Genomic DNA, 72,089 nt, shown 5'->3' on the forward strand with positions numbered 1-72,089 from the left:
ATCTATATAATAGTTATTCTCTCGATTTTTTTTTTCATATTAGATGTGAATATTTTATTTATATATTAAGGTATTCAGTTCCATATTTTTTTCTAAAATTAAATATATAATTATTAATAAAAAAATTTTAAGAATATTTGCTAAAGGTGTATAGAATCCTTACAGTCTAGGAAAAAATTTGTTAGAATTTGTATAGAAATAGACCTTATGAGGAAATCGGTCTTTACTTTTAAAACAGTAGGTCAGGAATTTAAGGTGAAATATAAGGAATTACATTTAATATGTTTTTATTGTGGTAAATATGCACATCATTAGGAATAATATGTTGAGAATATTAAACCTTGTTAGGGGGTTAGAGAAACTGAGGTTAATATACCTAACAGTCCAATAGGTAATGAAGATTTAATAGGGAATGTCTCTAATATAAGTAAGGATATGATTATAAACTGTACTAATAATGAAGTTGGTTCAAAGGAAGACTAATTTAGGAAGCAGAATTTAACAACTATAGTACCTTAGGTCCCTCCAAGAATAAGAGTTCTAGCCCTAAGGTTGCTGTATCTAATAAGTAGTTTAGTAAGCCTTAGCTTAATACTAAATCTTCTTATCTTTCTAGAAAAGGATCTAAGTTCATATCTATTCTTAAAGTGATGAATTTGGGTAAAGGTAAAGGTTTGGCCTTTCAGCCTGATAAGTCTAGCAGTATTAATAATGAGCAGGTAGACCAGAAGAGGGACCTTAGTCAAGAGAATAAAGAAAGCATTTTGTTGATAAAATCTTATAAGCAAATCTTACAGGAAAAAATGAACTTGGGATATTCTATTTAGGATCTCATAAGTCTTAGTTCTGGACTTTCTTCGAAGGAGCAAGATACCCCTTTCCTGGATGCTACTGACAGACCTCTAGATGTGGCATTTCAAATGGATCTTGATAGAGTTAATAATAAGGAAAATTTTAGTATTATAAATAATGATGTTGTAGAGAATGATACAAAACCTTCTTAGCATTGTGAGGATGCTTTCAAATTCATTCCTTGATTTTATAAATTGTCTGTTTTGGAATTGTAAAGGTGTTGCTATGGGTAAAACCTTTTCTAAGCTCATAACTTATTTGATTAAAATTCATAACCTAGACTTTATTGCCCTTTTTGAATCTAGAATTAACCTAAATAGAGCTAATTTGGTCATTAAAAAAAATTCAATCTAGATGGTTCTATTAAGGTTGATGCTATAGGTTTTGTTGAGAGTATTTGGTGCTTCTGTAATACTAAGAAAATTAAGGTTACTGCTTTAGATAAAAATAAATATTTTACTCACTTAAGAATTAGTAATGGTAAAAAAGTTGGGTGATTTTCTCTGTTTATGTTAGCCCTTAGGTAAGTCTTAGAGCTCAATGCTGAGAGTCTTTCAAATTTTAGTAACAGAATTAACTACTCCTAGTGTTTAGTTGGGGACTTTAATTCTATTCTTTTTAAAAAGAGAAATATTGTGGGAGACTTGTCAACCTTGGTCTTTTAAACGAATTTGTTGTTTGTCTTAATTCATGTGGGCTTTAGGATTTGGGTTTTAAGGGGAATCTCTTTACCTAGCATAGAGGAAATATTAGGGAGAAGATTGATAGAGTTGTAGTCAATGACCCTTGGAGGATGTTAAGTCAAAATAGCCCAGTTATCTATCTTCCTGTTTTAAAATTTGATCATGTTGCTCTTTGGTTAAAAATTAGGAGCAAAGATAGTACTTGGCAATGTCATAAATCTTTTAAGTTCTTGATTCCTTGGCTGGCTCATGATAATTTTAAAAATTAGGTTAGAAACTCTTGGATCATTTCTAAATGTTGGTCTGAAAATAATAATAATTTTAGAAATAATATTTTTAATTGAAACTTTAATATTTTTGGTAATATTTTTAAAAATAACAAAGATTATTAAATAGGCTCAAAGGTATTTCTAATAAATTAGCTGTTCAAAATAATCCTTATCTTGTTAACCTTATGAAATCCTTGTAGCTTGAATATTAGAGTATTTTGGACTCTGAAGAAATTTTTTGATTTCATCATTGTAAATCTAGTTGAATTAAGTTAGGGAATAGGATTAATAAGTTTTTCATAAGGCTGTAGTGATTCGTAGATAGAGTAATTAGATTGAAACTCTTAGAGATAATAAAGGTGATTTTGAATTTGACTCTTTCAAACTCCAAGATATAGTTGTTATATATTTTAAGGGTTTACATTTCAATCCTTGCCCTAATAGTAGTCCTCTCTTGATTGTTTCTAAGTTTCCTCTCCTTAGAGAAGCTGATTTTGTTTTAATTAATTATGATCATAATATTGAAAAGATTAAAGCTACTTTATTCAACATAAGAAATTTTAAATCCCTTGACCTAAATGGACTTCATCCTATTTTCTTTAAAGACCAATGTGAATATCTAGCTTCTTCCATTTTCACATTTGTCCTTGAGATTTTTAATAATCCTTCTAAGATCAGTATGTTAATGACACTACTATTTCCTTAATTCCTAAAGTAGATACTCTCGAGTATATCAAGCGATTTAGGTTCATTTTTCTATGCAATGTTAGCTATAAAATTATTACCAAATTGCTTGCTAACAAAATTATGGGGACCCTTCCTTATATTATCTCTGCCAACCAAATTAGTTTCATATCAGGTTGGTAGGGTATTGATATTATCCTGATTCTGCAAGAGCTTGTTCATTCATTTAATAAACTTAATCATAGGAGTAATTTCATGATTATTAAAATTGATCTTAAAAAGGCTTATGATAGGCTTAGATGGAGTTTCATTGATGATACTTTACAGATTATTAGTTTTAGCCCTAATAAGACATTATATTTCTTGTTCCTTATATATAAATTGGAATAACAATAAAACTGAGACCTTTAAACCAACAAGAGAATTAGGCAAGGGGATCATATTTTTTCTTATATTTTTGTTATGTGTATTGAGAGACTAGCTTACTTGATACAGGATAAGGTAAATAATGACAGATGAGTCCCTTTCTTTTTTAGTAATAAAAGGCCTAAAATATCTCATCTCCTTTTTATTGATGATATTATTTTGTTTACTAAGGATGATAAACAGAATGTTAAACTGTTTATGAGGTTTTAAATGAATTATGTTTTGTCTCAAGTCTTTCTGTTAATATGAATAAATCCTTTGTGTACTTTTCTAAAATTTGTGACTCTTTTCTAATTTAGGAAGTAAGTAGGGGTTATGAATTAGGAATTCTCCTAAGTTTGGGAAGTACCTTGGTATCCCTATTAGTCACCTAAATCCTACTAGGCAAGACTTTAGTTTCATAATAGACTAAGTCAGGAAGAAATTCTCTAGTTAGAAAATGAAATCCTTATCAGTGGCAGGTAGAATCGTCCTTGTCCAATCTTATATTTTGAGTATTTTCAATTATTTTATACAGGTTGGCTTTATTCCTAAATTTATGTGTAAGGAAATTGATAAAATTTGTAAAATCTTTATTTGGGGTTCTCTGAATGAGAAATAATGTCACTTAATCAGTTGGAGAATTATTTGTAAACCTAAGTGTGAGGGGGTTTAGACATTCATATAGTTAAAAGAGCCTTCATAATAAAACTCTATTAGAGTCTCATTACCTCTCCCAAGGATTTATGGTCTCAGGTTATTTGTAACAAGTATAATTATTATCCTTTATGAAAGGGTATGATTGTTGTTTGGGATTATTTTTATCTAGGGCTAGGCTGGATTATTGGGAATGGCATAACTGTAGGTTCTGACAGTATAGTTAGCTCTATCAGTATCAAACTCTATCTAGTTTTGCAATTCATCCCATTAGTATCAATGACTTAGAGGATCATGTGGTCCTCTTTTCTCATCAGGGCAGATGGGATTGGCTGGAGATTAGGCAGGTTCTCTCCAATTCTATTTGTGAGTTAATTGCTCAATCTACTTCGCCTGTTCTCTCCAATAATCAAGATCAAGTTTTTTGGAAATCTACTAGTAATGGTATTTTCTCAATTAGCTTTGCTTATAATCTAATTTATGAGTGCAATTAGAGTAGTAATACTTATAATTAGACCTTTGAATTAATTTGAAATTGGAAAGGTCCCCATAGAGTTTCTATGTTTATCTAGAAAGTTGCTTATAGTGGGCTATTAACTAATGAGAAAAGGTTTAATCGTAGGATGACTAACTCTCCTATTTGTTATAGATGTAATTTATGTATCTGAGTCTGTTATACATACTCTAAGGGATTGTTGGTATGCTAACCAAATTTGGAATAGGCTTCTTCCTCTCGATAAATGGACTGCTTTATTTAGTCATGACTTGGCTAATTGGTTGTTGTTTAATTTATCTAATTAGAATTTTCCCATGTATCATTTTTTGCCCTCTCTGTTTGGCTTTATAGTCTATAATTTGTGGAATAATCAAAATTGTGCTATATTTCAAAATTCTTATTTGAGTATTGATGCTTTGCTGAAGAGGATAGTTTATGAGTTTGATTATTTTTATTCTAGTATCACAAGTAAGGTGAATATGATTGTTAATCGTTTGGAGCCTCATGGTCTTGTTAGATGGCATCCGCCTTTGGAAAAACAATTCAAGCTCAATACTGACGGTTGCATGCTTTAGGGCTGCGAACTATAGGGGACTTATTCGTGATTACACAAGGGCTTTTATAGTTGGTTTCAACAATTCCATCCAGTTTTGTTCTTCGATTATTATTGAGCTGTGGACCATTGTTTGGGCACCTTAAACTAGTTATATCTAGAAATATCCTTGTTATTTGGATTGAGTGTGATTGTAAGGAAGTTATTTCTTTAGTTATAAACATTCAGAGTAGCAATCACCCACTAACTTATGTTATTAAGGAAATTAGGCTTCTTAAAAATATTAAATTTGTTAGGTTAAGTCACATCTTACAAAAGTCAACCAATGTGCGAATTGGATGGTTAGATTAGAGGTTGAAGATGGGTTGTATCATTGTTGGTTTGACAAAGCTCCATTTTCTTTAGAGTCTCTCTTAAGGCTTGACTCTCTTAGATTTACTTGGCCTAGATACTGTAGTTAGTTTCTTATTTGTTTTTGGACTTTGTTAAGCCTCATTGAATAGCAAAAAAAAGAAAAACTCAAATAAATTAAAAAGAATGAACTAAATTTAAAAATTATAATTTTTTAAAGATAAAAATATTATTTAAACTTATAATAAACACAAAAATTAAAGGCAATAAAAAAAACTCAACCTTTTTGTTTATTAAACTATGAATCACTTGTAATTTAAATTCAATCTATAAATTATATATAGATAAAAAAAAAATTATAAAAGGTAAAGACATTGTTCCAATCATTATCAAATTTTATGTATTTTAATTGAATTAAAAAACAGATTTGTGAGTAACATTGATCACCTAATCAAAATTAACTTGCGAGATACATCTTATAAATTTAACAATTCATGATATATTATTTATATTTAGATAATATTTAGATTGAGGTTTGAAATTTTGATTAGACACTTAAAATTTATTTTTTTCAAGTATAATCGAGTTTAAGCTTAAGAATAATTCAATCAAACTATTTTACAATAACAAACTTCTTTATTATTCTTTTTGAAAGAGAGATCAAAGACAAAAGACAATGAGAATCAAGGAAGGCACATTGAAGACAAAGACTTGAAGGCATTGGAAGGGCTTCAAGGACCAATGACAAGGACAAGGGCAAGGGCAAGGGAAAAAAGAATAAATGTAGACTTAGAAAATATTATTGTTGTCTTATTTGAAAGGGAGCTCAATTTAGAGTTAGAAAAGTCCAAGATGATCAATTACATATGCTTAGAGGATTTGAACTCTAACGAGTTTTATTAGGATTTAATTATTATATTTAGTTTATTTATTTTAATATTAGTCATTACTTATTTTGAGTTTTTATTTGAGATAAAATCTTATTATTTTATTTAGTTATTTGAATTTAGGCTTGTTGGTACAAGAAGCCCATTAGAGTTTGCGTTACTATTAGTTTACAAGCATTAGACATATATAAGCTCTTGTAGACACACTTTTAATAAGTTTTGAATACAATTTGAGATTGAACACTCTTGTGAGAGTGTGTAACTCTAGGTTCTTGAGTGAGCCAATTTTCTTTGATCTTATTAAGAGGCCAAAACTCTTGTGGCGATCGTTCCTTAGCTTATTAATCTTGCAATTGTGGCGCCATTTTCTATCTCTATTCTATTTTCACTTTTTATTAATTTTCTTCTTATTTCAATTCCTATTTGTGCCCTAATAATTTTGTTTTTATTGTGTGAAATCCAATTCAAGATCGTTTAATTCAGCGACACGGTTTATGGTTGTAATCAAAAGGGGAGACCTGTACACAACACATTGATCCATCCTAATTAAGTGATAAGCACAAATATTTTCTTCTCAAAGGGTGTGTTTTAAAGGGATCCCTTAAATAATTTTCATTTCTAACTTGATTACTCTAATAATGACAAATAATGGTGAGTATCGTCCATCTAAAAATGAATAAAATTAAAAGTCAATTTTGAATCAACTTCAATAATGCACTCATTCCTTTTAATAATCTTGATCATTTGAATATTATATCAAATTATCCACAATCAACTAACATTCAAGATCAATATCCAAATTATACCAAATCATTATGATCTAGCCATTTGCACAACCCAAAAGATGATAAAATAACTCTAACTCTCTTAGTTAGTCAAATTGTCCCAAAAATTATTAACGATCTCACAATCTCTAATATCATACATAATAGTTTTAGGGACTTAATTACATCTTAGACAATTAATATCTTGACTAAACCTCCTTCTACCTCTCTCCACATTAGTCAATTATTGCTCATGATAAAATAATTACATAAGGAATTTCACTATAGGAGGACTTCACCAATTTTAGATTTTATTTAAAATAAGATCAATACAAAAATTATAATTATTATCTCTAAAAAGAAAGATTGACTGATTTCTATAAAGAAATCTTCATTTGTTTCAAGCCTCTCCAGTGAAAAATTATTTTGCAAAAGATCATAAGACAATCTACAAGATTGCAATATGTTAAGATAATAATCAAGCAAATACTATTTAATTAATCTCAAAATTAATTTATTATTTTGTATATATTAAGATTGTGAAAAATTGATTAGCCAGTCTAAAACCTACACAACAAGATAATTAATAAGTGGATAAAAATCTAAAATAAAAGTATTAAATCATAATCTAACATCATGACTATATTTTAAAATCTAGTAAGTACTTTTTAAAACAAAATACCAATTTTTACTAATAGCTTTATAAATAAGAGAATCATTAGCTCTAGTCTTAATATTTCTATGATTATCTATATTATGTTTATACTTTTGATTAATAACTAAACCTAAGTTTTTGTTGGTGTACTAACCATTTGTTATCCAAGTTTAATTATATAAGCATCATTTATATATCTAAGTCTCTTAAATCTTAAATCATTTAATTGCTTAGGTTTACACACTTTCTCCCAAGCTATTACATGAATTTTCCTATGATATTAATTTGAACTCGAAATAAAATTTTAGCAAAGTCTTTCAATTTTATCACAAATACCTCTAGGCAATAACATAGTTTGCATAAAATAAGTAAAAATACTATAAATAACAACTTAAGTTAAAGATATTCTACCAGCCAAAAAAAGTGTGTTTTATTTTCAATTAAACAACTTTTTTTTCACTTTATCTATAAGGAACCTAAAAATAAAATTAGTAACTTTAGAAATTATCACTAGAATCTCAAGATATTTTCCTAAATCATTTGCACATCTTATGATCAAATTATCACCTATTAGTTTTCTAGTCTCATTATCAACAAATTCAGAGAAAATAATAATAATAAACTTTGCATGATTAATTACTTGTTTAAATGTTTTGCAAAACATATTCAAAATATTACTAATCAAAATTTTTACATCTAATTTTATAAAATTCTAAATAAAATTTATTTTTTTAATCTTTATTATATTATTATTATTATTATCATTTCTAATATCATTACTTTAATGTATTATTCTTTTAATATTTATTGTTTTAATTATTATTACTTTTATTATCAATCTTTATTGTTATTATAGGTAATATTATTCCTACTTTTTATCATCATTGTCTCTACCATATTTACTATTATAATTGTCATCACCAATGTTACTACCTTTTAAAATTATTATTATTATTATTATGCCACTATCATCAACAACTGTTATTATTATTGTTATAATTAATAATATTTAATTATTGTCATTATGTCATTTTTATCTTACTCTTGTTGATACCACCATATTTTACTTTTTAAAATTTTTTACTACTATTACTATTTCAATCATCATTATCACTTTTAATCTTATAATTTATAATTAATGTTATCACCGTATTATTTAATTAATTTTCTTATATTTTTTAATTAATAATGTTAATATTGTTGCTTTCATTGACATCACTTTTATCACTTTAAGTAATTATTAATATCATTATTTTTATTATTGTCATTATTATTGCTATTTTTCTATCATTGTTAATTGTCATTATCATCACTGTTATTTTTTAAATAAGCATACACCAAATACTAACACAATATGATAACTGTAAAATAGAATCATAGAAATATAATATTTTTTGGAATATACGTGAATATGAGATTCTAAAAAATGTCATTGGCAATTTTTTCATGGAAAAGAAGAAAAGATGCAACTTGAGAGACTTCATTGGCGTGACCCTGAGCTTCCAGGACATTTGAAAACTTGCCACCAACAACTTTTAAACTTGCAATATTTTTCTAACCACCTGAATGACATTGATTGACTTTGGAGGTGTTGAAAAATTGCTATTGGCGATCTTTGACTTGTTTAGGAGTCTTTCATTTGTCAATGTAGCCGTTTACGCTTGTCAAGAATATTTGGACTCTGAAAAATTGCTAATGACAATTTTTGGGTCGAGAATTTCTGTAATTTCATTGTTCTCTGTAGACATAGGCATTGATGTACTTAAAAATTGTCAATGACGAGTTTTCAAGCTAAAAAATCCCCCTTAGGTGCATCGAGAACTCATGTGTGAGGAAAAGCGAGAGAGAGAAGTTGTGTAAAGAAGAAGAAGAAGAAGAAGAAGAAGAATGGAGAGAGTGAGTTGTGAGGTTGAAGAAAGGTGAACAAAAAATTAAATTTAAAATAAAATAGAAAAAATATTTCAGAATAGAGATTTTACCATGGAGATTTTACTATAGATTCAAGGATACATATTTTAGAAAATATTTGCAATTTAAATATAAGTATTATTATTTTTTTTTTATTTTAATTTGAATTGAACTTTGATTACAAATTTGTTAAATATATTCATAATTTTGAGTATTTGAGAATAAAATCTATATTTATCCATATTGTTAAGTTGAAATAATAATAATAATAATAATAATTCTAAATTTTGTTAATAAATTAAAATTGTGAAATAATTGTAAATAGTTATTTTTACATTTATTAACATAATTTTGAAATTTTATTATGTTTAGAAAAATAATGTAACAATTATTTGTTTTGCTATAAATAGTTAGTAAATATAAACTTCTAAGTCTGCATTTATGGTAATTTAATAAATTGTTATTATTGTAATTATTTTGATAAATTTGGAAAACATTATATTAAGTAGTAATTGAAAATATTTATTATAAAAATAGCAAAAAAGAGTTTTAAAAAGAATATTTAATAAAAGCATAATTTTTTAAAAACTTATTATTAAATTATATTATCTTATTTTTTGTAATTAGTGCTTTTGAAATTTATTAACATATTTTAAAAATATTATTAATTTTTTAAAAATCATATTTTAGAACATTTGGTATAATTAGTTAGTAAATAATTTATAACATACTTTTTAGTAATGAAATAATTTATGTTATATTTGTAATTATTTTTGGTCAATTATAAACAATTTTTATTTAATATTAATTGATAATGTTTAATATAAATAAAAAATAGGACAAAGTTAGGCATGTTAGATAAAATTTGATTTCTAGTATTATGTTTTAATTATTTGTTATATTTCTAATTATTTATAGTCCATTACAAAATTGTGTTGCATATTTATTTAGAAAGTTGAATATAATTAAGAATTCTTAAAAAATTTAACATGTAATTTCATATAAGTAGGAATAATAAATTATTATTATTATTATTATGTTTTTTTTGGGACATATATTCTATTATTGTTTAGGTATAATTAGTTAATAAATATAATAACTTATGCTTTTTTATATTTCTTGTTTATAAAATTGACTTAATATTTTTGTGTTGATTAATATTAATTTTTTATAATAGAAAATTAGACAATTACACTCTCGTCACTTATCTATAATGTCACCTAGAGAAGAAATAAATGACATATTACGTGATGTTGGGTTTTATTAGGTTTTTAAAATTTGTCATATGCAAATAAACGGTCTTCTAGTTAATGCACTTGTTGAATGATGAAGACTTGAAATACACATATTTCATTTAGCTAAGAATGCACAGTTATATTAGAAGATGTTTGTATGCTACTTAGACTCCATATTGATGGTCTATTAGGTTATGGGTCAACTAATCTTGCAATAGTTTAAAACATGTATAATGAGTTATTAGGTGGCCCACTGTCAACAAATGATATTGAATGATCATAAATTAGATTAAAGTGGTTTACATAACATCTTGGTTGACTTCTTATTAATTCCGACATTAAAAGAACACAACATGCATGTTGATATATACTTTATTTGCTGGGACATGTTTTAATGTCAAATAAAAGCAACCCAGTGGCACGTACAAAATTCTTGCAGTTACAGGCACAATTGAATGAAATTGGGAATTATAGTTGGGGTTTGACAACGCTTTTGTTTGTTTCTTTATAGAGGTTTAGATTATGGGTCAGGACATGATGCTAGAGAAATTTGAGAATGCATAATATTGTTACAAGTATGAGCTTGACACTGACTACCATGGTTCACACCAATCTTAGGGAGATAGAGAAAAATGCGATATCCAGCAAATTCACCATTTAAGAATGTTGGAAGTATTATATTGTCTTTAGATCAAATAAGTGTTCATGAGGTAAATTATTATAATATTATAGTAATTATTAATACTATTAATTTCTGTTTATAACTTATTATATCATAAATATTTGCTTATTTAATGCAGTTTCTATAGCGACCATATGAAGATGATGATATTGATGCTTTAATTCTAGATGGCGTGAGAAGAGAACATTTTGTATGGTCAACTGTGAGCCCTTTAATTTTTGTTTTGAAGTTATAGAGTACCACGTAGCTGAGTATGTCATGCAACAATTTAGATATACACAACTTATTCCTGGACCACCTAAAAGTCTAGAGAGGGTTCATAACAAAGACTTACAGGGATTAAAAGAACTAAAGAATTGGAGGCTCATTCATGATGATTGGGTGATAATGTTAGAGTATCGATATCAGCGTATCTTACAAGGATTGTTAGTTGATAACTATTATCCTTCTGATGAATAATCGGCATGATACATATTCTATGTAGCAAATTGGCTATGGTTATGTACACAGAAAGAGCAACCATCACCCCAATAGCAGTTGTTTCCTGACAAGTACTACTTTCCCATCTTAAGGACTTTCTCAATGGATACATCACTCATGCAACATCAAGGTATGCCATCATTTTTAGTTCAACCAAATCAGGAATATTATTGATCACCACAAATGAACTAGTGGTAGCCATTTCAATGGGATGAAGAACCCTTACCTCAAGAACAACGACGAAAGACGTAGATACAAGGAATATTCGTGATGGATCAAGAAGAGGGGAAGCACGAGGTAGGAGGTCTGTTGATTGTAATAGTGCTACTATGATATCTGGTCAATTTTTGTGCACATATGACTTTGGGCTTGATGAAATAGTACTATTGTGATATCTTGTCAATTTCTGTGCACATAAGACTTTGGGTTAGATGAAGGTCAAAGTTTCCAACCCAATCATCATTGTAACTTTGACTTAAACGATAATACAATAGTAGAAGAAGCACTAGTACATGAGGAGGATGTGTATCAACTACAATTAGTAACACCAGAGTATAGGGTTGTATCTTAAAGAATATTCTCACCAGGTGATCAATGGTTTATACCAATGATTTCGTGGGATCTCACGTGGGTATGGGTGATGATGCAAAAAAAAGAGGAAGACACTGGGGATTTTTTTTCATGTCTGTTACCTACTTTTACTCAAGCTTATGTTATATATAGTTTTTCACTAATCAATAACAAAAAGGAATGGAGGATAGTCATGTTATTAATGCAAGCTCTAGTTTGTTTGCTTACTTCATTATGAAATGTAATCACATCTTATTCGTTATTTTAATTTGTTTGATTACTTTACTTCGTTATGTAATGGATTGTTTTATTTTGTTTAGTTATATTTATTATAATTATTATCAATGATTATTAAACTTATTTATGTTATGTTTTTTTTATTAATTTAATTTTTAATTAACTCATCAAAGTAATAAATAATAATGAAAAAACTTAATTAATTAAAACAACCACATTTATAATATCACAAACAAACCACATTAATAACTTAAAAAGACAACGTGAATATTTAGAACAACCATAAATGCTATAAAATTAACACAACAACATGAAATTAGGTGGTTCACGACACCACATCATCACAACTATAGATCATGAACTTGATCTTGGAGTATGAGGATATCTTGACTCGACAAAGACTACATCGTTTTGGTCTTTTCAGTTCATGCATTTTAAGCTAGGATTAGGACAAAGTTTTGGTCCTCTATAATGACGTCATGTGCTTTCACTCTCAATCACCACAAACTCCTTATAAACTTTGCATACTTCATTGATCATATAAACATCATCAACATAAGCATGTCAATCAATATTTTTGCTACAATATATAGCAATCACGTGACGATGCAAATATCTATTAGTATGCATATCACTAGTGTCACAGTATCTTCATCTCAGATAAACTATATATTCTTGCTTGTTAGATAAATCATAGACATGGAAACTCTCACTTCGTCTACCAAATTGAGTAACACACAAGTTTCTGGTACATAACTCGTTTGATTAAAGTTGTGTTGTCACAAATTCAAAGAAAATATGTTCATCCTTTCTCTGTGCATATGGTTCACTCTCTTTCTAAGCAAATAACTCAGCCAATCAGAAGTAAGTTGCTCTTAACAGTGCATTGTTTATAAGATTGCGAGCACCTTTTAACACCGAATTAATGCACTTAACAAGATTTGTGGTCATTACCTATGGCCTTTCAAATGCTAGAACCTATTTGTCTCGAGAAACTTCATTAAACCAGTTTGAATAAATTTCTCCACATTCTCGTAATTACTCTTAATGAATATTAAATTCACGTTCAATTCTTGAATAACTTGTAAAAATTATAAGGATTCACATTAGTAGTTTTAATAACATATATTAATTCATATAACAATTTTATTTAAAATACACCAAGGTCATGAAGCATACCCATGCGAACGACAAATTTATACAAGTATGAAGCCTTGAATTTTCGTAAAAAAATTATTGTAATATGCCTAATAGAATACATGTGAAAGGCTCTTGGTGATTCCCACTCTCCATTGTTTCTTGTTTTTGTTGCATTAATTGACTCGTGTCGATCAAATATTATGCCAACGCCATTTTGGATGACAACTTGTCTGCATAAATTATTAAGGAAAAAAAAAAACAAAGCATCTACAGTTTTACCCTCAACAATAACAAAAGTAATTGGTAAAATATTCTTATTACCATCTTGTGTAACGATCGCCAAAAGAACTTTATTGTATTTTCTATATAAATGTATCCCATCAACTTGCACAAGTGGTTTGCAGTATCTAAATGCTCTCATACAAGGACCAAAAGACCAGAACACTCAATGAAATATTTTAACATTAGGAACTAAATCATCAGCACAGTAGGCTTCTGCAGCATCCAATTGAACAATGTAACCTCAAATATAGTCACATATTGCTACACACTATTGTGGCAAAACTTCAAATGAGGCTTCCTATTGACCAAATTTTTTTCAATTGCCTTATGTTTTCTAATATGTTGTCGTGTAGCCATATTGAGACTGAATTTTACAAATAATAAATTGTATCTTAAAGAAAGGGTTAGACTCAACCATTAACATACATTATGCAATTGTGTTGGAATCCAATTTGATATGATCTTGAGAAATCCTTCCTCTTGTACTTGTGTGCGAACCGTTGTATTTTTTGATATCCCAAATAAACTCGTTCTTTCTAAACGTAACACAAAGAAGCCATCATTATCTAAACTCCCAAATGGACCTCGTCATCACCTCATCATCGTCATCCATATCCTCATATTCACTAAACTCACCACTTCTATATTCTCTTTCAAACTTAGAGTCGCCACTTTCACTGTTAGCATTTATTCATTTTACTTCTCTATTTGGCACAGAGCTTGCATATGTTTCCTCAACAAATTCTTCATCAATTATAACTGTAATTTCTTTGAAAATAACATATAACTCAATAGTAGAAGTTGGCAGATGACGTTGTTGATGTATTTGAAATATTTGTAGAACATTGTTCTTTATTAGAATTACATGAAACTGCTAAATATTGATATTGGACACCTATAAATAATATTTTCCAACTACTTTTGAAAATTCAAATTCAATATTTTGAGTAAGTCAATACTTCAATTCGCCAAATAAATCATTATTTTTCATATACACATATGTTAACTTTTTGCACCTAAATAACACACGTTCATGAATATTTGTAATAATCTCACTATTAAAGTTTATTTATAGAAACACACTCATTTTTACCTCTACAATAAACTCACTCTCAATTTAAAAATCCTCCTTTCCACTCACTTGCAACTTACAAAGAATGAAGAATTTTATAGGTAGATATCTTAAAAATCACCAATGGTGACTTTTAAGATTTTCTGATTAATTTATATGATCTAAAAGTTGTAATAGTAATTTTTTATTCTATTGTTATTTTTTGAAACACCCAAAAGTTGTTAGTAACTATTATATATATATTTTTAATATTTTAAAGTCTAAAATTTGCCAATGATAATTTTATATATTTTTTTAAATTTTTTTAAACTCCAAAAATCGTCAGTAATTTTATACATGTACAATTTTTTTAAGTTGTAATTTGCAAATTTTGAAAATGATTTGATATTTCTAATAAAAAAAATATTATTAGCGACTTTTACTAAAATCTTATATCAACATATAATACAGCAAAAAAAATTATATATATATTTTTTAAAATTCATATAAAAAAGTATTATTATTATTATTATTATTATTATTATTATTATTATTATCGTTACTTCTTCACTGTTATTACTATTATTCCTGGTATTAGTATAACCATCATCACCGCTTGTTTCTGTCACTGCCTCCTCACCTATCAATGATATAATTATGTATAAATTAATTTTTTTATTCAGATTTAACATAATTTATCCACAATTATCTTTAATTAGTTTTATAAATGTCAGAGAAAATTAAAAATTAACTTAGAATTATTATTCCATACTTTAATTTTTTACGCAACTCAAATATATGAAGTATAATTTTGAATCAGTTCTAATTTTGTAAAATTGAAAATTTAATTATAAACTACAATTTAAGTTTCATATGCCGTACGAATCCTTAGAGAGCTCACCACAAAGTTTTTATTTTATTTTTTACTCAACCATATACAATGTATACATATATGTGTACGTCTGTACATAATTATATACATTTGTAAGAGTTTTATCAAACCATTTTACTCCTTTGCTTCTTATTGCTATATATGATGGTGGAAAATGATGAGAAATGAAGAGAGTCGTAAAAAAAAATTCAAACATTGAATGTAATTTTTACTGTTAAAATATAATTTAAAGCACTATAATAAAAATAAAAATAATATACACCCATGATTTTTCATACTAAAATAGTATTATTTTTTGTAACTAAAAAATAGTACACTTTAATTGTAATTATAATTCTCTGGACCCGTTGCATGTGCAAGTTTGTCAACAACGACTACACATATAAATAAATGCACGAAGCCTTTATGAAAATGAATCATAGATAATTTCACAAATTTTATAAAATAAAGAGTGAAAATAAAAATTATGTGATGATTATTCTTATTTATTAGATTTTAAATAAGAGAAATGATTTATAAAGTCTCTAAAAAAATTTTAATTCTATGTTTTTAAGTGTTTTAAAGTGATGAATTTTGTATTAAACTTTCTTCTTTTTCTCTTCTTTTATTATCCTTTGTTTTTTTTCTCTAAACTCTAATTGTATTTTAGTGAATTTTTTTAAAATTAATATTTATTTAGAATAATTGTTGTGGTAATAATATGACATTGAATAAAAATTTTAATTATTTCATCTATTTAAATTATCTCGTGAAGGTTTATAAATAATTTATACTATTTAAAAAAAACTGTATTATCTATTAAGTTGATCAATGCTAAGGTTATTGTCATTTTTATTTTGTGTTTCATAGAGCAATACTACTACCTACGTCTTTTTCATATGTCATTTTGAAGAAAAAAATCTATTTATTTGTTATTGAAAACTACAATATAATATTTATTACTGTGATTTCAATTATACACTTATAAGAAAATAGAAAAAAATCAATATATTATATGAAATATGAGAGAAATAAAGGACATATATTAAGAAAGTGTTAATGATTTTAATATAAATGAGCAAATGAATTGGTTTTCTTAATTCATTTGTTATAGCCATAAACTATAGACATAAAAAAGAAAAAGTTATTAGAGGGTATTTGGAATATTGGAATTCACCCTTTAGTTATTTATTGAATTTCACTAATGTGTAGAGTAGGCTATCTCAACATTTGCTAGGTTTGGTATTGTCTGCCTATGCTACCAAGGCACTTGGTAAGAAATCTAGATGACGTATAATATGTGTATGTTTAAACATTTGCTCGGGGAGGTATTTTCTAGTTTTGTTTTTCTTATCATCACATAGAAAAATGTTAACGGCATTCTTCAATCTTGTTTAGTAGACCTTCGAAATTCAGTTAATAATTATCTTTTTTTATCTATTTTATGTATCATAAGAAAGAGATCAAAATTATACTAGAATAAGTTAAATTCTCTTTTACATTAGTTTGATAGCTTTTCATTGGATATTTTATTTTTAAAACTGACTATTTAATTAAAAATTTTAATCACATAAATTATATCAATAAAATTTTATATAATTTTAAATTATTTAATATTTATATATATATAAATTAATGTAATATGTTTTTTAAAATATATAAAAATAAAAATATTTGATTACATTGTCATAATTGTTCAATTTTAACAAAATTTAATATATATAATTATAACTTTATAATTTGATAAAATTATTTTTTATATAGAATTATTAATAGTGTAAGAGTCTTTCCATATATATATATATATATATATATATATATATATAATATAAATAAAATAAAATATTTTTATTTAATATACTTAAATATAAAATTAATGTCATATATTTAATTATTAAAATAATTGTTCTTTTAATCTAAATATATAGTTACTTTGTTAATTATTAGTCTTATTTTGTATCGGATAATAAGTTTCAAAAGTCTTGATAAAGTAATATCAAATGTCAAATTTAAATGTTTAATAACTTTTCATGTAAGATTAACTTAATCAACGGTTAAAATATTTTTTCTTATTTTTATAATTATGTATATCAAATTTTACATAATTTATATAATTATATGTATATTATCTAAAATTTAATATTTATAAATTAATATATTTAATAAAAATATTAAAACTAACGATTAATTAATTAATTTTATATTTTATAAAGAGCCATTAAACAATATAAGTGTTAAAATATGATTGGAAAAGATTTGAATCCAAGTTTTAAACTTGTTTGATGCAATGTATTAAAGCATTGAATTTAAGCGAAGGCGGCGAAAGGCTCCAAATATAAGGAACAATTAAAACCAAAATATAATTTGGTAGGTTTGGTTGAATCAAATAGTCTTGTTGGAATCTTTAAAACATTAATTTCATGACTGAAGAAGTGTTCAAATATTGTTGTCGTGCTCATGGATTGCACATTTTAATCTTTTTCTTTTGTCAGCAACCACATTAGAGGTTAGCAAAGAGATTTAGTTGTTTCATTAATGGAGAATAGATAATCTACAAAATCGACCTTAAATACTCTTTTAAGAGACTCAATTTATCCTTATATATTCAAAATCCTCATTCTACTCCACACAATAATATTTTTAAGGGTTAAGTACAAAAAAACTCTCTGGAATTTGCGTAATGTTCAAACTACTTGCTCCATGTAATTTAGAAAGCTATATTTTACTACTTCTATGATTCTCACTTAATTGCAATTCAAATTTTTAAAAAAATAATCAAATTGATATTTTTAAGATGAAAAGAGAAAACTATCCTTACTATTATGTCTAAATTCCTTTATCTTTTATTTGAACAGTTGAAAAAAATAAAAAATAGAGTGATAAAAAAAATGCCTACATAAAACTCTAAATTTTAAAAGAAAATATTTTTTGTACTTGTTGGGTGGTACCGTAAACTTAAAAAAGTATTGTGTATTTTCTTTATATTAAAAGTTGTGATTTTTCTAATATTTTAAATATAATAAAGTATTGATTTTTTTAATTAAATTAATAATTTTATTATTTATTAATATAAAATTAATACTAAAAATTATTTTACGTGTAAAAGAAAATATCAAATTCTCTCAATTAGAAAGAATAAATAAATTTTACCAATATTTTTTTTATGAGTTATCATATTGAAAGTAAATATTACTTACTAGAAAAAAAAATTAAAGTCTTCAAAATAAGAATTTATTACCTTTTCATCTAGTTCTGATTAAGCGCCCTTACTAATATATAATTTAATAAATTATGCATCATACTGAATATGTTGATTTTTCTAATTATATATACATTTTTTTAACATAATCACATATTTCCTTGCCACATATACAATGTCTTAATTTAACGACAACGATAAGATTATAAACAACACAAGAATAATTTAGGTTTTTTATGTTTTTGGTTTTGCTTAGAAACGTTATTCAAATCACAGACAGAAGAACCTTTTCAGAACATAATAATACGGGTGATTTATATGTTTATTGAAAAACATTAATTTAAAAATATAAGTTTTTAAACTTCTCTGAGTTAATTTTTAAACGTTAAACAAATTGGAGTAAGGTTTTTGTATTTAGCTTTTTTGAGAAAACAAAGTCACTATCTCGCCCACGTAATTGCAGAATAAAAAGATTTCTTGCAGTGATTTCTTGTGATGTGCCGTGTGCTCGTGAACTGTCCCTTGAAGGTAGAGAACTTATATTTGGAATCAGCAATTGACATGCACCAGAGCTTGAATCTCACACTTAACAATGTTGTTTCGTTTGGGCAATGGAACATGCATGGGTCCATGATTCCATGTCCATCCCACCACCGTAAATGTTATCCCAAAATCCTAATACACATCACGGGGCCACAAATTTGTATGGACATGACAAGTTAAATTATTATAGTAACCATACCCTTGTTCGCATGATTCTGGTTATAGTTCATTTCATCTTAAAAATGATACAATTTGTGGCCCCACAACATAGCGTGACAGTGACTCGTGAGCTTCTGGCTCTTTACAGTTCTACAGTCATCTACCAGACCCACCCCATGAGTAATTGGACATAGCTACCCTTTAGTCTCTTCCTTCTTGCTTCACTGCCACGTTTATTCAGAGTGTGACGTTGTGGCATTTCTATCACCATTATTCCCTGCTGCGAGTGATTATGTTCAGACATGGAAAATGCTTCTCCAACAATTGTTTTCTTTTACTTTATATATGTTTTTTATTACATGGATACGTACGGAAAAATAAGAATAGTTAATTATTGAAATAAAAATTAATAACATTATTAACATGTAAATATAAAAAACTCAGCTTTAAATTTTTTGAGTTAGATAAAATTTACATAATTTATTCGTTGCTCAATAATATATTTAAGCTCCTTGTATGCATTTGACAATGATATATTTAAGCCCCTCGTATGGAGTTGACCGAAAATAAAAAAGAAAAGCCCCTCCTATATGCCTTAACATAAAAACGAAGGGATCCAACTATAATAAAATGCGGGTATAAAAGTTAAAACAATTTATTTTAATACATAGACTATTGATTCATAAACGAGAGTGAATAATTATAAAAATAAAAAGCATTTTAACCAAAAATAAAAAGTGTAAAGATAAATATATCAATCTTTTTTCCTTTTTAAAGATTCATACTTCCTAAGCAGAAAGACACTCGCCATTGAAAACAAAGCGAGACTCTAGACTGGGTTCAATGTGATTTTGAAGTTAACATCCTTGTCTTACACCGCATTGACAGAGAAGAAAAAGCAAAGACTTGAGATAAGAATGATGAAGAATCGCTTCTTTCTGGTCTTTTTAGTTCTCTATATGATAGTAGAATGGGGGATCTCACTCAAAATAGAAGCTGATGATGGGTTTGTTAAAGCAAGAGGGGTGCAGCTTATGCTGAATGGGAGCCCCTACTATGCCAATGGTTATAATGCCTATTGGTTAATGTATGTGGCCTCTGATCCATCTCAAAGAAACAAGGTGTCATCAACGTTTCAAGAGGCTTCAAACCATGGACTTAACATAGCCAGGATATGGGCTTTCAGTGATGGTGGATACAAACCCCTACAACACTCGCCTGAATCCTACAATGAGGACATGTTCCTGGTTAGTTTCATTCTGATCTCCATTTTTTAATTCTCAATGCATTATTTGATTGATCTCAGTTAGATTTAAGATCGTTTAATTTAGTTAAATTTATTTTTTATTATTAATTTTAATTGCATGGTTAAGATTAGTTCTTTAATATGTATAAATTATTGTCCAATTGCTGTATACTTTTAGTAGTCGTAATAATTATATTTTTGCTTTGTGTTACTGACTTTGCTTTGTTAAATTGATATAATAATAGGGGTTGGACTTCGTAATATCTGAAGCTAGAAAATATGGGACAAAGCTGGTGTTGAGTTTGGTGAATAACTATGATAACTTTGGTGGAAAGAAACAATATGTTGACTGGGCAAGAAGTCATGGCCAGGCGATAAAATCTGAAGATGATTTCTTCACAAACCCTGTAGTGAAGGGATACTACAAAAACCACATCAAGGTAAACGATTCATTTCTAGCTATTAATTAATGTTATATATCGTGCCACAATTTTTTTTATATTAAGCCCCTTTTGTCCCTATTGGAAGAATGAGTTGAAAAAAGGACAGGGAAGTATGGTTATGAACTTTCCGACAACCTAGTTTTTAAAGGGACTCAAGAATAATATATTCGCTCTTAAGATTGTTTAGACGATAATTAAAGACCTAGTTATATTTAATATAATCAGAAACTAGATATATTTTATTAAATTAATGTAAAAATGTCATCAAATATTCTGCTTCACTGTTTGGTCTAACTGGTCAAATGTGAGGGTATGATGATCCACTGAGCCTCACCAGCTTTTGTGATGGAAGTTGCTCTGAGCGCTTAAATGTTTCCCACCTAATAGCTGGAAGTAACCAACAATCAATGAACCATATTACAGAGCCTTACATGTAAAAGAAAGTTGCTACTCATACACATAATTAATTTTTATATCAATTTTGATTTTTATACGCTTATAAAATATATTTACCTCTATGTTATTTTTCTGTCTGTTATGTCATATCACTTATCTCTTGTACACTATGTACTAATCTCACCATCTGAATGTTCCACACATGTACTCTGCTATCCATTAATCTTACATGCGTAAAGTGCATTTTTAGTCAAATATTATATTAAAATAACATCAGCGTGAGTTTGGCAGTCTTACTAATTATATATTTATAATTTTGATTTTTTTTTCACGTTGTTTTTATATTTTATTTAAACTTAATTTTTCTTTTTTCCCCTCGTTTTTCCATATTAATCTTCTGCCCCGTTTTAAGACGTTAGAGAAACATTATTTTATTTATTATGATTTTGCTACCTCAGCTACCCCTTATGACAACATTTGTACGACATATTTTCCACTGAAAAGGGTATATAACTGGCCTAATATTGGAGATTTTTTGTGTTATAGAGTGTACTCACAAGATGTAATAACTTCACTGGAGTCGCTTACAAAGATGATCCAACTATAATGGCTTGGGAGCTTATGAATGAAATTAGATGCTCTTCAGATGAATCAGGAAACACGGTTCAGGTAACTATTATTGTGATACTCAATTATATATCTATATGACACCATTTTAAGCTTCATTTTTATGAACCCACCTATATCCTTGGGATTTTGTTTAATCATTTACCTTCGTACGTAAGAGTGAGAATAATTGAGGAAATAGAAAAATGAAAGTGAGGATTGCCTCCAGACAATGACATGTTGTGTTTAATTGCGTTTCCATTTTCACTCATGTTTCAACTTTTCATTCATACTCCTATTAATTTTTTTTAGCCTATTACGAGTTCTACGACCAAGTGTAACTACTTATGAATGAGAAAATAGATATCTTTGGCACTTTCGTCAATGTTAGGTTTGCAATTAATATATGGAAAATGGGGTAAATTTAACAAAGTTATGTCCATTAATATTTTGTTAGGTATTCAAGTTTAATTGCACGATAACATAGTTCGTATTTTTAGTAAATTTCTTTGCTAATCACTGTTTCGCATGATACTTTCTGCATCACTCATACAATACAACATAGTTTTAGCCCTATGTTTGGTGTAAAGCATATAGTAGGGGTAATTAAGTATGTTTTTAAAATTAATTCAGTCACTAAGAAAGTTAACATCTGTCAATTTTTCACTTTACTTGTGTCTAAGCATTTAGTAATAAGAAAATGGACGAGTGAAATGAATTTTGAGAGGAGAGACCTTGTGGTAAAGAAGGGACCTTTTAAGTTCCAATTTTTCTTTTATAAATAATTACAAAAATATCATTTTTGTTTCTAATTTTCAAAATTTTATACGGTATATGGTGAGAACAACCATTGTATCATAATTGTGTCTTATATAAATATTTGAAAATAGGAAAAAGTAAATTAAGATGACCCTGTGGAATTATTTGTGAAAATGTAACATTTTTTTCTCAAAATTTTTGGTCAAATTTTTTTTCTCAAATCAATTGAGCTTTTCTGTACATATAAAACCAAATGGGCTTTTAGAACTTCATGATATTTATAATTTTGTTTTCAAACATTGAAATAGATAATTGAGTTTAATTTTCCCCCTTTGGCAGGCTTGGATCACTGAGATGGCATCTTACTTGAAATCCATAGATGGAAACCACTTGCTAGAAGCTGGTTTGGAGGGCTTCTATGGGCCATCGAAGCAAGAGTCTAATCCGAGCTTCCACGTTGGAACAGATTTTATTGCAAACAATCAAATCCCTGACATAGATTTTGCAACCGTTCATTCATACCCTGATCAATGGTGTGCAATTTTATCTATACTCTTTAAAAATAATATTAAAAATTAATTACATTCATGCATCATTATTGTTTGGCAATTCTTATATTTTAAGACACTTTTGTTATTTAAATAACTGAAAATAATTTTTTAAATATAGACTTGCATATAAAAAATACAGCCAAAGTTAAAGGAAATAAATTTTATAAGGTTTTGTTTGGGAGTTTGGAGAAGAGGAAAGGAAATGATTTGAAGGAAAAGGGAGGAAAAGAGAACAGAAATGTCTCCAAAGTTGCAAAGAAAAAAAAAAATTTCTAATGTGAAACTACTAAACTAGAAAGGTGTAAATCTTTTGGTGTATAAATATTTCATGGTAATGCTGAATTGGTTCATATTCCATGATCAGGCTACCAGGTTCAAGTAATGAAGATCAAATCTCATTTTTAGACAGTTGGCTGAATGACCACATACAAGATGCACAGAACAAAATTCAGAAGCCAGTTCTGTTTGCAGAGTTTGGGGTATCAAAGAAAAATGTGAGTTCTGACTCAAATATAAGGGACCAGTTTTTCAACATGGTTTATTCTACAATCTATTCATCAGCAAGTGATGGAGGAGCAGCTGTTGGTGGCTTATTTTGGCAACTTTTAGCCCAAGGAATGGATTCTTTTCGAGATGGTTATGAGGTAATCTTAGATGAGAGCCCCTCAACTGCAACCTTGATTGCCCAAGAGTCTCAAAAGCTAAACCAAATCCGGAAGGTGTACCCCAAAATGAGATATTTTAAGCAATGGAATAAAGCAAGGGAAGTTAGAAGCTCACAATGGCAAAGTGGTGCTAACGAAGGAAACTGAGACTAGTCTTGAGAACTCATTTATGACTAGATATATCTTCAGAATGTCTTAGTCACAGTAATTCAAGAGGACAGAATAGTGTATGTCCATAGCCTTGTGTTACATTGTGTTATTAATATAATGCCCTTTAATCTTAGATATATAAAATTATCATCAGCATATGAAGGATAGCTTGATTGAAACAAACAAACAGGAACTATTTATTCCAAAACTGAGAGTTCTTAATTGTGAGTAACTTGAATGTACAATGGAGCATTTTTCTAAACTTTCATTACACTAATATATCAGCAAAATAATTTTAAAGTAGCTTTTGTCATCATCTCCTTCAAATCACTTTTCCATCTTTAATTGTTGCATTCTTGGGTATAACTACGATGCCAGACCTAATGTAGAATCCTTCCTTAGGCCTGTCTGCTTCTTGAACACCCTGAGAATAACATTTTCATTATTAAAACAGAAGAGAAGGGTAGAAAATAAAATACCAAGAGCAAGAAACTCTTGCAGCAGTTTCCACAGTAAGGTTTTTGAAGCAGCACTTACTTCACCATTTGAAATAATCACATCTCTTCCTATCTTGGCATTCTTGTCGATTATACAATTCCTTCAAAGATGTCGGAAATAAGAAGGAATTAGAATGAAAAACTTGGAAATGGGCGCTAACTAATTTGAAGTTATGATGTGAGTGATGACTTTAACTTGGACTAATATTACATGTTAGACAAGAATATAGATTTGGGGGGATTCTAATGAATGCAACAGGGTTCATTAAGGGACATCAAGGCACCTGATTTGGGTATTCTCTCCAACACCAACTGGAACTTTTGCCTCTGCCAGCAGAGATGCAATTTCAGAATCAGTTTGATAGTAGTCAGCACCCATCATCATGGTATCCTGGATAGCCAAGCCAATAAAGTACATTCATCACATTTGTGTCAAAATAGAATATGTATAAAAGTTTACAGCTCAAGGAAAATATGAGAGGTAAAATGTTAATGTACTTGAGGAAATTTTAAGGTTCATTGCTAAAGATTTTACATCTGTGGAAGTACACCCGTTGAGAGTAGTAAAAAATAGATCCATCAAATCTATGATTATTGAGACTAACCAAATATTAATGGGATTGCAAATTATAGTAAAGAGAATTAAAATATAAAGTAAACGAATGGAAAACAAAGAAAAGAGACAAAATTAACAAGCACTCAAGATTAATAATTTATAATTAGGCCTGGGACTTTAGTTTCACTTCTTCATCTTTCCTCTCTCGTATCTTTTCATGGATTGATCTTTGACCATATGCCTAATTGCTCATTCCAAATTTACTATTATCGAATGATCATGTAATAGTATCATTTTCTCCCTTAATTAATGTGTTCATGTGCAAAATGCAGTTTCCTCTTACCCCCACCAATTTTCAATTTCAAGTGCTAACCAAATTCATTGGTAATCTGTGAAATTGTGAATTATCTATTCTGTTCGATAAACGTTCACCGGTACATATTTAGCAAAGTACAAAATGTATTAAGCTTACCTGAAGCGATGAACCGAATCCTATACGTGAGCGCACGCCAATAATAGAACGTTGAACTCTACACGTGCTCAAGAAGCAACCGTGAGAAATAATTGCATCCACAATCTGTGAAAACCCAATCAAGCATTCATCTATCTTGCAAAATCAACAAATCAAACTAGTCAAAACTTTCTGTCGTACCTTGCTTTTTGTTACTTTAGTGGGTGGTAGGTATCTTGGAGAAGTGAAGAAAGGCGTGTTTGGATCATAGAATTCAAATTTTGGAGACTGCAAATAATAAAGTATGGGATCAGCAAATGTAATAGTAGCATTAATTTTCTCAAATATTATCTACTCCATTATTATTAAGATAATTGCATTGTGTGATACATGTGTAGCCGATTTTACATTTACTGAGATAAGGCTGAATTGTTGTCGTTATTGTATTATCAAGTCCATTGTTATCAAGATTAACAACACAAACTTGGGTATTATACTAGTTCTTCACGTCTTCTAAACAGTGAAAGATTTCCAAGTTTTTATGCATCATATTATGCTTTCATCATCTCTGAAGATTCCAATTGTTTTAAACTCTTTAAATTTAATTGTGACTAACTTTCTAGTCACACATACCTAAGCTTCCAATTGCACTGAACAGCCCAAATTGGCTGAAATAACAACTTAATTAAGAATTAAATGTCGAGGAAATTTGCAGGATAGGTCAACTAACCTGTTCTGTTAAGGCCAGATTTGCATCAAAGAAGGACTTTATAGTTCCAATATCTTTCCAATAGTCCCTGAACAAATATGCCTGAAAATACAGATAGAAAAAAAAAAAAAAAAACATTAACAACCGAAAGGAATTTATTTTCATTAGCATAATAGCATTAAAATCCATGTTTTTGGATTCCCTCTCACTTGAACTTTGTGATCCCGCAAAGCAGATGGGATAATTTCAGATCCAAAATCATTGCAAGAAGGACAGCTCCATCTTAATAGTTTCAGCAGGGTTTCAGTTCTAAATACATAAACTCCCATTGATGCAATGTAAGAATGTTCCTTTGCTTCTTCAGCTGATAACCCCAAGATAGTGGTATCAACATGCTGCATGCAGTTATTAAACATGACAACGGATTAAATCACAACAATCCATATTTGTTGAGATGAAAGGGATGTAAAATGTGAGAGTTAAGGGATCAAGATACCATTTCCTTCAGATCTGATCCCTTTGGTTTTTCAGCAAACTGAGTAATCCTTCCCTTTCTATCAATTTTCATCAGCCTATATTCTGATGCACGGCTGGTAGATAACAAACATTGATCAACTCCAAAAGCAATGTATAACAAAATAAAGATTATTGTAAATTAAAGACATTTTTATTCTTACATCCAAGGTGGCATGCCTTAATTGTGAGAAATCAAACCTAACCAAGCAGATTTTGTGAAGAGATATGCATACCTTTCATCCATAGGTACACATGAAACTGTGATATCAGCATTTGTCCCAATGTGTTTCTGCAAGTACACTCCTCATCAGTTAGTAATAGATATAAAACTATATAATACAAAATATAATCATTGATGATAAAGTTATCTTAGTTTTACCTCTACAAACTTCATATAGTCCATCCGGCAAAGGTGATCACCAGAAATTATCAATATATGCTCAATGTTTTTGTTCTTGGCATCCTGCATGGTAATTCATACACATTCATTTCATGGTACTATACTGATAATTTTAGCACATATGTAGCATACAAAATACCTACCTCAAAAACCCATGTAAATTGTCTCACTGCATCAGCTGTCCCTTGGAACCATTTCTTCCCTGCCTCTCCAGGGGTTTGAGTAGCAGCCAAGATCTGTTCCAATTCAAATTATGCCTCCTTAGATCAATAACATAGCTTAACTCATAAATGTCCTCAAACTTCTTCATAAAAACCATTTCCTAGAAGAAAATAAATCTCGCATTTTAGAAACGTAACTCCCAACTTACCTCCATAAAACCATCTCCAAAGTTCACACCGTTTCCAAAATTATACGTGCGAGACAGGTGGGCATTGAGGGAGAAAGAGTTGTACTGTGTTAGAACATACACTTTTCTGATGCCACTGTTGATGCAGTTGCTCATAGGAATATCTACGAGTCTGTAACACCCACCAATTGGTACCTAAAAACATGATGAAAATTAACATTTCTGAATACTTTCACCACTCCTACCATTTTATAGTAATCAATTTAAAAAAAATGATATGAATCAATAAAACATACAGCAGGCTTAGCTCTTATGCCTGTAAGAGGAAAGAGTCGAGTTCCTGCACCTCCACCCAATATGATGGCAGCTACATTATCTGGATTCGCTTTTGGAGTCTGAAAAATGGGTTCCTGGATTACCTGAAATTAAAATCCAAACGCAGCAATACAGTTTAGCATCCAAAAGGATCAACGTAACAAGCAGCAACAACAACAAAAGCTTTATCCCAGTCAGCTATAAAAACCAAATGCCTGGAAATATTATTAACCCTTAGATTCCTTTTAACGATTTCTTCCAAAGTTCTTACCAGCAAACAAAGCAACACTAACAAAAAAAAAACTTGGCATTGGCACTGACATGTCAATCAAATGAATAAAAATATCACACATAAGCGCACAACAATAATCTCAGTTTTTCTTAATTAGATATAGAGAGACACAGACATACACGTGAGAAAAAGTTCGCATATAGTAATTACCAGAGACTCTTGGTTCACGTCTGGTGTGTAAACAGCACATGCAAAGCCAGGCTTGAACTTCATAGTTTTTGAAGTCTTGCATAACCGAATACTGCAAAACCTGTTGTCAATACTTCCCCTTGTATTCTCACGCCAGAACACGCTTCTGTTTGTTCCAACCCCTTTAGTAAATAGATTAGCACTTGCATTCAGGGTAGCGATAGTTCCATCCATGACTCTTTCAGTGTCTCTAGTGGACAGTGTTGGTAAAAGTGAACCTTTGTGATTACACAAAATCCCAGTTTTTTCAAGACAAGTGTTAAAGCATGAACTGAGCATTGAGATTATGATTGATATTAGGGTGCTTCATATTTGACATGTGATTTTAATAAAAATGATAGTGAGAATAATGATATGTGGTGAAAATGGTAGCTGATATGGTGCAATGAGAGTGCATTCAGCATTAGCGAGGATGATGGAGTGAATGAACTGTCATTACCAACGAGAAACCTGCCAAGTCTCTCTGTTTCATTAGTCAGCAGATGCTACAAATTCATGTTACTTGCCATTAGAATCCGTAAAAAACTTGCACCCATTTTGACGTGTTCTTACTTCTTAGTTTCTTACTTTCTTGTTATTTTTAATATTTTATTTATGACATGTAATATTTTCTCAATAAAATTTTAAAATAATTTTTATTACGATAAATTTCTCTTTATTTCTTTCTATTACACCACTCATCTTATCACTTTTTTCTCTTTTCAATTTGTAAAAAAAATTACATGTTTATTGTACAATCATTAATTTTTGTCAAGATACAACTTTCATTTCTCTTTGTTAAATCTTGACTTGATGTTCTTACTTCATATGATTATTATTGAACTTAGAATGAGTTAAACATATCATTTCAAAATTTTATAACTCTAAACATCCAAACAGCATCATTACCTGTTTAACAAAAAATTATTAAATGATCCAGATTTATCACGTGTTTAAGATTCTAACAATCATTACATGATATTTAATAGAATTTTAATACAATTGAGACTACTATAAATTAGTTAACTAAAATAACTAATAATAAATTAAATAATCTAATGTTGAGTTAGATTGGGTTAATTTAGTTTGCTTAATTAAAAGGCTACTTCATCTTTAGAACAAATGAACATTTCGACCCTCATCATGAATTAGATATAGACATTTTAGTTAGTCTAGAATAGAATCGAAATTGTTTATTAATATAATATTTAATCTCCATTGTATATTATGAGTATGCCTTAAAATTCCTTAAGTATGTTATGCGAATGTACATACAACCTTCAATTTTGAAAACGAAATAGGAGTTTAGCCAATGGAGAAGGAAACTTATGTAAAACATGTTCAATACATGTGTTTCGCGTTGTATTATATTTGTAATAAAAGAGTGCTTCCTTGGGGATAAAAGGCGAAGACCTAGAAATGTGAATAATATTATTTAATAAAAATATTGTAATATTTTGCTAAGAGGGTTTAACAATCTTAGACACATATAAAGCAAATGATTGATAACGTACCTTAAAAAATGAACGGCGAGTGTGTATGCATACAGTTGTACCGTAAATTTGCCTTGAAGGACATTGAATACTATCTTTAAATTTATTATTATAATTTTGGTGAAGATTGTCGAGACTTTTCCTTCAAACACAGCAAGTGTATTGAGTCTGTTGCAAGTAATAATCGGTACAATATCGGAGTATCGTCCTCATAAAGCAATTCAAACGTATTAATTATAAAAATAAAAATTAATTGAGCTTATATACAACAGAATTTATTGATGATTTTCATGAATTGTTGAATAACAATTAAAATATAAAATGATAATGTAAAATATAGTAAAATTCAAGTTTAAGAGACTGGGATTGAATTTCATCTATCTCCATTTCTGCATTCTAGTAATTTAATGATAAATATAGCAATCATTTCCAACAAATTTGATGCAAAATACAAAAGTCATATATTTCAAGTCCTTGAAAATATATTTCTAAGATAATTTCTTAAATGTTGATTCTTCAAACAGTTAACAAACTATCCAGCATTAAAATTAGGATTTAAAAGCAATCAATAACTTAAAATCTATTCATAGAGTAACTAGTTATTGAGTAATCTCAATTAGATCTAAATCTAAGTAATATTTTTTCAAAGACTAAACTAGCATTTTAGTCTCTGAGAGAGTTTGAGTCCAGCATTTTAGTCCCTGAAACATTTAAAATATCACATTAGTCTACAACTTCCTTCTCTGTTGTGCATTTTAGTCCCTGACGTTAGACCCCGTTAAGATACCGTCACAGAAGGCTGAGCTGTCACGTTAAGTGCTACATCAGAATCCTAGTTGGTAGCAACGACGTCGTTTTGGAAACTGGCGTGACACAGATAATTGCGAAACAGTGTCGTCATTGAAACCCTTTTGCCCAAATTGAATCAAACATATCATAATATATGTTGCGCCGTTGGTCTTCTTCCACTATTAGGGTTAGGGTTTATGGTTGCAATTGGGTTACTTGATTTTGTTGGGTTTCTTTCGTTCCTCTATTGTTAAGTTCCTTCCTTCTTTGCACGATTTGGGTTTCCAATACTTTATATGGCTAGTAATAGCAATAGAAGCCCTCTGATGAGTTTTGCTTCAAGGTCATCATCAGAAAAAAAAAAAAAAAAAAACGAAATGGCAAGATTTGTCATTGTGGGTTGAAAGCAGCTGTTAGAATTTCACAAATAGAAGCTAATCCTAGAAGATTACTCTTTGGATGTCCCAAATATATAGTAAACAAAGTTAATTTATTGTTGTGTTCAATTTCCATTTCTAATAAATTAAATTAAATTACTTCTTACACATGATGTAGGTTGGTGAATATTACAATTATTTTGCATGAACTGATGACAAAAATAGCATGGAGGATAGTTATAATGCTGCTAATTATCCAACCTCTCAAGTAACGTCTCCTCTTACAAGTGCAGCAGTTGTCAATGAAGAATGGATGAAGAATTTGGCTGCCAAAATAACATGTTTAGAGGCTGAAATTAAGAAATTAAAGTTGTTTGTACAAATTATTTGTATTTTGATGTGTATTGTCATGTACTTTGTTGTAAGATAATGATAAAATTTTATTTTAATATTAATAAAGAATGCTTTTGTAATCATTGTTGACCCTCATTTTGTTTATATTTTACTGAAAAAATTGATGAAAAGAAGAATGAAACAGAGTAATTTTTTAGCCTGTTCTGTCAGGTACTGATAAGTGATAACTGTGTACATAGCAAATAATAAATACGCCATCTTAGGATGTGTGATAGCAATAGCTTATGTTTGCTGGAAAATATCTATTTGCAATTGGACAAGTAGTAGTAATTTAGAGGCTATATGAATTTGCAATTTAGAATGCATTATAAGTGGATCAAATATGTGTAATTTGAAAGGAAAGAGGAGAGCACTAAAGAAAAAAAATATTATTTTTTCATTGAACTCTTTTATCATTTGATAGATGACATATTGACACAGATAGAGTTTTAAAGCAATTCTAAGTCATAACACTTCAGTGGAAATAAATTTGAACAGTTCTCGCCAAAGAAAAATGAAACATAGAACTAGAGATTGCACATTCCCATACAAGGTGCTTGAAGACTTTATCCTTCCATTGCTTACAAAAATTTTTCCATAGATGTCACACACAAAACCTATGGTGTGCACCTGGCATCAGTTATTGCAAAGCTAAAATCAAACCCTGCAGTAAAATACGAAATTCATTTTAGTCCTTAATATAATAAAAATCATGCAATTTAGTCTCTAACTGATTTATTATTAATGCAATTAAGTCCCTACCCATTTTAAGTAATGAGTAACTTCATCCTACGTAGATGTTTATCCTCCTGGGAAGAACCTCTGGTGCTATATTAGCTGAAGTTCTAACTATTCATTTAGGTCATGAATGAAGCAAAGACGACTAAACCACAAATAACAAACATTCAGAAATATAAAATAACATTTCAATGGAAATAAATCATTAAAATGACAACTTGTCCAATCAAAATAACTATTCCAAATAAAACATGTCTAAATGATAGAAGTCTTACATAATACAAACTTGTTACATAAAAAATAATGAAAACAAGTAATATAATCACAACAACTCATTCTGCAGTCCTAATTCCAAGTGTTGGCATGAAATGTGCAGCTTTTGTAGAGTCATCTCCCTTTTCATTTGGTGAATATGGTGATAGACTTTTTTGCTGAGTTGATGTGGGAATATTTGTAGCAGTTGACCTTGTCATAATGGTTAATTTAGGTGTAATTATACCTCTTTTTTCTTGTGGTACTACATCTATTGGCTTTTGTAGGTACAGTAGAAGATTGTTGTGTTGGGACTTCTTCTGCAGGTATGGTGATAGACTGCTGTGTTGAGTTGTTATTTTGAGCTTGAGAGTCTTCCATTCTTTGCTTTTTCAGTACAGGACAAGTCTGTTTGTTGTGGTTTAGAACTCCACAACATGAACACCTAACCTGTAGCAATTTTCTTTTCAATTTATATTTCTGTGAATTCTCAGTTGTTTGCTTTTCTTGTTCATCTTTTCTTTTTTACTTCTTAGGTCTGTCTACAGTCCTCTTAATAGTTGGTGGTAGTGGTGGAATTAGCTCACTTTTCTCCCAAAACTCTTGACTTTGTAATGGTTGAACATGATATTCATAGGTTGCACGACATGCTTCAGTTGTTAATGGTAGTAATCTTCTAGTCTCTCATTTTTATATGTTATTGTAGCAATAGCATGCATACAAGGCATACCTGTAAAAATTATAAATAAAAAAATATTTGTTTTCATCGTATGTTGCATATTCATATGAATTTAACACATTAGCCATCATATAGAATTAACCAACCTGTTAATTGCCAAAATCTACAAGTGCATGTGTGGCTACCTAAGTAAACAACAACCTTAGTTGTGGAACATTGCACTTCAAATTTATGAGTATCATCATCACCTATGATAGAAGTTTAGTTAAGACAAATTTAATGTTATATTACTAAAAATTATCAGAAAATTAGGATTATGTTTACCTGCCCATATTGGTGTCCACTTAATACTTTGTTATTTTAATTTCTCCAACCTACTTTGTTGTATAGGAGGCAACTGACATGCATGGGCTGCCAACTTCAACTTATTAGTACTAATTGTTGTCATAATGTAGCATCGAACTTCTTCCAGCATTATTAATATTGGTTTACACCTTGCATTTACAATCTTTGAGTTGAAGACCTCTCAGTTATTGTTGCATATGTTATCCACCTTTGGCTATTCACTAAAGTATGCCTTAGTCCATGCCTTCTTTGGCCACTTGTCTAAGTATATCCATGCATTCTCATTCATTATCTTTATTGTATACATGTTTGCATTGAATTGTGAGATGGTGGTTGATCTTGCACATTCCTATACAAGGTGCTTCAAGAATTTATCCTTCCATTGCTTACAGAAATTTTGCCATAGATGCCATACACAAAACCTATGGTGTGCACCTGGCATCACTTCTTGCAAAGCTAGAATCAAACCCTGCAGTAAAATACGAAGTTCACTTTAATCCTTGATAGAATAAAAATCATGCAATTTAGTCCCTAATTGATTTATTATTAATGCAATTCAATCCCTATCAATTTTAAGTAATGAGTAACTATATCATACGTAGATGTTTACCTTTTGCATGTCAGATATGAAATTCCAACCATGTTGCTTATAATCTCTCATATCTTCATGTAAGAGTGATAAAAATCATTGCCAATTCTCCTTATTTTCAACATCCATAATAGCATAGGCTATTACCCATATGTGATTATTAGCATCTTGTCACATTGCTGTCAACAACTGTCCTCAATAATAACCTTTTAAAAATGCACCATCAAGCCCTATTGATCTACATCCAGCCTTAAAGCCATTTTTGCACCCAGCAAGACATATATACAATCTTTTAAAGTGCGGTGGACCTTCAACTTGAGGATCAGTTTTCATTTTGACAGCTGAACCTAGATTATTTCTCAAAAGTTCTCCACAATAGTCCCACAACTTTCCAAATTGTTCTTTCTCACTTCCCTCTACAATCTCTCTTGCCTTAACCATTGACCTGTATATTTTGGTATCTTCTATCTGCACACCAAATTTCTTTTTAAAGTACTCAACAACTTCAGAATGTTTCATATCAGGGTGTTTCCTTAGTTTTATAACAAGCTTACCTACAACCCAATCTTGTGTTGCTTGTTTGTTTTTAAAAACTCTGCCACAAATGTGCTCACTAAGAAAAGTCTTGATCTGGAAGCTATTTGTGACATTGTTTTTTGCACAATATATTTCTCACTTGCAATTTTCATATTTACACTTAGCTCTTACTCTCACTTTGTCATTTTTTACCCACCTTATTTCTCTTCTCATCTAAATTGTATAATCCTTAACACCTTTATTGAAAGATTGTAAACTTTTAAACTCCATTCCCAACTCCAAGTAAACATTTTCAAATTTTGCAGATTCATTAAATTTGAAAAAAAAACTTATTTGTTACTATCTTCATTATCTGAGTTTGCTGGAGTTCTTAATTCTTCAAACCTCCATGAATTTTCAAAATGCTTTTCTCTTTCTGGAGTTTCCCTATGACCCACCTCTTCTACATCTTCTATGCTATTTTCAGAAAGTTCCTCAAGTAAATATTCTTTTTCATCAATATAGGTCATTTTTTCTTTACCTTTTCCTTCAGTTTTTTTTGCCTCTTTCCCTTTTCCTTTTTCTTTTCCCATGCTTTTGTTTTTCTATTTTTTCTCTGATGTAGCATATTGAAAGTTTTCTTTCATGGCTCCAATTCACAAACTTCTTCTTATTTCTCCAGTTGATTTACTAGAGTCGTCTTTTCCTTTTCCCTTTCTAATTTGCTTTCCTTTTGCCTTTGTCGTTTGATGTTTCTTATCAACTTTAACTTGTACTTTGTGGACTGATGTTATATATTCAACTTTTAGTTCTTCAACTTTTACATATTCAACTTTTACATATTCAACTTGTACTTCTTCCATTGCTGGTTGTTCAACTTGTACTTCTTTTGTTACCGGTTGTTAAACTTTAAAATCTTCTTCCATTGTTGGTTGTTCAACTTGAATTTCTTCTTCTATTGTTGCTTGTTCAACTTGAATTTCTTCTTCTATTGCTACAATATCACCTTCAGGGCCTTTCAACATTAGAATTTCACTGTCTTCAAGCAATTGTGGTCTACCAATCTCATGCTCATAATAGACATGCATCTCCCTTCTATTCCTTTTAGCAACAACCACCATTTCCAACACATCAACATCATATTTTAATAATTTCAAACTTTCATCAAACTCTTTATCAGGGTCAAACCAGAATATATTTTTTATGTTAGTGAAATACTCCATTGCCTTGGCAAAGTTTATAAAGCTAAAAATATCTACCATATCTTCATCAACATCAGTCCAAACCTCAATTTTATCCCACCTATACTCCTTCTTAATTCTATTTTCTTCCAAAAAATTTTCTCTATGGTGAATTAAAACTTAATTATCTGCATTTACAGAAAAATAATTATCACAAAAGTCAGCAATCTTTTGCAATTTTAAACTAATTTACTGAATAAACAATGAAAGTCATGCACGTACATGGAAAAATGGGTTAAACTATGCAGAAAGGAACCACTTTCATTAACGTTATCTTCTTTAATTTTAAAAACTAAAAAGTTATAGGAAACATAAGGGGACCACTGCCTACCAAGGACCACTTCCTACCATCTCTCAATAACAAACAAAAAACATTTTCCAATAACCACATTGACACTGATTAAGGAGAAAGAAAACAGATAAGCTTTGTCATCCCTAAAACATTGAATACTTATGGTTTGTTGTCTCCAAAATATTGAACAGTTAGGGTTCTTTGTCCCTAAACCAAAAAATTGACTCAATGAATTAAGAAATTTTTTTTTACCGAATTCTCCATGTGTTGACCCTTCTTCAACTACAACAAACTTCAATCTTTAAATATTTCACCCCAAACACAACCATGAATAAGAATTTGGGTGAGAGAGAGCTTGGAATTAAGGTAGGGTTCTTCAACAATAATGAGAAAATGTTTGATTCAATTTGGACAAAAGGATTTCAATGACAACGACAATGTTTCGCAATTATCTGTGTCACGCTAGCTTTTAAAACGACGTCATTGCTGCCAACTAGAATTCTGATGTAGCACTTAACGTGACAACTCAACTTTCTGTGATGGTCTCTTAATGGAGTCTAACTTCAAAGACTAAAATGCATAACGGAGAAGGAAGTTGTGGAGTAATGTAATATTTTAAATGTCTCAGGGACTAAAATGCTAGACTCAAACTCTCTCAGAGACTAAAATACTAGTTTAGTCTTTTTCAAATATAACTCAGATCTGAGCTCCAGAAATCATTAAATAGATAGATTCAACCATTAACAAGGATTGAAATTACCAAATCAATAGAAATGAAGAAGAAATGGTTATATTTATATCAATTATTGAGAATACATCAAGTTTGAAGATTTATATTCAATCTCATACAAATTCTAGCTGCTTATGGCAGCCATAGTAACAAGAATTGAGATACAAACTAAGTAGAACATCAAAATTCAAGTATTGCTACTCTTTTCCTATACTCTGCACCACTCTCCCTCTCTAGAAATGCAAATAAAACAGTAACTCCTTTCAAAAACATAAAAGTCGTCTTCTATACTGGTTTACATGAACTTCTCTCGCTACAGCGACACTTCCTCGCTGTAGCGAGATATGGAGATAGAAATTAAGTTATTCTGTTTGTCTCTAACTGCAGCGATAGTTCTCACTACAGTGACACAAGGGACTCTCGCTACAGCGACACTCTCTCGCTGTAGCGAGAGAAGTACAAAATCACCTTCTTCACAATTAAGCATTCTTACTTCATCAAGGGTGTCTCGCTACAGCAAGAAACCTCTAAAAACTAACTTTTTTTGCAACTTAATGCTTTATATGCTTTTTTTCTGACTTTTTCCAATTTTCTTCAACTTTAAATGATGTCTCTCATTTGATTCCAACTACAAAATAGATCAAAAAGGGAATCAAAACACTAACAATTGCATTCTTTTCCTGAAATATACAAGTATTTGTAAAAGTTTCAAGTTTAAAAGAAATTTAACAAAATAATTCAAACTTTTAACATTAAAAATGCTCAATTCATCATCTCAAATCACTTATTTTATACAATTATCAACTCCTCCCAACCTAGAATCTTGCTTGTCCTCAAGCAGAGTAATTGAATGTACAAAAAAAATTTCACAAGAAACCTTTGAAAATGGTTTGAGATAAAATAAATCACAATTGCTTCCATATTCATCATCTAAGATTTTTTAAAACTTTTCAGCCAAGGGGCATTGTTCATGATCAAGGATCTTTGCTATCCATTTAAAGAATCAGGATACTAGTGCACTTCATTTTCAAGAAAATAAGAGCAATAACATTTAATAATCAAAAGAAAAAACCTCTCATTCTCACAAATTTAGTGTTTCTTTTACTTTACTCAATGAATTCCTTAGGTTTAGCTTTTCTTTTTGCTTCTCATTAAACTAAGTACACACAAAAGACATAGATCATAGGATCATTCAAAAAGGTTATAATGTGGCTAGGCTTACAAATAATTCATTGTTTTTCTAGAATTCAAAGTGAGTTAGAGCATTAATGCAATCAAGATCACTATCTATTTGTTGCTTTCCATCTCTATTGTTTCTTACTCTAATTAACACCACATTTTTGTTAATCCTTGGATGTCTCCTTCTAATTTCAACATTTTTCTTCTCTTTTGTCATATCAATTTCATTCTTTTTATTATATTTACTTCTTTTCTTTTTTTAGAAGGAAACTCCAATTATTCATTCATTTTTCATGTTTTTGTAAAAATAACATTCAAGACCTATCATGCCCTAATGCTCCTCCTCAAAGGTATGAAAAATAATAATTCTCATGTAAGGGCTTGAGGTACATACATTTTCCAAAAAAAAAAAAATTGCTTTTAGGCTCAAGGGCTACCAAAAATTGAATAAATCTTGAATATGGGTTGGCTTTTTATCTCTAGCTATAATAGTATATTTACAAACTATGTCTCAATCATCTCCATGACTAATTGTGCTTTATAGCAATTAGAAACTTGAGCAAAGTTAACTGCCAAAATTCAGTGAAGTTTATTCACTTATTTACAGCACTCAAACTTTAACTCATTTGTCTGAAATCATTTTTCCTTTGATTAAGATAAATGAATTGCTCGAATTTCCTAATCAATTATTTCCATGCACAAAACATCCTAACTCTGTTTCACTTAAAACTTCAACTTTTCACATTCACAAAAAACCCTTTTTCTTTGATTTTTCAAAGCAATTCCTAGATTCAGAACATGGCCCATTTGAGTCTCTCCAAACCACTTTTCACAAAATAAATGGTACTACCTCCAAAAACTAAGAGTTTTTTCAAATCATTTTCTAACAACTAACAATTGCATTTACTCCACATATTATTACACATAAGCTAATTCTATACCATGTAACCACTAATGCATTTATAACTTGCCAAAATATGCTTCAACCACTGATGATGCCATATATTTACATTATCCAAAGTAAAAGTGCAACCCAAAACTAAAACACATAGTCAATTACCACATAAACAACAGAAATAACAAAACAAAATTATAACCATAAATATAAACATGTCTCTTAATTCTCTTTCTTTCTCTCTGAAATAATTTTCTCTCTAATCCTCCTCTTCCATATCAGCACCAATATCTTCATCATCATCTTCATCTCTATCTCCATCTCCATCAACTGCTCTAGATGAGCCTGCCCTTCCCTAGAAATGTGGTATGTCCCCAGGTCACTGCTGATAAGTTATAAATTCTTCTAGGCTTATCCATATATATTGACCTATATATTACAGTTGAGCCTAATGGTGGTAAGCATCTTGCTAATGCATCTGGCCCCTGTGGATGGCAAAATTTTGAAGAGCCAAATGATTTAGGCGGAGCTCGAGACGATGGAGGCGGTCTGTGAAGGCTGAGTCATTTGGTCTACTGGGCACTTCTGTACTGGGGCTCCTTAGGCTGAGGCTGTGGTGGTGGAGGAGGTGGTGGAGCTCCAAGCTGATCTTCCAAACAGTGACTAGGATAATAGGAAGCTTGATAGGCTCACTGAATTGAATACCTCGAACACCCTGCTCTTGGCAAAGTGTTGTGATCAATGTTGGGTACTTAAGTGAGCCACTCTCTTCTTTCTTGATCACGAACCTGTAAATTTCATCTGTGTTATGCGAGCCACACCCACAGATCCTCCTCTCAAAATATTGTATAAGAGGTAGCAATACCTCATGGTCATGGATGAAGTGTGAGCTCTGGGGACTATGTTATGGCAAATAAAGGTGGTCCATACTTGGGCTAAGGTGGTCATGTTCTTCCTGTAGATCCTCAAAGTTTTTCCTTCAGGATTTGTGGTGTAACTCATGTTTGCAATACATACAGTCTGAGTAGTAGCATAATCGCTGAATGGTTAGGTGCATGAGTTGAGCTTTGTGTGAAAAAAATCTCTCTCATTCTCTTCCAGCTGCAATGGATTCCCCCAAGAAGTTGTTGATAGCATCTCTAGAGTAGTTAACCCATACTCCTCTCACCCTATACCTTGTATCCAACCTTCTTAAGTTGAACTCTAGCTTAGCATTAGCATAAAATTCTTTAACAATATCCGGGTCATAATACCCTCTTGGTTCTGCCAATTTCCTCCATTTACGCCTCTCAATCTCGTTGTTAAACTCATCAAATTCTCCTTCCTTCAAGTTCACTCTCCTTTTCTCAATGATTAACCAATCTTGGCTTTCCTTGAATTTGTCCTTCCTGTCCTTGTCTCTGAATTTCCTTGGATCAAATGGTGTTGGTTGTGAAGAAGAAGCGTCTTTCTATTTCTTTGGTGGGGGAGCTGGGTCCTTGTGAGCTCTAACCTTGATTCTCCTGAAAAATCACCATCCCATAATTCAGTAAATGAGCAATGTAATGTAAATTACAATGATAATAAAACTAATTCAACTCAATGTATTAACCCAAGCATGTTCATGTTCATTTGAATGATAATCCTACATTCAATAGTCTTATTCAACCCAATTACAATCAAATCTCAGATTAATACAATATACTCAAATTTATTTGATAGAATTCATAAAAGTATCAGCTGTGAAAACATTTTACTTCCAAACAAGTTTAACAAACTTTATCGTGACAAAAGAGATACTAGACATGTAGCAACATGCATAATATCTTGACAATTCTCACACTAATGCAAAAATTTCAACCTCTAGTCCCTAAGGTTCATGAAAGCAACCAAGATCCTAATATCTAAAAATGTTAGATTAGAAAACTAAATTTTCTGAACACTTAATGATAACATCTCCCTAAATTCACTTTGGCACCCTTTTTTTTATCAATGAATCACATTTTTAAAGTAATAGGGTTTAAGAAAAATATGTGAAAACATGCACAAAGAACTGTTACACTTATTCCTCAGCAAAACAACCAAATTATCCCCCCTAATTACCCTAACTCTGCATTTCAAAATCCTAATTTTTAAAATAACCCTATTAGAAACTTTGGGTTCATGGAGAATTGATGCCTTTATACCCAAAAACACTATTGTAATTAATTCCCTTTATTTTTCAAAATCACATTGTAACCCTAGTTATCAATGATCCACGTTTTTGGGGCTTAGGGTTTGAGAAATACACATCCAACAACCAAACACACTAAGTCATCATATTTACAATCCTATTTTTGCATTTCAAACAATAATTTCTAGGAATTGTATAATGAAAGACCTAGGGTTTATAGAATATAGGGAGAATGAGAGAAAACAACCTAACCAACAAGAAAAGAAGCAAAGAACACTTACCCTTGACTCATTGTGCAGATTATTGAGTGAAAAAAGAGTGAAAGTTGAGTGATTTGTGATAGAAGAGAGAGTTTGAGAGCAATGGGGAAGAAGGAGCATTTTATAATTCAAAAATGACCCTCTTCTTTACAATTTAAAAACTGTGTCACAACACTCTCGCTACAGCGACAAGCTCTCACTGTAGCGACAAGGTGACAGTTTACCCCTCTTTTCTTCAGGTTGCTCCGCTACAGCGAGGGATTTCTTATTGTAGCGACAAAACAACAGTTTCAATGATTTTTCAAAGGGCTCTCTCGTTATAGTGAGGAGTCTCTCGCTGTAGCAAAAATATCAAAAAAATATGTACAGTTTTGTTTGGTCTTTTAGCTGTAGCGAGAGGGTTCTCGCTACAGCGACAGTGTACTTGCTACAGCAAGAACTCTTTCGCTGTAGCGACAAGCTCACAGTTTATGGTCTTTTTTTTGCTCTCCTCTCGCTGTAGTGAGAAACACACAGAATACTTTCAAGACTTATGTTAATACTCTTCTAACCTTACTATTCTAAAACTTCTAAACCCAAATATAAAACTCCTCTTCTCTGCACTGCCCTTCTATTATGCTGAACTTGCCTATCAGTGGATGAAAAAGCATTAATTATTCTTGTGGCTTGTTCTGCATCTACTGCCATCATTGTTCCACCAACAGCAGCGTCCAAAATCATTTTAGTGTTAGGCCAAAGACCATTGCAAAATATATTCAACTGATTTACATCTTCAAACCCATGGTTAGGATATTTCCTAAGCAAAGACTGAAAATGCTATCAAGCTTCATAGAATGCTTCATCCTGACCTTGTTTGAAAGTAGAGATATCAAATTTTGCACTAACGTACTTGTAAGGTGGAAAAAATCTAGTAAGAAATTTCCTTTCCACATCACTCTAGCTTGTTAGACTCTAATTTGGATGTGATTTTAACCATTCTTTTGCTTCCTCAATCATAGAAAATGGAAATAACATCAAATATGATGCCTCCTCCTCATCATCATCATAAAATCTCATAGTGGATACCAACTCATAAAAAGTATCAAGATGGGCATATGGGTCTTGATGGTCCTTTCTTGAGAACTAATGTGAATTAATCAAATTCAGGAAAGTAGACTTAATTTCTACAGCCCTTGGATTGGGTGGAACCACTATATTTGAATAGTGTCTTGGATCTTGATGCATGGCATAATCACCAAGAGTTCTTCTTGGTGGTGGATTTGCTCTTGGTCATCCATTCCCTTCATAATTTTATCATTCTCATTGCCACTTTGATTATTTTTTCCAGGATCAGCCATTTCTTCCTTCTCTAAATCTGAGTGAATTTTCAGTGGTTGTGAAGTTGAAAATACTCCTTGTTGTGCTTGTTTCTTTTTCTTCTTTGTTGCACTATTATTTCTTCTAGATGTTCTTTTATTCTCTGGATCAAACAACAACTAATCTGCAGGAGCTTTTCCTAGCAATATCATAAACAAGGAATTTGAAACAAGATTAGCAACAGAATAATTAGATAAACGAAAATCAAATAAAACTAATTACAATACTCAACTAATTATACTTAAAAACTAATACAATTTGCACATTGCTCCTCGGTAACGGTACCAAAAACTTGTTGAGACTTTTCCTTCAAACACAGCAAGTGTATCGGATTTGTTGCAAGTAATAACTAGTAGAGTACCGGAGTGTCGTCCTCAAAGAGCAATTCAAACGTATTAATTATTAAGATAAAAATTAATTGAGCTTATATATAACAGAATTTATTGATTATTTTCATGAATTGTTGAATAACAATTAAAATGTAAAACAATAATATAAAATATAGTAAAATTCAAGTTTAAGAGACTGGGATTGAATGTCATCTATCTCCCTCTCTGTATTCTAGTAATTTAATGATAAATATAGCAACCATTTCTAGCAAATTTGATACAAAATACAAAAGTCATATATTTCAATTCATTGAAAATATATTTCTAAGATAATTTCCTAAATATTGATTCCTCAAACAGTTAACAAACTATTCAGCATTAAAATCAGGATTTAAAAGCAATTAATAACTTGAAATCTATTCCTAGAGTAACAAGTTTTTGAGTAATCTCAATCAGATCTAAATCTAAGTAATATTTTTTCAAATATAACTCAAATCTGAGCTTCAGAGACCATTAAATAGACAGATTCAACCATTAACATGGATTGAAATCACCAAATCAATAGAAATAAAGAAGAAATAATTATATTTATATAAATTATTGAGAATACATCAAGTTTGAAAATTTAAATTTAATCCTATACAAATTCTAGCTGCTCATGGCAACCATAGTAACAAGAATTGAGATACAAACAAAGTAGAACATCAAAATCCGAATATTGCTACTCTTTTCCTATACTCTGCGCCACTCTCCCTCTCTAGAAATGCAAATGAAACAGTAACTTCTTTCAAAAATATAAAAGTCATCTTTTATACTGGTCTGGACGAACTTCTCTCGCTACAACAACATTTCCTCGCTGTAGCAAGACATGGAGATAGAAATTAGGTCATTTTGTTTGTCTCTCGCTGCAGCGATAGTTCCTTCTATAGCGACACAAGGAACTCTCACAACAACGACACTCTCTCGCTATAGTGAGAGAAGCACAGAATCATCCTATTCACAATTAAGCATTCTCGTTGCAGCGAAGGTGACACTCTCGCTGCAGCGACAAACCTGTAGAAGCTAACTTTTTCTGCAACTTCATGCTTTATATGCTTTTTTTTTACTTTTTCCAATTTTCTTCAACTTTAAATGATGTCTCTCATTTGATTCCAACTACAAAATAGATCAAAAAGGGAATCAAAACACTAACAATTACATTCTTTTCCTGAAATATACAAGTATTTGTAAAAGTTTCAAGTTTAGGAAAAATTTAACAAAATAATCCAAACTTTTAACATTAAAAATGCTCAATTCATCATTTCAAATCACTTATTTTATACATTTATCAAAGACCAATGTGAATTAAAATAAATAAATAACTCATAAATAAATTAGCAAATTGACCTATTATAACATATTTTGAAAATTAGAGTATTTATAATTTAATTTTTAATAAATTTTATAGATTTATAATTTCAATCTCTTAAATATTTAAAATAAATCTTTTAACATGTTGTTTTGAAGGCAACTAAATTTTAAAAATATAATCATTCATTCATATGAAACATAATTATATCCTTTCAAACTCACTCTCATTTTTGTTTTTGAGGTAAGTTCAAGAATTTCTTCTATGCTCCTAACAATTAATTTGACGATAGATTGAGTAACTGTAGTTGGAATTGATGTGATAGAAGTCAGAGAAAAGATATCTAAGGCAAGAGATCAAATAAAATTAAGTAGTCCTCACTTGAAATATTGTCATAGAAGTTTTATTGAATTTCTCCTTATTTTTCCTTCTTAATAGTATGCAAACCTGTTTCTAAATCTACCTTAAACCCTAAATCTAAATAAGCATACTCTCTTTGCATTGTTATACTTTGAATTATGATTTTTGTAAGTAAAACCAATTAAATTTAAAAATATCATATACATATCCCAATTATCTTAGAAATTAACAATTTGGTGTAATCAGAATAAAAATAATGACTAAAGAGATGTGGTTCAAAATAAAAAAAATGCAAAGAATTTATTCACTATATAATTTTCACTTAAATCACACATTATTCGCTTAAGTGAATTATAGACAGTGATGAACTAACAAATTTCATCAAAACTCGTTTAAGTCAAATACCTTCACTAAAGCAAATTAAAAATAATGATGAATCTAAAAATTTTGTCAAAATTCACTTAAGCCGATATAATTTAGCTTTAGCCAAAAGTATTTTGCTTAAGAGAAGAAATTACCACTTAAGTGAAATATGTGAGTCTTTTTTTTCCTTTATAATTTTCACTTAAGCTAGAGAAAAATGACATAAGCGAAAATTGCAAAAATTGTAGGATGCAAAAGTGACTATTGTATAAGTGGGGCATGAAAAAGATCTAAAAAGACATTAAACAATTCATCAATTCAAAAACCTATTTTCATGATGAATTGAGATTGTGAGTATAGATGCAAAAATTTTAATTTTAAAAATTATTAACTTCATATATAAAATTTGTAGAAAATATTTAATATTTTATTGATTCAAAAGTTTAATATTTTTTATTATAAATTGAAACTTAATGAATGCATGTGAAGATCTAAATTGTTTATATTTTTTTAAAATATATTTAACAGTTTAAAAATAGTCACTAACTTACGATTCACTTAATTTACTAACTCACGTTAACGTGAGCTTATAATTTTTTTTAATATTTAAAGATTAATATGTATTTATGTCTTTTTTAAATAAGTGACTAACTTTATTATTTATTAATATAAAATTAACTGTAATAATTATTTTAAGTGTAAGAGAGTATAAATTTTTTTTTATTTATATATATATATATATAATTGTTTTAAAAAGATTGGGCCCTGGTCCATGAGATTCTGAAAAGGGCAAGTTGGGCTGAAAAAGAGAAATGTAGAAGGGCCCGTTGGGTAACAACCACATGTTATTACGTGGAAAGAACATAATCTCATCCTCATCCCAATTCCCAAACGCATCGTTCAGCGAAAATGGCTCAGTGCATAAGCAATACATTTATGCAAGGAAAACCTCTGGTTCCAGTTCCAACCAAAAACGTAAACAATTGATTGGCAATTGCATATAACATTGTGAATTCGAGAGACTATTGAATTAACAAAAATGTGTTGTGTTGTGCTGTGTGGCAGGTGAGGAGAGTGGGTAAGTGTGTGGTGCGGTGCAGGAAGAAGGATATACACCCGCAGTACTACCAGGAAGCGAAGGTGTACTGTAATGGGGAACATGTGATGACGACGGGTGGGACCCAGAAGGAGTACGTGGTAGACGTGTGGTCGGGGAACCACCCTTTCTACCTCGGAAACCGTTCATCGGCTATGGTGAGTGATGATCAGGTCGAGAAGTTCCGCAAGAAGTTCGGTGAGCTTTCGCAGATTATGGAAATTCCTGTCCTCAAAGGAGAGATTGTTATTCCCTCCAGACGCAAGGGAATTGGTAAAGGAGGCAAGAAAAAGTAGTTTATCTATTTCGTCTGTGTTCTGGGTAAGTGTTGTTTTTGTCTTGTCATGAGAATTTGTGAAATTGTAGACTGACTGTGTCATGTTTGTTACTATGCCGCTGTGGATTTTATTTTGAGTATTTGGTTTCGTGATTGTGTTAATTTTTTTAGACTCAGAAAACAGAACATTTGGACTAGTTTATTTTATATTAAAAAAAAAAAGGATGGGGGTAATCACAAAATTGGATAACAGTATTCGAAGATTGACATTTGTAGAGAAACTTGTGGTTGTGGACGATGCCTGCATGAACATTTTTAGTGATCTGAGGTGGGGAACTTTTATGTATATCCTTAGATTTGTATAATGAATAAAATTTAGGTGCTTTTGGTGATATACTTCGATCAGGATTAGAGCTTTACTTAGGTAATTCACGAAATAAAGACTATGAAACTTTAATTTTTATTGGAGAATGACATAAAAAGTACCTGTGACATCACACTTAATTTGAATGCTTCTGAGCATGGGTTTTTTTTTTTTTTTGTCTAAATTAGCTAATGTAATGTGCAAACTAATTGGGGAAGATAAAACCATCAACGTGGTTGTAGCTTCAAGCTCGTTTATCTAGCTGGTAGTTATATTTGTACGTGTGCCTATGAGTACTGGTTTCAAGGGTAAAGAACCAGTAGTCCTCCCATTCTAAAATATTTGTTACTTTAGAGTGATGCTATAAGACCTTTTCTTAGAGGAAGAAATAAAAGAGCTCGATTACAATTTTACATGTCAATAGTAATATGTATGACATAATTCATATTGCACCTGATGAAAATATACCGTTCAGTTGTGAATGCAAATTTTCTTTTCGAAGAGACATGTTTTTCAGTTACTACAGATTGCCCGAGGTTTGATGCTCATGATTTTGAGCTTCTCTGTAGAAAATTGGTATATTTCCTTTAGTAAAGAAAAAGTCAACTTTTAGGAATATTATTAACAAAGTTGCTAGTACATTGAAGATCAAACAGTGGCTTCAATAAATAGAGAAAGTTGCGAGATCTTGTTTGATTGAAAAAGCGATGTCTGCCATCAGGAAATTTAGCGAAAAGAGGACTTAAAATATCTAACAAGACAATGCAAGTCAAATATTGATCATAGTGACGATGCATTTTTCCAAGTTGCTACACAACAAAACTGATATTCATTGGATGAATCAGTGTACAATCTCTATTGATTTGCATGATTTTAGATCTTGGGTTTTCTTATTGCTATTCAATCCTTACGATATAAGAAGATACCTAAATCAGTTGATGAACCCATTAATGTTGTTGTAAACTCGTTCAAAATTTTTTATACAGTGAAGTCCAGTCATGTATTTCTATGATTGTAATTGTGCATGATAGAAATCATGAGAGAAAAACCATCCTATGAATATAAAACTCCACATGTTAGCAAAGCAATTTTAGAACCTAAATTTAACCATCCTACTCAACTGCAATGTGATCCTGCACTGGTACAGATTCATAAATTATTTAAGCTAGAAGAGACAAGTTGCAATTAGGTGACAATTGCAATGTTACCTTTGTCGTTTTCCTTATAAAGTATAACCGCGATTTTTCTTTACTACAATTTCTTATCTTTTTAAGCTTGTAGATTACAAATTCTTTTTTTTTCTAATAAAAAAACTACTGCGTGAATGATATAAAAACACTATTTAGCATTTTAAAAAGACTAACCATAACTTTATTTACTCATTCTACAAGTAGTTTAACACGAACGAAATCCTAATTGCATTCTAATAATTGAACCAAAGTAAGAGACAACGTTATTGCTCCAAATATTTTAAACTGGTTTAGTAGTTTGTAAAATCCACAAGTGTTTTGTTTTAAAATGTATATACATATAGTTTAATAATTAAAAAAATTATAAATATGAAACATTAAAATGTTATAAGATCAAAAGACGTAAAAATTAAGAACTTTGCATGATTATAAAGCTAATTAAAATATAATATATACTAATAAGAATTAAATCAATCATGATGTATATTTTGGCAAAAGTATAATTTGTATATATAGTATTGTGTTGAAAATATTTAAATGGAAAAAAGTATACATATTTTATATATAAATAATATTGTGATAGATAAAAAAAAGAGTAAAAAATACTTTAATATTAAAAATAAATTTGTTATAATTAATTGAAGAAATAACTGTAGGGTAGAATATTTGAGAATAATATAAATTTAAAAAAAACATGAATAAAAGTGATGGATTTTATAATTTCTATTTGAGAACATTTTTTTCACAAAATTACTGCAAATTATATATTGAGTATTATGAATATTTTAAACGTAAATATTAGTATTTATGAAAAATTTGAAGTCTACATAAGCTAACGAGAATTTTATAAATTTAAAAGTTTATATAAAGTAAGAGAAAAATTTTATAAATATAAAAAGATATATATATGAAAAAATTTAAAAATTTATATAAACTAATAAGAAAAAATTTAATAATAACTTTGATCTTCAAAATTTAGAATAAAATTAATAAAAAAGTGAGTAAAAAATAAAATAAAAATTTAAGCATAATTTTTAATCTATTTTAATAATAAAATACACAGTTTACTACTTTGTTAATGTTAATAAGCATATTACGCCTGCTAAAAATCAAAGATGAGAGGGAAAGTTTCAATTTTAGTGATATATACCCCAATTACAATAACCCTGAAAAGGTTTGCAAGATAAACTTTCACCTTCTTTTGAGAACTTACTCAAGTCAAACCCAAGATTTGCTTGAGCATTTTTCAAGTCAAACGGGACTATTGTGTTTTTCTTCCATGTTAGGCATTATACGATAATCTATCAAGGTTTAGAGTCTATATCTCTCTCGTTTTCTTTATAAGAAATATGCATAGGCTTTTACCTATAATTAGTATATAATGTATATGGTTAATTTTGGAGAACAAATTGCTCTGAACCAATCGAAATAACTTGGAAATTTGTACAGTATAGTTAATTAGCAGTAAGTAAAAAAGCTCGGTCTTCAAAGTTTTGCAATGACTCTTAAATGAATTCCCCTTTACGTCAAAAAAATAAAAAACACCCTTATTAGTGTAAAACTACCAAATCTTCAAAATATTTCTAATTAAATATGTATTTTCAATATTACATAATATATTAATTATTAAATTAATATAAATTATAAAAAATTAGTTAGGTAAAATTTTATATCAGTATAAAAAAATTAAAGGACAATTATTGTCACTTAATACATGATTTATCCAGTCATGCACACTTACATTTTGTCTAGATGGAGAGTAAGACAAGGGAGAAAATTAAGATGGAAAAGAAAAAGAAAAGAATGAAAGATAAATAAAATAGACTGTGTTGTTTGAACATATCAAAATAAGATAAAAAAAATATTTAAATGAATAAGAGAGAAAGTTAAAAAAAATGAAATAAATTTTTTAATGATTAAAAGATTAATCTAACTTAAAATAAATTAAATATGAAAAAAATATTCAACAATATTAGTTGATTTTTTAACAAATTCTTGTTGGCTGCAATAACTCTCTTATTATGTTTCTTATCATGTAGTGTGTGTTCTTTTTACAAAGGAGTATTAGACAAATAGATCATCTTTCCTTTTACCTTTTTGTTTTTTACATGAAAAAACTTTTTTCATTGATAAATCAAAAAGTGAAAGAGAGGTTATGGAAACATATTTACTTATCTAAGTATAACCTTAATATCACTCTTTTTTTTCATTTGCTAATGATGTTTTTCTTTTATGTAAAGCTAAAAACATTTAGTCCAAAATATTATACAATGATGCAAAAATTTTGTGATGCCTTTGTTCTAAAGATCAACTTTGACAAATTCAAAGCAATATGATCGAAAGAGGTCTCTCACCAAAAGCATGATATTTTATAAGGTTTCAGTTGAGAACCTAAAGAAGGTAGATTGAATAGAACAATTTTTACTTCTTTAGTCGAGAAAATTCACAAAAGGGTTATAATTTAGAAAGAGAAACTATTTAATCAAATTCGTAAACTATGTTTGGTAAAATTTGTCTTAACTTCTATTCTCATTTATCCCATGCAATTTTTATGGCTACCTCAATGTGTGCGTCATGATATCAATAAGGTAGTTAGAGATTTATTTGGTCTTTTAATAATTCAAATTGTAGCACTCATCTAATTGGCTGCCGAAGAAACAAAGTGGCTTGGATATTCATGATATGTGAATGATTAATACCTCTATTATAGATAAATTGGTATAAGATATTTTACAGGATAAATTCAAATTATGGGTATAAATCATGAAGGCTAAATATATGAAAGAAAATCCACTATGCATTATTCAACCAAGACCAAAGGACTCTTTACTCTTTAGAAAAGCATTCTAAAGGTCTATAGCATTTTAAGAGATGTTTTTAAGTTCTAACTAAATTATGATTCTTCTTCGATATGGTAATCTAATTAGATTGGACTTGGTCTAATTGCTAACTTAGTTGATTTTGTTCACATTTCATATACAAACCTCCAAGTTAGTTATTCATAGCATTTGAAAATTGGAACAACTCACCACCTATATTTCACAACACATTAAAGACCATATACACTAGTCTTCTGGGCTAATAGACAGAAATATTGAAGGTAAGTGATATTAGAGAAGTATAAAAGAAACTTATTCTACAAAGACAATTTATGCTTCTAGAAGTTACTAATAACGAAGAAAATTATATTTTTTATTTGACTTATTGGTAGTAGATTTTTGTCTAATAATGCTTTGAGTTTACTTACTCAAGCTCTTGTCCTAAGTATTCACATGAGCTTCTCATAAATTGTCTTTATTCTAAAGAAGTTTGATTTTGCTTGAAAGAGCCATTTGTATACTATAATTTTCATGATCCTACTACTATTTGGATTATTAACTGTATTTCTCATTTATCCATTTTTTGTGACTTTACCATTGGAGGAATAATAAACTATTCAATGAAGATAAATGAAATATCTATCATGTTTTAAATTTTATTAGTTAATCTAAAAAAAACCATTTAAGTTAGCTCTCAAACTCACCTTTTTTTAGGAGTTGTCATGAGATTTACCATCTTTTGAGTACTATAAGATTGATATGGACTATAGTTGTTGGATGAACTACATCAGGTGTATTAGTGCGTATACGAGACTATAATGATAAATGTTAACAAAATTTACTTATTTTAATGGTAATAAGTCTACTCTCTATACTAAATAGAAAACAATCTTTTAGAATCTTTAGTTGAACATATTAAAAAATTATTATAAGTGATTTTAGAATATGATTATTTTAAAATGATGAACCTTATTATAAAATAATAAAAATTGATTTCTCTTAATGTGTATTCTATTATATAGGATTATTCATCATTTCATGTAAAATTTCTCTCATGTATTGATATGTCATGTTATTTACAAAGTTTTTTTTTTTTTTTTTTTAAACATCAACATTTTATTAAGGATAAATTTAAAGTACAAGGGATATTATAAACCATTACAACTCTAAAGAAAATTAGTAATACATATTAAGGGATCATTAATACAATTCATGTATACAATCGATCTTTTCAAAGGTCTTACTACAAGTCATTTTCAAGAATGATACTTAATAAAATCAATGTTACACGATTAACTCGGACTTACTTAAAACAATTTGCCACTAAGTGCTTAACATCTTCTTCCATTTTAATTCTCCTACTTAGGGTATAAACAAATTTTACTTTGCTTGGATTTTATTGTTCACAAAGTTAATTCTAACAAACTACTCATCTAGTTATTTTTTTTTTTTTAAATCTCCTTCATCGTATAAATGATACTGTAGATGCAGTTTATAGATATTTAGTTCTAAATAATTTTTAATTTTTTTTTTACTAAAAAGAAAATATTTTACTCCATTTTTAACATAATTTTTTTTTTATTTTTATGTTAGAACACAAACTTTCTTAAAAAAAAAAAAAATAGTAACTTTCATTACTTAAAACAATTTGCCACTAAGTACTTAACATCTTCTTCCATTTTAATTCTCCTACTTAGGGTATAAACAAATTTTACTTTGCTTGGATTTTATTGTTCACAAAGTTAATTCTAACAAACTACTCATCTAGTTATTTTTTTTTTTTAAATCTCCTTCATCGTATAAATGATACTGTAGATGCAGTTTATAGATATTTAGTTCTAAATAATTTTTAATTTTTTTTTTACTAAAAAGAAAATATTTTACTCCATTTTTAACATTATTTTTTTATTTATTTTTATGTTAGAACACAAACTTTCTTAAAAAAAAAAAATAGTAACTTTCATCCTCACTTTCACGCTAATTTGGAGAGCAAGGGAAAATTGATTTAATCTTTATAAAAAAATTCATCTTATTTTTCATACAAAATAATATATTCATTTTATTAACTTTTTATTATTTCCTCTCCTTCAGGGTCTTTTCATCCAAATCAACAAATAATTTAAGAACTTGTTTAATCATACATGGTAGTTGGTAAATAGCTACCCACGCTCCCAACCACAAATATATTAATAATTCTTGTATTTATATATTTTTTTATATTTTATTTATGATAACGTATGTTACATTTAAATTTTTTTATCTTTCTCCCACCACACCTTGACACTATTTAATAACGTCGATCATAAGTATGATATATGGGGATAGATGAAATACATTATGGGGAACAAACTGTATGTAGACCGCGGAAGAATGGTGGTTTGGGCATTAGGAATGTGCAGTGGTTTAATTGGGCGCTTCTTGGTAAATGGTTGTGGCGATGTATTAACTGTTCTAGTTCATTGTGGGTGCGGGTGTTGGAATCTAGATATGGAAGATTAGCTTCTTCTCTTCAGCGTTCATCAGTTCACAACAGATGTTCTTTGTGGTGGCGTGATTTGCTGGAGGTTATTATTCATCAAGGAAATTCATGGCTGGATGAGAAGTTTGATAGAAGTGTGGGTGCATGTTTTCACACTCTTTTTTTGAGAGATAAGTGGGTAGGAGGGGTGCAATTGTGTGAAGCATTTCCGCGATTATTTGCAGTGCGAGAAATGCTGAATCATGTGTATTGGAGAATGGTTTTCATGATGGCACTAGATGGGTTTGGAATGTTAGTTGGCGAAGAGAACTCTTTTAACATGAGATCTTGAGCTTTAATCTTTTGTTGGAGCTTATGGATGGAGTTTCTATTAAGTTACTACAAGAAGATAAATGGGTATGGAGGGCAGATTCTTCAGGTTGTTATTCAGTGCAATCTGCGTATTCATGGCTATTTGAACTTTTTGGTGGTCCTAATAGTGTAGATCAGTGTACGGCAGATGCCTTGTAAAGCTATGGAGAGGGAAGGTCCCTCTTAAGTGTCTGGTTTTTTCTTGGCAATTGTTGTTGAATGCACTTCCTTGTAAAGGTTTACTGATTAATCGTGGTGTTCAAATTGATGATATAACTTGTTGCTTCTGTCATAGTTTGGAGGAACTTCCAACTCATTTATTTTTAACGTGTTCAGTTTCATCTCAAATCTGGTACTTTACTGCGCGTTGGCTTGGATTCTCACTGGTTCTGCCTTCAGATTTATCAACTCACTTGCTTCTTGAGTTGGTGTTGGCTGTAGTAAAAGAGAAGGAATATGCTTATTAATTATTTGGGTAAGTACAGTGTGGTCTTTGTGGTTGCATAGAAATAGAATTATATTTTCCAATGGTGTTTTGGATGAAAGGGAAGTCCTAGATTCTATTATTCTGAGATCCTGGAAATGGTTATCACTTGTTAGTAAGGGAGAAGCTATTATGTTAGCTGATTGGTATTTGAACCCACGAAATTGCATCTGTCTTAATTTTGTATAAGTATATTTTTACTTTTTATTTCTCTGAGTAAGTAATTTTTTGTGTATATAGGTTTTGAGTTCCTCTTGAACTCTTTTTAATAAGATTTGTTTTGCCTATAAAAAAAAACATTATAGGGAACAAAGATTATATCAGATGAAACACGTTTTATTTTTATAAATATTAGGTGTACTTTTTTTTAAAGTACATGTAAAATGACTGCATTTATTAAAATTTGTAAACGAAATCACTTTTTTAAGTTAAAACAATTTCTATCAAATGATTTACGTACTCCATTATATTAAATGTATTTTGATTATATTTAAATGAAAAAAAGTAAAAAAATAAAATATGCAATAAAATAATTAACTCGAACCATCAAGCACGTGAGTCAGAGAGTATTTTATAACTTATTATAGGACTATACTGTTAATTAACATGAGAATAGTGTTATTAAATAAAATAAATAAATAAAATATATTATTAATATAAATTTTATACAATTATTTAATTACAAATTTTCAAATAATTAAAATATATATTTTATAGTGATTTCTTTAAAATTTTAACTAAAAGGTATTTGCAATATAATTTTTACACTTTTATTTAATTATAAATTATTATATCAATTATTATTTTTAATTTTTATATAAATAAATTAAAAAATATATTTACTATATATTTTAATTAATATACAACATAAAATTTTTTATACATATACTTTTTAATTTTCATATCTCTTCTTTTCTCGTCATAAGGTTTATCATATCTTTCTTTTTTTTCTTCTCTGCGATCCACCTAATACACTTTCATTTATCTACTGAAATAAAACAAATTTTAATTAAAGAATAAGACAATAAACATTTAAAACAAACGTGGTTGAAGGATATGAATGTCAACCCATGTTCATCGGATTCAAGAATCGAAATACCTAACAAAAAGAAGAATGGAACTATCTTTGTCTTTCGCTGGATAGCATAGACTTGTTTTAATGGTTGGAATTCATTTAAAAAATGCAATGCGGTGGTAAGCCAGGTCCCCCACCTTACTTGTGGATGGTAAAATTTTATTTAAAAACTTATTATATAAAAGTCTAAAATTATAATTAATATTTTTGATAAAATTTTATTATTAATAATATTTAAAATTAAAATTAAAGACTAATATTAATCTTTTCATCAACATATATATAAAAAGAGATGTAAAATGTACATGTATTTTAAAGATGATAAAATAAAATGAAAAGATAATTATATTTATTATTAAGGGACAAGTTACCTTATTTTAAATAAGATAAATTTTGAATCATTTTATTTAATATGTTAATATGAAGTTTTATTTAACTTTTATAATGATAAAACGTAAATTTTCTTTTAAAATTAATTAAAGGTTACATATGAAATACATCCTACAAAATATTTTGATATATTAAAAATTGTAAGTGTTAAGTACTTTCATAATTTAATATCCTTAAGTTTTGTTTAAAAATTTGGAGAAATGATGGGAGAAGGAGGTTAAACATCTCTCTTATTTATATATTAATACTGAGATTGTAGGGTGACGAGAATTTTAATTATATAAATAATATTATTATATTTTATATCTTTTATTTATATATTTTTTATTTTTATAAAAAATAATAATTTTAAAAAAAAAATTAATAATTTTAAAATTAATAATTTTATTTTTTATAAATTTTTTAAAAAATTCTCATTTAAAAAACTACTATTTAAGAAAAAGTTAGAATCTTATTCAAGAGAGTTGGAGAGAGAAAATTTCTATGTTGTAAAAAAAAATCAACAAACTAAAATTAAAAGAGTCTTAGAGAGTTTTAAAAAATCTCCAAATCCTCCCACTCCTACTTAAAGTAACTCTTAAATAAAGTTAACCCTTACTTATTCCTCTCTTCTCTTCCTAAACACAATTTTCAAACATAAATCTTAAAATTTTATTCTATCTTGATATATAAATAATCAAATTTGACATTTATTTAAAGATGTAAAATAAATTCTACCAAGCAATTTGCAATTTATAATTGATTCCTCGTAGTGCCAACTATTCATATATTAAGCACGATTTAGTCTTTATCGTATTTTTATTTTTATAGGTTGTATTCGTTTCTAAAAAATCATGTTAAAAAGCATTCAAAAAGTTATGGTTAAAGAATATTTCAAACTAATCAATAATATGTTTAAAATAAATATATATCTTGTTTTTGTTTCTTTCTGTATTTAATTATATTTTTTATAATATGATTAGTTTTTATAAATATAGTATTTTTAATATTTTTTTAAAAATTGTTAAAATATTAAAATATTAAAATTTAGTTTCATTATTAATATTTTTTAAAGTATTGAACTGATTGAGATGAAAAATAAGAACTAAATAATAAATATTTAAAATGTGTTTAGACATATATTTATAAATATTATTTTTAAATAATAAAATATTAATAATAGTATGAGAGAATAATAAATCTGATATTTAAAAATTTATCATAAAATATATTTTGTATTTACATACCAATTATATTTTTAAATTTTTTACAACTCTTTCTCGTTTTTCGTTTGGGGCTAGGGCTGTGCAGATTCAAACAATTTGTTTCGCTCTGTATGAATCCGAACAATCCACCCAAGCAAAATCGAATAGTAACGAGTTTCGGGTAAGTATAATACCTTTTTTGGATTAAAATAGTTAAATAAGGTCGGTAATAGGTATAAAATTAAAAAATTGTTGGTACTCAAAACCAACTGAATATATATATATGTGAATCTGTAAAATAAGAAAATTGTCGGTACCTGAAACCAACCGAATATATATATATATATATATATATATATGTGTGTGTGTGTGTGTGAATCTGTGAATGTTTAATTTACCAAATATGCATGTGATATGAATATTTAATTTGGGCCAGGTCCAATTCCGTTATTGGATCATTAGGGTTTAATTGATACTGCAACATATTTTTCCTTCATTTCTAAATTCGTGAATGTTTAATTTACCAAATATACATGTGATATGAATATTTAATTTGGGTCAGGCCCAGTTCCGTTATTAGGTCATTAGATTTTAATTGATGCTGCAACATATCTTTCTCTCATTTCTTTAGTCTATGCGATGTCGATCCTTTGTTTGCTATCTTTGAGCTCTCTTAGGGTTTGAAATTTTCTCTCTTCGCTACCTCTCTTTTTTGTTACCATAGACCACAATTTCTTTCTTCCATTTGATTACTCTTACTCTCAAGTCTCAACTGATCAACCCTACTTTCCCTTTTACTAAAGTAAATATTTTTTTTTTGGTTTTTTATTTCTTTGGGGTTAGGGTTATGATTTTTATTCTTTAGTTTTTGTTAATATTGTTATGTATTGTGGTTATTTGATTTAATGAACTACTGATTTTGTGTTGTTATTTTTGTTTTTTGTTAATATTTGTTAATTTTTTTTGTGTACGTATATTTTATTATAGTGTGGTTTCTTAATCTATTGTTACCTTTTTTCTCTATTTTAGGTTTTTCTTTCTTCTGTTCGTGTTGTCATTACTTTTCCTTGCAAAAGTAAATACTTTAGAAGTTCTGTTTTTGTTAATATTATTCTGTGTTTTTATTATTTATTTTAATGGATATCTGAGTTTGTGTTGTTGCGGGTGAGGAAAGGTTTACTCATTTGTGTTTTTTTTTTTTTTTGTCTATGTATGTTATTTTGTTAATCTGCCATCATCACGATACACAAGAAAACTAACTATATTTTTCTTATGATAAGAAAACAGGTTGCATATGTGGATACTACCAAAATATAATTTGTGGATGTTATTTCTAGATAATATAGTGGATATGACTATTGCTCTATATTTCATTAATATGTGTATTTTAATTTAAGTTTTGTGACATATGTGAGTGAATGCTATCAAAAATTTTTGTGAATGTTATTGTTGGATAATTTGATTATATACAATAGATAAGTAAGCCTAATGTTTTATATTTCATTAATTAAATTTTTTTGGCAGCTTGCAATTAGTCTATTGCTTTCAAAAGTAATTAATAATTTAATTTTATTGTATTGAGATATGTTAATAATGCATATTTTGAATCATTTTTATCTTAATTTAGATATTGGCATATGACCAATTTTTTTCTACTATAACTTTTATTCCCAAATTTATTTTTTTATTAGGTAAAAAAAGTCATATAAAATGATAATTTAAAATCAACTCAATATTAATTATATTTTTTTTATTTAAAAAAGTTATTATAAATATTTTTTTAACAAAATAATTTTCTGTTCCCAAATTTTTAATAAAACTCAATATAAAACTTAAGGAAAAGAAACAGTATTTTAACAACAATTTTTATTGAATTTTTTTAAGTCCAACATGAGGCCTAACCAAATTAATCATCTGATTAATTGAATTATCTGATGAATTATACGATAAAAAAAAATTAGATAAAATTAAATATTTTTCTAAACAATTCAGTTAAATATTTGGGGCACGTTAAGGCCTTCGCGAGCTAGTTGTGTTTTGTGGGATGATTACAATCACCGCCATTTCAATCAGATTCACTTATCAGTCACTGATAATATACATCAGCTGTCTTCTTCAGAGCATAATATCGTCAATCCATGCGGGTACAACTATTACATGCAGCAAAATTTTTGCATTTGCATTAATTAGAATTTGAATTTTATCTAATAATTAAGTTAGAATAATTTCTAGGTAATTGATTAACATAGTTAATAATAAATTGCTTAAATTTAAATTAATTAAAAAGTATTTTTTAATAATATTATATTTATAATTAATAATTAAGAAAGTGGGATGCATTTTAGTCAAACGCTTGCATGACATTAAACTAGGAGAGACGTAGACGTAGCATATACAGCTAGCTATCAATCAACAACGACAAGAGGAATAAGCTTTATCGTGGACAATAATAATATACTTAATTTACGAAAAATAATAAATGTGGCAGTGAATTGCAGTGTTCTTTCAGCCTCGCTTGACGAGGGAAATGACCAAATTGACGTACTTGGTCCTGGTGTTCGACAAATGGTCCTCCACAAGTTCTGCATACCTTCGAAAAAGCTCATCAATAATATCACACCCGAAATGGGATTCCAGCATCGACTCCACCACAGCCCTTATGGTCCTCGCCACATGCTCTCCCCTTGATAATAGCGTTCCGCCGGAATCACTTTTCATTCCCATTCCACCATCCCAATCGATTTCATAAGCTTCGTGCCTTTCCACCACGAATGACCCCTCCTTTTCAATCTCCATTTTCACCTCCTCTATGCACGGTGCATAGTAAGGAGCGTCAAAAGAATCCACCTTCTCCTCTTCCACTAGACCCTATACATACATAACCTCATTGTTGGGATACAAAGTACTAGAGTGAATTTAAAGTGGGAGACATTAATGAGTTGTCGTACCTCAGAAACCATGGTGATGAGGGCGTCCGCCAACAGTTCCCATTGATAACAACAATGAGCAGTTGTTGGGTCCATGGATTCTCTGCCCATAAGAGACAAAACCATGCGTCCCTCCGTAACCATCTCTTGAGAACGTGACTCCAGAAACAGTGAAAAATCATTCCGAAATTGCTGCGAATAAGCATCTAACACGCACTTTGGACTACTCTTTGATATGAAGATCTTTCCCTTGTTCAATCTTCTCCCACTGCTGTCCTCCAAACCCACAGGCACCTTCCTCCCAAATACGAACTATTATGTTATTCTTATTCATATAACAAATGTTTATCACAATCTATTTCTTTCCATTACATCAATATCCATCAAATCACACATTTCTCTCTTTTCTTTTTATCACTCTTCATTTAATGTGTAACTAACTTTATTCAATGATGATCAGTTAAGCATGTGCAAAAGATGTCAAAATTTTCCTGATTATCGTTCTTCACCTGTACTCAACTTTTCATTATCTTCTGTGTACAGTCATCTATTCCGTCTAATTTCCACCATAATATTCCTTAATTTTTAGTATATGTCTTTAAGCGCCACCGTTGCGCCACGTATTCACAGTATCCACAAACACAGCACGATTCCCTTCAATACAGTATCCAAGAGGAGAAATACGACACCTAAGGATCTATAAATACTGAGGACTAAATTGAAATTTTAAAACTGCAATGGACTACTCTGAAATAACATAAAAAACGGCTGAAGTGAAGAGGGACTTAATATTAGATATATACTATTACTGAGCACTAAACTGTAAATTGGCGAAATATATAATACTACGAGAAAAATGTTAATATAAAAATGCTAACAACACATTATTTAACACACTCCTAACATTCTCTAAAATTTGGTCAAAAAAAATTTCTATCACTTTTTATTATATCAATCAGCTGCATTTTAATTTTTCATCGGTCTATCGTCAATAAAACTTTAACTTTAGAAATTTAATAACGTAATATTTACTGAGACTCAGCGAAATTATAAGTTAAATTAGAATTTTTTTTTATTTGATAGTATATATATATATATATATATATATATATATTATTACTTATCTTTATTTGTTATTCTTTTATTTTAAATTTTAAAAAGTAAATCAAGAAAAAAAAATAACCGTATAAAAATGGTTTTTCTTATGTAAGAATATGGTTTTCATTTTAAGGAAGAAGTATGTACTCCAGGAATATTAAAACAAAAATTCCATATTGATGATAAATTTATTTATTCCCTTCGCGTATTGACGCTAACAACGAGCAACTTAAACAGTTTCCCTGAGCCAAACTGTCTATTGCACATCATTTCCCAAAGGAAAAGTCCTTATATTGGCTAGTTTGAGTGAAAATATATATAAAAATAAATAAAAATTATAATTTAAAATGAATTTATACATCTCTCATTAGACAGTTATATAACAGGGTATACCCAGTGAGTTTATGAATATTAGTTTTCTTAACTGACAGTCGTCTGTTATCTTTCGAAATATGTTAGTAGCACCGACATGCGACCTAGTATCAAGGTCTTATGACATGCACCTGTATAATACCAGGTAAGGTAACCAAATAGTAATTAAAATAGAGAAGGACACGGACATTAACATATTTACATCCAATGCTAAAATTATTAAAGTGGGTGGAGAAAAAAAAAATAAAAATATATATATATATATATATATATATATATGTGTGTCTTGTATATAAATTTTTTATTTAATTTATATTTACTAAATTATAATTTATTATTTTATTAATTATTAAATGTAAGTTAAATAAAATATTTAAATAAATACAAGAATATATATTCGATTAATTTTTAGTTTTATTTTAATTTTAGTCTTTTATTTTATAAAAGTAATTTAAATAAATAAATTTTAAAAAATGCGAATTCTATTTATAATTTTTTTTCGTAAATTTTGATGAAAGTACAATACATTTTGGTGAATTTTCTTATTAAGTATCGAGGTCATAAGAGAAGGAGTACGAGAGACACCATGAGAGTGCTGTTAAGACTTTGTCTTCGTACATACATGGTATCTTGTATGTTCCCACCATCGTACTAACATCACAGTCGTTATAGTGGTTACAATTAACTCGTGATTTACGCCTTTGTTGTCGCCTTATCTTAACGTTGTGAAGGGGGAAAAAGGATAAATAATGAAAAATTAAACTAAAATAAAATAAAAATAAACAGATAATTTAATATAAAATAGATAAAGCAGGTAATTAAAAAGAAAGAGAAATGATAATATGTATATATATATAAGAGAAAGATCTTTAAAAATAAGAGAGTTTGGTGTGTACCTGAGAAAGCCAATGGAGGCTGGAAGAAGAGTGCACAAAGTGGAGGCTCTTGCTTGGGAAGAGCCTACCATAGAAAGAGCCAGGGACAGCGGAAATGAAACAGGATCCAAAACCACTTCCCTTTTCTTCCCTCTGTTTTCTGTAGAAAGATGGCAATGACCCGAAGAGGTTGTTGAAATCATTGGTGAAAAGGTCGTTCAAATACACCAACAATTCTGGCGCGGGGCGATCTAAGAGGCGCGTTGTGCCATACACAGCGTCCACTATCTCTGCAATCACCCTTAATGCATTGGGTCCTGATGAGCAACCCAAGTCAGCAATGCTCATCTTCGCTGGCCAACTTGAACATAGAATTTGCACAATAGCTTTCTTTGTTGCTGGCTCTGCGGCTGAGATTATCTTGTTCTACAAAATTTCCAGATAATAATATCACAGACTAAATCTAAGGGTATGTAGTCCAATAAGGGAACAACAATTAATAATAAAATATTACATACTATTTTTATACAATATCTTTAGAAACATTTACTTTAGCATTATTAAAATATACATAGAAGCCAACCTGAACAGCAGAGTTCATGGCATAGCTAGTTTCGCCTACGCCTTTGTTCATGTGAAGCACTTCCACTGTTTCCATTTGTTTCCTCTGTTGTTTGCGTGGGTAAGTGCTTTTTCAAGATGTGAAGGGAAAGTAAAAAATTGATGAACGCTCCCTTCAAACTCGGAAACTGCCTTTAAGTGTGGTAGGAGGAAGAGCTATCAGTATAAATAGAGTAATCGCAACCTTGACCAAGAATAGTAACCACATATATATGTATACGGAGATAACAAATTATATATATAGATACGGCATTAACGTGAATATTTATATCACATTTTATTTTTTATTTTTTTCTTCTTTATCAGTATCAATATTTTACAGGTGGCATTTAAATCTTTACAATTTTGAGGGAAACTACATTCTATTTTTTACTTAAACAAATTTTGATTAATTTAAGTAAAATACTTAAAAATGTAATTTTTATTTTTAAAAAATAAAAAAAAATCATTTAAACTAAAAGAACAGAATAAGAGAAGAGAAGGAAAGAGAGTGTAGAAGAAAGAATGAAAGAAACAAGTGAGACAAAAGAGAAATGAGTAAGAGAGAAAAAAAGGAGGAGGTAGTGGGAAGGAAAGAGAAAATAGAAAAGAGGGGGGAAAAAAAGAGGAATAGAAAGAAAAAAAGTGAAAAATTGAAAGAAACAAAAAAAAAATAGTTTAATTTTTTTAAGTAAATTTAGATTTATTTAAATAAAAATAAAATTGTTATTTATATAGTTTTTTAGATAAATTTATTTTTAAATTTTAAAATAAAAATTATAATCTAACTGATCTTACATTGTTGTGTTTTAAAAAATTAAATAAATTTAAAAAAAACCTTCAAAACTAATTTCAACATAAAATTTAAATTATATGATTTATTAAACTTATTTGATCTGCTTATTTTTCTATTTTTCTGATTTAAATTTTACACTCTCTTTGATAAGATGAAAAAAATCTTAACTTCTAATTTTTTTTTTTCATAAAAACAAGTTTGAAAATATTTAATAATAATAATAATTACTTTGTATATTTAAGATAAATATTTTATATCAAGGTTCCCGTCATTATTCTATATATAAGATATTATATAGTAAAATTTTACATGTAAGATACCAATTATTTATATATATATATATATATATATATATACTCTAAATAAAGTCAAGATTTGAGTCATGAAACAACTATTTAAAGTTAAAATTTTATTTGATGCAAAAGTGAAATATTTATTATAATTATCTTTATATTATTATTATTATTTTATAAAATTTAATTACTGTTGATAAAATTCTTTACTTTATTATAAATGTCTTGAATATATGAGTTTTATTTTGTCTAAAATATAATATTAAAAGATAATAAGTAATATATATATATATATATATATATAGAATTTTTTTTACATCAATATAAGTTTAAAAAATTTTACACTTAATTTAAATTTTTTATTTAATATAACCGTTAAATATTAGTTAAATAAAATATTTATATATATATATATACATTGGTGTCTATGAAAAGGCGAAGAGGGCCATATATACATAATTATATATAACTGATTATCGTTGAAAGATATTTAATGATCTCATTAATTATTTTTAAATATTATGTATTTTTTAATATTTAAATTTTAATAATTTATAAATAGATTTAATGATTAAAAGTTATCTTTTACTCTCAAATTAAAAGATCCTCTTATATGATACATTGTCAATATTAAAAACATTTTAAAAATTTGCGAAGGGGTGGCATGACCCTCTTAACAGCAAATGAGCTCAACCCTTGCCCACCCTACCCGATATACTCAAACATTTATAAATTTTATGATAAAATTTTCTTCTTATTGTACTAATTTGTAAATAATATTTAGGTTAAAATCAGCTTATTTATTAAATAGAATAAATTAATATTTTTCAAAAATTAACGATAAATATCATATTTAAGGTTATTAAAAATATTTTAAGTCTAACAAGTCAGTCTATTTATGTAAACATAAATATTATAATAATATTATGTATGGTTTATTATTATTATTATTATTATTATTATTATTATTATTATTATTATTATTATTATTATAGTATTTTAAAATTATATATTTTTTCTATTTAAAAGTTTAAATCAATTAATCTACATCTAAGTTTAGGTTTATTAATTCATTTAAAATACTTTATTGTAAAATAAATTTTTAAATGAAATTTCAAGAAAGGCTAAATTTCCAAAAAAAATCATATCATAACTTACAAATTAACTTAAATTAAATAAACAGATATCTACTCCCACTTAAATTTAGAAATTAAATAAGATTCAAGTCTTAAAAAGCTTATATGAGTGACTTTCATCTCTACTAACTATATATTAAATCAACATATTTTGCAATTGGAAGTATGAATCATTAATTTGGATAGTCATAGTATTTTATTTTATTTTTCAGCTTAAATAATGGGTTTATTTGTAAAACATGTATAATTTCATGTGATAAATGTTTTTTAATCATATGTCATAAAATGGATATAAATATGTAAAATTTTGTTTTAAATATTACCGGTAAAGATGTCCGACATCAACTAAGCTTTGTTTTATTAAATAAAATTAATTGTATAAATTACACGATGTTATTAAATTTGATAAAATAAATAAATTTTTATAAATATTTATAATCAAAATATTTTTTTTAATAACTTACTCTAAAGTTATCTCTTTTTATCGAATTATAAATTATATTATTCACTCTTATAATTGTTGTTTTTAGAAAACAGTTTTGATAAATTTTAAAAAATTGACATTTATAATAACAAATATATTTTTTAATCGAGTAATATTTTAAATTTTTTTATAATTTTATAAAATAGAAATAAAATTAAAGACAAATCATACTAGAGATAAATATTTTCAGTTGTTAATAGTATTTCTAATAAATTTAATATATATTTTCATTTTAAAATTTGTCTCTAAATTACAAAATTCATCTTTTTTTTGCTATACAAAATTCATCTTTATTTTTAACTATCGAAAATAAAAATAGTGTTGGCTCTTTTTTTAAAATCAACATTTTTTAACCATGATAAGTTGCCTTTATCTTTATCTCGTTCAATGAACTTCGAGGAATAGACTACAAACTTTATTAATTGATTTTACACCTCAAATTTTGCAACTTTTTTTTCTTGATCCGCAACATGTGTGATATTTATGGATTCAATTAAAATGCTTTGCAAAATATGTTTATACTAATATTTGATATTATTGTTTAATTAAAAAGTTAATTCTCAAAAATATTAAGTCAAACGTTATACTATTTTAATAATGTAGTCGTAATATGTATAATTAAGAAATAAGAGTAAACATGAGTTCAGATAGACTTGCTTACTTTAAATACGTCTAGTCTTTTGTTTTTTTAATATAAAATTTGAGTTTAACTTATTTGTTTAATATATTTAAAATAAAATTTAAAACCTTATTTTGTAGTAATGTCTCTTAAATGGGTTTAAAGCACCTGCATCTTAATAAGTTATTAGAGTCCATTAACCTTTTATATTAGGCAATGGTCTAAGCTTTCAAATTATTAAATAAATATACACTATTAATTTAATATCAGAAGAAGATGATTATGTTATTTATATGTACTTAATTTCAAAATCAAAACTGTACTTAGACTCAAAAATCAAGCAAAGGTGCCAACAGACTGAATTATGTCAATTTTAAAGAGAAAAATTTTGATTATAAATTCAGTTTCAATCAAATAGGTAAAATCCAATATAAAACGGATTGAGTTTGTTTTCAATTATGTTATAAGTAAACGAGTCTTATTTGATCTCTCTTACATAGTTTTATTGAAACTTGTTTTCTTTTTAATATAAAACATTAATGGTTTCATATATCATTACCCTTAACTAGAGAATTAAAAAAAAAATTATTAGTAAAAATATATAATATCTAATATTATCAACACATGCACATAGTTTTTCAGAAAAAAATTATATATTTATTAATCATCTAACTATTGTCCTAACAGCATATTTCAAAACTGAAATTATAAGATAAAAGAAAATGTGAGACATAAGAGCAATTTCAATTTAATCAATAATTAAAGAACTTATAATAAATACACTAACATAATAAACTATTAATCTTTAAAATTATATCCAATCTACTAAATTTGATTTTTTTTAACCTTTTAATTTTTATTTATATGATTTATTTTAGATTAGATAAAATTATGAACACCCTTAAAGTTTGGGGTCAATTTTAAAATAGCATTTAAATTAAAAAAGAAAAAAACCTTTAACGTCAAATGTTGGGAATACGAACTCAAATATTCGAGCAGCAGCCAATTTTATTACGATTGAGGCAAATCAATGGTAAATCAAGTGGGATGTAAGGTTTGCTTACATGGTAGACCAAATGGAAACTCAAAGTTTCAAAATACTATGTCTCATGAATTATTTGAATTTAATTCATTAAATATTTTTTTAAATTTAGTTATTAATTTGAATAAAAAAATAAATTTAAAGTTGAATCTAATTATTTAAATCACTCACAATTAAGTTTTATAAGCTAAACACTATAATATATTTAAAAATAAATAAATAATCATAAAGCAGTTTCATGTTTATAAAGTTGTTTTTTATTTTATTTTTTAATCATGAAGATTAATTTTTATTTAAAGTTTTTCAAGAAAAAAAAGTCATAAATATATAAATTAATAAGTTAAGTTTAAGTTTTAAAATTTTTAATCAAATTAATTTTAATTTTTAAATATAGTTTATTTAATTAAATAAGTTTTATTTAAAATTTTTAATTTTTTATAAGTTAAACTTTATTTAATCAGCTCAATTCAATTCATTTACACCTTAATTCCATCAAATTTGATCAACAAAATTTGTGTCATAGATTTATCAACTAAACTCTCATTTAAGTCTTAAAAATAGTCAACAATTTCTAAAAAATAAGCGTTAAATATTTTAATTTTAACAAATTTAAAAATATCACTTATTTAAGTCACACCGTTAACCCATATTAACAAAATGCTAAAGTGAAATATAATTAATTGGTAACAAATTTAAGTTGTAAACGATGTAATATTATTTTTTCAGGTATTATAATTTTTAAAATTATCACTTATTAAATATTTTAGTTTGTTATTTTTAAAATTTTTTATCTGTTCTTTTTTTTTTCCTTTTAGAATAAAATTTTTTTAGACCCAGTAAACATTTCAACATAACTTTATTGTAAAGATCACAATTTTACTTCTTACAAGTACCATAATGTCACACATTCATAATAATTATGAAGATGAATGATAAAAAAAATTATATCAATCAAGTCACTTTATTCTAACTAGTGTCATTAGAAGTATTGTTACCAATGTAACTGTCATTTAAGTTTTATAAATATATTTGTTTGTATTTTTAAAAATAGTTTTTAAAATATATATATATATATATATATATTATTTTATTTTAAAAAACTATATCTCTTTTAAATATTTTTTAATTTAAATTTTTTTAAAAATGCAAATAAACATATTATAAATATCTAAAAAAAATTATCTTCAATATCACAGATAAAACACAAGCTACACAAGCAAAAAGAAAATCATTGCTGTTTATTTCATTGCAAAGAAGATAATTCTACCTAAAAAATTGATAAATTTTTATTTTTAATTGATAATTCTCACTCATATTTTTATAGTTTTTAATAAAATTTAACAAATAAGTAAAAGTGTGTTGTTAATGCTTTTCTTTTGATGAATATTAAAAATACATTATTTGATATATTTTTTCTTATATATAAATTTTTTTATTAATATATTTTTGAAATATTTTTTATTATTTATACAAATCTTATTTAATAAAAAATATGTTAAAAAAATATAGCACTATTATTTTTTTATTCTATGTATTTTTATTTCTTTGAATTTATCGAAAATGTATCTTTTTTAACCACATGCCGTATTTTGTTCTATTTTAAAACAACACCAAATACAAACTACAACTTATATGTCATGTTCTATTTTATGCTAACACATACAATAAATGTTACTTTGAACTTTGACCCATTGAATAGAGTTTAGATTATACTTGCACATGAATGAGTTTGTATATAAATAACTTTTTAAAAAGCAAGTATAAAGATGAGAGAATTCTATCGATTGCATTAATCTATAACCGCATGCATGTTAAGTTTGTATTCAATACATTTTCAATGAAAATTAGATAATTAACGAATATTGCTTTTTTATACATTAATTCATGTGATATTTTCTTTTTTAGTTTTGTGACAAATAATATTTTTTATTAAATTAAAATACTAATATTTTAATTAATTAATCACTCAGAATATATTTTTATTTTCATTATTATCTTTAAATAATGTTATCTTTTTTCATTAGTATGAAGTTATAAGGGATGTGAAAATCATCAGTAAAATGCTATTTATTAATTAATTTATAAAAAATTAAAAGTAAAATTTAAATTTGATTTGTAACTAGAAGAATAACTTATTTTATTTTTATATTATTAGTAGAAGTTTTTGTTGCATTTAAGTTCATTTTCTTTTAAAATATTATTATATTGATTCTGATGTTTTATTCACGTTTAAAATAAGAGAATTTGTTAAACAAATAGTTTTTAATTAAAATTTCATTTGATGAGTATTGATAACATTTTTAATAAAAAAATAATTTTTAATCGTTCAACTAACAAATAAAACACTAATATTCATACAATATGTGTAAAATTTTATTTTTTTAATTGATATTATATCATAAAGTTTGCGTTGTTAATATTTATTGATATAAGTAATTAATTAACAAAGAAATTAATTTTAAAATATGATTTCGTGTTTGAGTTTTAATCAAAATAATACTAAAATAATTTTTTTTTTCATGTGAGTTCCCCTCCATCTAACTTGAATTAATAGGAAAAATATGATTTTCAAACATTAAAAGTATTAGACAAAAAAAATATAAACTTATTTTGATAAACGGATTGAAATTTATTATTGTAGTTTTACAATAATAAATTAGAAATTTGCAACACATAAATTTAATTTAAAAATTACAATTAATAATATTAACATAAACGTATATATATATATATATATATATATATATATATATATATATATATATATATATATAACCACTTAAATATAAATTTAACTATTGCATAGTTTTTATAAATTTTATTTTTAATATGAAATATTTTTTTTTTTGTAATTGTAAAGGTTTCATGTAATTTTAAGATGCAATATGCATAGAAGTAGGAATGAGAATAGGTTAGGTTGTTTTTCGGGAACTTATAACTTAGCATATTTAAGATATAATCTGTCTTGACTCGTTTATTAAAAGGGTCAGATTTAGACTTTTGAAAAGACTTATTTAAATAAATAGGTCAGGTATAAACTTAAAAAAAAAACTTTTTAAACTTAATAAACTAGCCTAATTAAATAATCATATTATTTTATAATTTTTATTTATTTATTTATAACAATCTAATATAAATATAATCATGTAAAAAAATTATATGTATAAATATATAATGTAATATATAACATAATTTAGTATTTCTACTTTAATAATTATAATTATATTATTAGAGTATTAATTAAAACTTACCGTAAAAAAATTATCAATTAAAATTTTGTACATATTAATATAATAACATAATTTAATATTTAATTTATAATAATATAATAATTAAAATTATACTATCAGAGTACCATAATTAAAATTCGTAAAAAAAATTATCAATTAAAATTTTATTTAAATTTTAAAATATCTCGATTCATTATTAGAATTCATTCTTTCTTAATTACTATTCTAATTTTTTTTAATTTAAATACTTTTCAACTTCTTAACCCTAATATAATTCTTTAAAATCATGACTGCATAAACCAAAAATAAAAGTTGCCTTTGGCAATTGTTTATTGAGTTCTATGTTCTAGTTTTATTTTTAATTTTATTTTCATAATAAACATCTTAATTGTTAGCATAATATTTGAGATTTCATAATATAGACATATTACCTTTTGGATTATTTGAGATGTGAAATTTTGTGAAGTTATTGAATATGGTTATGATGAGATATAATATTTGTGAAGCCATTTATGTATATGTTTTTTTGGCTAAACATAATATTTAAATATAATTACTTATCATATATTTTTTATTTTACTAATAATAGGTTTTTCAGCTTGCTAGGCTGTTGGCTACTAGCTTATTAACCTACTGACCTATTAAATTTAAATGTAGTATTATTTGAATGCCTTAATATTAAATAGGTTATTGAGTCATGTGGTCGGGTTACGCTTCTAAAAAAGTCAGGCCAAGGCAAAAAATTTGGCCTATGTCAAGTTATAGACTTAACCTTAGGCTCTAGTTTTGTGTAATAGGTTATACTCATTTAACTTTAGGTTTAGTTCAATCTAACTCATTCTCATCCTTAAAGAGAAGTTATCGTTGCATTTTATGTCAAAATAAAATATTTTTTTTATGGTTTATTTGGATAATAGAGGAAAAATAAAATAAAATCGTGAAAATGTAACAAAAAAATAAAATAAAAATAAGAGTATTGTTTAAATATAAAAATAAGATAAAGTAAAATAAAAATTATTTTTGTTTGTTTAAATGAATGAAATTGAGAGTAAAAATAAATAAATAAATGATATAAATTTTTATAATATTTAAAAATAAATTAACTTTAAAATCTTATTTTTTATTATATTTTTGCATTAATATAAAATTTAATTATATTTTTATATTTTTGGTATAAAATAATAATTTAATTTTTAAACTATTAAATAAAATAAGAAAAAAAACACGCATGCACACTTACTGTATTTTCATGCAAAGAGATATAGGTGTGGGAGTCCACGTAAATAATATATTACAACAAAAACAATTAAAACGATGCAAATCTTTCTATTTCAGCCCCTTCAATTTCAATCACACGTGTCAAAGAAACAAATTCAGTTGAAACAATTGAAATTTTGCTTTCGTTTCAGAGTTAAAAATTTCGGCGCACCAAATTTCTCTCACCGCGTGCTTCGTAGAAAACGTGTATCAGGGGAGTAACTAAACACCAACACATCTAAAACGTGATTTTTTTCTCTGAAGTTATAATTTGTATATATATTTATATAGTA

The 72,089-nt window shown here is 28.0% G+C and overlaps 4 protein-coding genes across 4 annotated transcripts; 2 read left to right on the plus strand and 2 right to left on the minus strand.

The window, feature by feature from the left end:
• The first annotated feature begins 20,417 nt into the window (after positions 1-20,417).
• Positions 20,418-24,426, plus strand: LOC113874159 (mannan endo-1,4-beta-mannosidase 7-like). Its single transcript, XM_027512379.1, has 5 exons — positions 20,418-20,860; positions 21,105-21,299; positions 22,245-22,367; positions 23,403-23,596; positions 23,979-24,426. The coding sequence occupies exons 1-5, from the start codon at positions 20,531-20,533 to the stop codon at positions 24,424-24,426; spliced, it is 1,290 nt and encodes a 429-aa protein (XP_027368180.1). The 5' UTR covers positions 20,418-20,530.
• A 325-nt stretch (positions 24,427-24,751) lies between these two features.
• On the minus strand, positions 24,752-28,877 carry LOC113874160 (glucose-1-phosphate adenylyltransferase large subunit 1-like). Its single transcript, XM_027512380.1, has 14 exons — positions 28,665-28,877; positions 28,204-28,326; positions 27,929-28,102; positions 27,702-27,794; positions 27,538-27,621; positions 27,392-27,447; positions 27,139-27,232; positions 26,852-27,037; positions 26,664-26,744; positions 26,135-26,221; positions 25,955-26,059; positions 25,211-25,317; positions 24,967-25,027; positions 24,752-24,853 (listed from the first exon to the last, which is right to left on the minus strand). Exons 1-14 carry the CDS (start codon positions 28,875-28,877, stop codon positions 24,752-24,754), a joined length of 1,566 nt encoding a protein of 521 aa, XP_027368181.1.
• A 17,316-nt stretch (positions 28,878-46,193) lies between these two features.
• LOC113847545 (50S ribosomal protein L31, chloroplastic) lies at positions 46,194-47,109 on the plus strand. The gene is made up of 2 exons (XM_027476723.1): positions 46,194-46,333; positions 46,424-47,109. Exons 1-2 carry the CDS (start codon positions 46,268-46,270, stop codon positions 46,748-46,750), a joined length of 393 nt encoding a protein of 130 aa, XP_027332524.1. The 5' UTR covers positions 46,194-46,267; the 3' UTR covers positions 46,751-47,109.
• Positions 47,110-59,413: 12,304 nt separating this feature from the next.
• LOC113848162 (jasmonate O-methyltransferase) lies at positions 59,414-63,141 on the minus strand. Its single transcript, XM_027477557.1, has 4 exons — positions 62,923-63,141; positions 62,361-62,765; positions 60,016-60,288; positions 59,414-59,935 (listed from the first exon to the last, which is right to left on the minus strand). Exons 1-4 carry the CDS (start codon positions 62,995-62,997, stop codon positions 59,573-59,575), a joined length of 1,116 nt encoding a protein of 371 aa, XP_027333358.1. The 5' UTR covers positions 62,998-63,141; the 3' UTR covers positions 59,414-59,572.
• Between the last annotated feature and the right edge of the window lie 8,948 nt (positions 63,142-72,089).

The sequence above is a fragment of the Abrus precatorius genome, unplaced genomic scaffold, assembly GCF_003935025.1.
Source record: "Abrus precatorius isolate BTA unplaced genomic scaffold, Abrus_2018 Scaffold8, whole genome shotgun sequence".
Taxonomy (NCBI): domain Eukaryota; kingdom Viridiplantae; phylum Streptophyta; class Magnoliopsida; order Fabales; family Fabaceae; genus Abrus; species Abrus precatorius.

Bases quoted from the DNA above. Each gene is read 5' to 3' on its own strand.
- LOC113874159 (XM_027512379.1), top strand. From the start codon at position 20,531: ATGATGAAGAATCGCTTCTTTCTGGTCTTTTTAGTTCTCTATATGATA. The intron at 21,300-22,244 runs GTAAACGATTCA...TTTGTGTTATAG, and splicing joins ACTACAAAAACCACATCAAG to AGTGTACTCACAAGATGTAA. The intron at 22,368-23,402 runs GTAACTATTATT...CCCCTTTGGCAG, and splicing joins AATCAGGAAACACGGTTCAG to GCTTGGATCACTGAGATGGC.
- LOC113874160 (XM_027512380.1), bottom strand. From the start codon at position 28,877: ATGGATGGAACTATCGCTACCCTGAATGCAAGTGCTAATCTATTTACT. The intron at 27,622-27,701 runs GTAGGTATTTTG...ATTACCATGCAG, and splicing joins AATTTACATGGGTTTTTGAG to GATGCCAAGAACAAAAACAT. The intron at 24,854-24,966 runs GTAAGTGCTGCT...TGTTATTCTCAG, and splicing joins TGATTATTTCAAATGGTGAA to GGTGTTCAAGAAGCAGACAG.
- LOC113847545 (XM_027476723.1), top strand. From the start codon at position 46,268: ATGGCTCAGTGCATAAGCAATACATTTATGCAAGGAAAACCTCTGGTT. The intron at 46,334-46,423 runs GTAAACAATTGA...GCTGTGTGGCAG, and splicing joins TTCCAGTTCCAACCAAAAAC to GTGAGGAGAGTGGGTAAGTG.
- LOC113848162 (XM_027477557.1), bottom strand. From the start codon at position 62,997: ATGGAAACAGTGGAAGTGCTTCACATGAACAAAGGCGTAGGCGAAACT. The intron at 60,289-62,360 runs GTACACACCAAA...TTTGGGAGGAAG, and splicing joins GCCTCCATTGGCTTTCTCAG to GTGCCTGTGGGTTTGGAGGA. The intron at 59,936-60,015 runs GTACGACAACTC...ATGTATGTATAG, and splicing joins TCATCACCATGGTTTCTGAG to GGTCTAGTGGAAGAGGAGAA.